This window comes from Camellia sinensis, chromosome 11, assembly GCF_055761805.1.
Source record: "Camellia sinensis isolate YWXY chromosome 11, ASM5576180v1, whole genome shotgun sequence".
In the NCBI taxonomy this organism is placed as follows: Eukaryota; Viridiplantae; Streptophyta; class Magnoliopsida; order Ericales; family Theaceae; genus Camellia; species Camellia sinensis.
In genome coordinates this window covers 179290405-179362493 of record NC_138971.1, presented here as the reverse complement: position 1 = coordinate 179362493, position 72089 = coordinate 179290405, and the positions used below count along the sequence as shown (strand labels likewise).

At 40.7% G+C, this 72089-nt stretch overlaps 1 protein-coding gene across 1 annotated transcript; it reads left to right on the top strand.

Moving 5' to 3' along the window:
- Window positions 1–41519: 41519 nt before the first annotated feature.
- On the top strand, window positions 41520–43700 carry LOC114314808 (uncharacterized). Its single transcript, XM_028261297.2, has 2 exons — window positions 41520–42666; window positions 42781–43700. The coding sequence occupies exons 1-2, from the start codon at window positions 41520–41522 to the stop codon at window positions 43698–43700; spliced, it is 2067 nt and encodes a 688-aa protein (XP_028117098.2).
- Window positions 43701–72089: the final 28389 nt, after the last annotated feature.

Genomic DNA, 72089 nt, shown 5'->3' with positions numbered 1-72089 from the left:
TTTAAACCCAAATGCATGAGAAGTGGCAAGTAAACAGCATAGTTACATCTTTGCCAGCATGCAAGAGGGTCTGAATAAGTATCCGAGTGTTCGAATCCTATAGCATGAGAAATGGCAAGTAAACACCAGAACTACATATCTGCCATCATGCAAGAAGGTCCGAATAAGTGTCCGAGTGTTTAAACATTAATGCATGCGAAATGGCAAGTAAACTCCATAATTACGTCTCTGCCATCATGCAAGAGGGTTCGAATAAGTGTCCAAGTGTATAAAGCGTAATTCATGAGAAATGGCAAGCGAACACCATAATTGCATATCTGCCATCATGTAAGAGGGTTCGAATAAGTGTCCGAGTGTTCGAACCCTAATGCAGAAGGAATGGCAAACAAACACCATAGTTACATATCTGTCGTCATGCAAGAGGGTCCGAATAAGTTTCCTAGTGTTTAAACCCAAATGCATGAGAATTGGCAAGTAAACAACATAGTTACATCTTTGCCAGCATGCAAGAGGGTCCGAATAAGTATCCGAGTGTTCGAATCCTATTACATGAGAAATGGCAAGTAAACACGACAATTACATATCAGCCATCATGCAAGAGGGTCCGAATAAGTGTCCGAGTGTTTAAATACTAATACATGGGAAATGGCAAGTAAACACCATAATTACATATCTGCCATCATACAAGAGGGTTCGAATAAGTGTCTGATTGTTTAAACCCGAATGTATGAGAAATGGCAAGCAAACACCATAATTACATATCTGCCATCATGCGATAGGGTCAGAATAAGTTTCGTGGTGTTCGAATCCTATTGCACGTGAAATGGCAAACAAACACCATAATTAAATATCAGCCATCTTTCAAGAGGGTCCGAATAAGTGTTCGAGTCTTTAAACCCTAATGTATGAGAAATGGCAAGTAAACACTATAATTACATATCTGCCATCATGCAAGTGTGTTCCAATAAGTGTCCGAGTGTTTAAAGCGTAATTCATGAGAAATGGCAAGCGAGCACCATAATTACACATCTGCCATAATGCAAGGGGGTCCGAATAAGTGTCCGAGTGTTCGAACCCTAATGCAGAAGAAATGGCAAACAAACACCATAGTTACATATCTGTCGTCATGCAAGAGGGTCCGAATAAGCGTCCCAGTGTTTAAACACAAATGCATGAGAAGTGGCAAGTAAACAGCATAGCTACATCTCTGCCAGCATGCAAGAAGGTCCGAATAAGTATCCGAGTGTTCGAATCGTATTGCATGAGAAATGGCAAGTAAACACGATAATTATATATCTCCCATCATGCAAGAGGGTCCGAAATAAGTGTCCGAGTGCTTAAACCCTAATGCATGAGAAATGGCAAGTAAACGCCATAATTACATATCTGCCATCGTATAAGAGGGTCCGTTAAGTGTCTGAGTGTTTAAACCCAAATGCATGAGAAATGGGAAGTAAACACCATAATTACATATCTGCCATCATGCAAGAGGGTCCGAGTAGTGTCGGAGTGTTTCAATCGAATGTATGGGAAATGGCAAGTAAACACCATAATTACATATCTGTCATCATGTAAGAGGGTCCGAATAAGTGTCCGAGTGTTTAAACCCTAATGCATGAGAAATGGCAAGAAAACACCATAATTACATATCTGCCATCATGCAAGAGGGTCCGAATAAGTGTCCGAGTGTTCGAATCCTAGTACCCCAGAAATGGCAAACAAACATCAAAATTGCAGATCTGCCATCACGCAATAGGGTCCGAATAAGTGTCCAAGTGTTCGAATCCTAATACACAAGCGATGGAAAACAAACACCAATATTACAAATCTGTCATCATGCAGGAGGGTCCGAATAAGTGTCCGATTGTTTAAACCCTAATACATGTGAAATGGCAAGTAAACACCATAATTACATATGTGCCATCATGCAAGAGGGTCCGAATAAGTGTCCGAGTGTTCGAATCCAATTGCACGAGAAATGGCCAACAAATACCATAATTACACATATGCCATCATGCGAGGGTCCGAAAAAGTGTCCCACTATTTAAACCCTAATACATGGGAAAGGGCAAACAAAAACACCATAATTACATATCTGTCATCATTCCAGAGGGTCCGAACAATTGTCCAAGTGTTTAAACACTAATGCATAGGAAATGGCAAGTAAACACCATAATTACAGATCTACCATCATGCGATAGGGTCGGAATAAGTTTCGGAGTGTTCGAATCCTATTGCACGAGAAATGACAAACAAACACCATAATTACATATCTTTCATCTTTCAAGAGGGTCCGAATAAGTGTCCGAGTGTTTAAAACCTAATGTATGAGAAATGGCAAATAAACACTATAATTACATATCTGCCATCACGCAAGAGGGTTCGAATAAGAGTCCGAGTGTTTAAAGCGTAATTCAGGAGAAATGGCAAGCGAACACCAAAATTGCATATCTGCCATCATGCAAGAGGGTTCGAATAAGCGTCCGAGTGTTCAAACCCTAATGAAGAAGGAATGGCAAACAAACACGATAGTTACATATCTGCCGTCATGCAAGAGGGTCCGAATAAGTGTCCTATTCTTTAAACCCAAATGCATGAGAAGTGGCAAGTAAACAGCACGGTTACATCTTTGCCAGCATGCAAGAGGGTCCAAATAAGTATCTGAGTGTTTGAATCCTATTGCATGAGAAATGGCAAGTAAACACGATAATTACATATCTGCCATCATGCAAGAGGGTCCGAATAAGTGTCCGAGTGTTTAAACACTAATACATGCAAAATGGCAAGTAAACACCATAATTACATATCTCCCATCATGCAAGAGGGTTCGAATAAGTGTCCGAGTGTTTAAACCATAATGTATGAGAAATGGCAAGCAAACACCATAATTCCATATCTGCCATCATGCGATAGGGTCGGAATAAATTTCGGAGTGTTCGAATCCTATTGCACGAGAAATGGCAAACAAACACCATAATTACATATCTGCCATCTTTCAAGAGGGTCCGGATAAGTGTCCGAGTGTTTAAACCCTAATGTATGAGAAATGGCAAGTAAACAATATAATTACATATCTGCCATCATGCAAGAGGGTTCGAATAAGTGTCTGAGTGTTTAAAGCGTAATTCATGAGAAATGGCAAGCGAACACCATAATTACATATCTGCCATCATGCAAGAGGGTCCGAATAAGTGTCCGAGTGTTCAAACCCTAATGCAGAAGGAATGGCAAACAAACACTATAGTTACATATCTGCCGTCAAGCAATAAGGTTCGAATAAGTGTCCAATTGTTTAAACCCAAATGCATGAGAAATGGCAAGTAGACAGCATGGTTACATCTTTGCCAGCATGCAAGAGGGTCCGAATAAGTATCCGAGTGTTCGAATCCTATAGCATGAGAAATGGCATGTAAGAAAAATAACTACATATCTGCCATCATGCAAGAGGCTCCGAATAAGTGTCTGAGTGTTGAAACACTAATGCATGCGAAGTAGCAAGTAATCACCATAATTACGTCTCTGCCATCATGCAAGAGGGTTCGAATAAGTGTCCGAGTTTTTAAAGCATAATTCATGAGAAATGGCAAGCGACCGCCACAATTACATACCTGCCATCATGCAAGAGGGTCCGAATACGTGTCCGAGTGTTCGAACCCTAATGCAGAAGAAATGGCAAACAAACACCATAGTCACATATTTGTCATCATGCAAGAGGGTCCGAATAAGTTTCCTAGGGTTTAAACGCAAACGCGTGAGAAGTGGCAAGTAAACAGCATAGTTACATCTCTGCCAGCATGCAAAAGGGTCCGAATAAGTATCCGAGTGTTCGAATCCTATTGCATGAGAAATGGCAAGTAAACACGACGATTACATATCAGCAATCATGCAAGAGGGTCCGAATAAATGTCCGAGTGTTTAAACACTAATGCATGGGAAATGGCAAGTAAACACCATAATTACATATCTGCCATCATACAAGAGGGTTCGAATAAGTGTCTGATTGTTTAAACCCTAATGTATGAGAAATGGCAAGCAAACACCATAATTACATATCTGCCATCATGCGATAGGGTCAGAATAAGTTTCGGAGTGTTCGAATCCTATTGCACGAGAAATGGCAAACAAACACCATAATTATATATCTGCCATCTTTCAAGAGGGTCCGAATAAGTGTCCGAGGCTTTAAACCCTAATGTATGAGAAATGGCAAGTAAACACTATAATTACATATTTGCCATCATGCAAGTGGGTTCGAATAAGTGTCCGAGTGTTTAAAGCGTAATTCACGAGAAATGGCAAGCGAGCCCAATAATTACATATCTGCCATAATGCAAGGGGGTCCGAATAAGTGTCCGGGTGTTCAAACCCTAATGCAGAAGAAATGGCAAATAAACACCATAGTTACATATCTGTCGTCGTGCAAGACGGTCCGAATAAGTGTCCTAGTGTTTAAACCCAAATGCATGAGAAGTGGCAAGTAAACAGCATACCTACATCTCTGCCAGCATGCGAGAGGGTCCGAATAAGTATCCGAGTGTTCGAATCGTATTGCATGAGAAATGGCAAGTAAACACGATAATTACATATCTCCCATCATGCAAGAGGGTCCGAAATAAGTGTCCGAGTGCTTAAACCCTAACGCATGAGAAATGGCAAGTAAACACCATAATTACAAATCTGCCATCGTATAAGAGGGTCCGATAAGTGTCTGAGTGTTTAAACCCTAATGCCTGAGAAATGGGAAGTAAACACCATAATTACATATCTGCCATCATACAAGAGGGTCGGAATAAGTGTCGGAGTGTTTCAGTCCGAATGTATGTGAAATGGAAAGTAAACACCATAATTACATATCTGTCATCATGTAAGAGGGTCCGAATAAGTGTCCGAGTGTTTAAACCCTAATGCATGAGAAATGGCAAAAAAACACCATAATTACATATCCGCCATCATGTAAGAGGGTCCGAATAAGTGTCCGTGTGTTCGAATCCTAGTTCCCCAGAAATGGCAAACAAACACCATAATTACAGATCTGCCATTACGCAAGGGGGTCCGAGTAAGTGTCCAAGTGTTCGAACCCTAATACACAAGAAATGGAAAACAAACACCAATATTACATATATGCCATCATTCAGGAGGGTCCGAATAAGTGTCCGAGTGTTTAAACCCTAATCTACGAGAAATGGCAAGCAAGAACCATAATTGCATATCTGCCATCATGCGATAGGGTCGGAATATGTTTCGGAGTGTTCGAATCCTATTGCACGAGGAATGGCAAACAAACACCATAATTACATATCTGCCATCTTTCAAGAGGGTCCGAATAAGTGACCGAGTGTTTAAAACCTAATGTATGAGAAATGGCAAGTAAACACAATAATTACATATCTGCCATCATGCAAGAGGGTTCGAATAAGTGTCTGCGTGTTTAAAGCGTAATTCATGAGAAATGGCAAGCGAACACCATAATTGCATATCTGCCATCATACAAGTGGGTCCGAATAAGTGTCCGAGTGTTCGAACCCAAATGCAGAAGAAATGCCAAACAAACACCATAGTTACATATCGACCGTTACGCAAGAGGGTCCGAATAAGTGTCCAATTGTTTAAACCCGAATGCATGAGAAGTGGCAAGTAAACAGCACGGTTACATCTTTGCCAACATGCAAGAGGGTCCGAATAAGTATCCGAGTGTTCGAATCCTATTGCATGAGAAATGGCAAGTAAACACGATAATTACATATCTGCTATCATGCAAGAGGGTCTGAATAGGTGTCCGAGTGTTTAAACACTAATGCATGGGAAATGGCAAGTAAACACCATAATTACATATCTGCCATCATGCAAGAGGGTTCGAATAAGTGTCCGAGTGTTTAAACCCTAATGTATGAGAAATGGCAAGTAAACACCATAATTACATATCTGCCATCATGTGATAGGGTCGGAATAAGTTTCGGAGTATTCGAATCCTATTGCACGAGAAATGGCAAACAAACACCATAATTACATATCTGTCATCTTTCAAGAGGGTCCGAATAAGTGTCCGAGTGTTTAAACCCTAATGTATGAATAATGGCAAGTAAACACTATAATTACATATCTGCCATCATGCAAGAGGGTTCGAATAAGTGTCTGAGTGTTTAAAGCGTAATTCATGAGAAATGGCAAGCGAACACCATAATTACATATCTGGCATCATGCTAGAGGGTCCGAATAAGTGTCCGAGTGTTTAAACACTAATGCATGCGAAATGGCAAGTAAACACCATAATTACATATCTGTCATCATGCAAGAGGGTTGGAATAAGTGTCTGAGTGTTTAAACCCTAATGTTTGAGAAATGGCAAGTAAACACCATAATCACATATCTGCCATCATGCGTTAGGGTCGGAATAAGTTTCGGAGTGTTCGAATCCTATTGCACAAGAAATGGCAAACAAACACCATAATTGCATATCTGCCATCTTTCAAGAGGGTCTGAATAAGTGTCCGATTGTTTAAACCATAATGTATGAGAAATGACAAGTAAACACTATAATTACAAATCTGCCACCATGCAAGAGGGTTCGAATAAGTGTCTGAGTGTTTAAAGCGTAATTCATGAGAAATGGCAAGTGAACACCATAATTACATATCTGCCATCATGCAGGAGGGTCCGAATAAGTGTCCGAGTGTTCGAACCCTAATGCAGAAGAAATGGCAAACAAGCACCGCAGTTACATATCTGCCGCCAAGCAAGAGGGTCCGAATAAGTGTCCTAGTGTTTAAACCAAAATGCATGAGAGGTGGCAAGTAAACCGCATAGTTACAACTCTGCCAGCATGCAAGAGGGTCCGAATAAGTATCCTAGTGTTCGAATCCTATTACATGAGAAATGGCAAGTAAACACGATAACTACATATCTTCCATCATGCAAGAGGCTCCGAATAATTGTTCGAGTGTCTAAACACTAATGCATGGGAAATGGCAAGTAAACACCATAATTACGTATCTGCCATCATGCAAGACGGTTCGAATAAGTGTCCGAGTGTTTAAACCCTAATGTATGAGAAATGGCAAGCAAACACCATAATTACATATCTGCCACCATGCGATAGGGTCGGAATAAGTTTCGGACTGTTCGAATCCTATTGCACGAGAAATGGAAAACAAACACCATAATTACATATTTGCAATCTTTCAAGAGGGTCCGAATGAGTGTCTGATTGTTTAAACCCTAATGTATGAGAAATGGCAAGTGAACACCATAATTACATATCTGCCATCACGCAAGAGGGTTTGAATAAGTGTCCGAGTCTTTAAAGCGTAATTCATGAGAAATGTCCAGCGAACAGCATAATTGCATATCTGCCATCATGCAAGAGGGTCCGAATACGTGTCCGAGTGTTCGAACCCAAATGCAGAGAAAATGGCAAAGAGGGTCCGAATAAGTATCCGAGTGTTCGAATCCTATTGCAGGAAAAATGGCAAGTAAACACGATAATTACATATCTGCCATCATGCAGGAGTGTCCGAATAAGTGTCCGAGTGTTTAAACACTAATGCATGGGAAATGGCAAGTAAACACCATAATTACATATCTGCCATCATGCAAGAGAGTTCGAATAAGTGTCCGAGTGTTTAAACCATAATGTATGAGAAATGGCAAGCAAACAGCATAATTACATATCTGCCACCATGCGATAAGGTCGGAATAAGTTTCGGAGTGCTCGAATACTATTGCACGAGAAATGGCAAACAAACACCATAATTACATATCTGCCATCTTTCATGAGGGTCCGAATAAGTGTCTCAGTGTTTAAACCCAAATGCATGAGAAGTGGCAAGTAAACACCACAGTTACATATCTGTCATCATGCAAGAGGGTTCGAATAAGTATCCGAGTGTTCGAATCCTATTGCATGAGAAATGGAAAAAAAACACCATAATTACATATCTGCCATCATGCAGGAGGGTCCGAAAAAGTGTCCGAGTGTTTAAACCCTAATGCATGAGAAATGACAAATAAACACCATAATTAACTATCTGCCATCATGCAAGAGGGTCCGAATAACTGTCTGAGTGTTTAAACCCTAATGCATGAGAATTGGGAAGTAAACACTATAATTACATATCTGCCATCATGCAAGAGGGTTCGAATACGTGTCTGAGAGTTTAAAACGTAATTCATGAGAAATGGAAAGCGAACAACATAATTACATATCTGTCATCATGCATGAGGGTCCGAATAAGTGTCCGAGTGTTCGAACCCTAATGCAGAAGAAATGGCAAACAAACACCATAGTTACATATCTGCCGTCAAGCAAGAGGGTCCGAATAAGTGTGCTTGTGTCTAAACCCAAATGCATGAGAAGTGGCAAGTAAACACCATAATTACATATCTACCATCATGCAAGAGGGTCCGAATAAGTGTCCGAGTGTTCGAATCCTAACACACAAGAAATTGCACACAAACACCATAATTACATATCTGGCATCACGCAAGAGGGTCCGAATAAGTGTCCGAGTGTTCGAATCCTAGTACACAAGAAATGGCAAGTAAACACCATAATTACATATCTTGCATCATGCAGGAGGGGCCGAATAAGTGTCCGAGTGTTTAAACCCTAATGCATGAGAAATGGCAAGTAAACACCATAATTACATATCAGCCATCATGCAAGAGGGTCCAAATAAATGTCCGAGTGTTCAAATCCTATTGCACAAGAAATGGCAAACAAACACCATAATTACATATTTGCCATCATGCAAAAGGATCCGAATAAGTGTCCCACTGTTTAAACCCTAATGCGTGAGATATGGTAAGTAAACACGATAATAACAGATATGCCATCATGTAAGAGGGTCCGAATAATTGTCCACTTGTTTGAACCCTAATGCATGAGAAATGGCAAGTAGACACCACAATTACATATCTGCCACCATGCACGAGGGTCGGAATAAATGTCCGAGTGTTTAAACCCTAATGCATGACAAAAGGCAAATAAACATCATAATTACATATCTCCCATCATGCAACTGGGTCGGAATAAGTTTCGGAGTGTTCGAATCTTATACAGCGTGAAATGGCAAATAAACACCATATTTACATATCTACCATCATGCAAGAGGGTCCGAATAAGTGTCCGAGTATTTAAACTCTAATGCATGAGAAAGGGCAAGTAAACACCGTAATTACATATCTGCCATCGTGTAAAAGCGTCCGAATAAGTGTCTGAGTTTTTAAACCCTAATGCATGAGAAATGGCAAGTAAACACCGTAATTACATATCTACCATCAGGTAAGAGGGTCCGAATAATTGTCCGAGTGTTTAAACCCTAACGCATGAGAAATGGAAAAAAAACACCATAGTTACATATCTGCCATCATGCATGAGGGTCCGAATAAGTGTCCGAGTGTTCGAATCCTATTGCACGAGAAATGGCAAACAAACACCATAATTACATATCTGTCATCATGCAAGAGGATTCGAATAAGTGTCCCACGGTTTAAATCCTAATGCGTGAGATACGGTAAGTAAACAAAATAGTTACATATATGCCATAATGTAAGAGGGTCCGAATAATTCTCCATGTGTTTAAACCCTGATGCATGAGAAATGGCAAGTAAACACCATAATTACATATCTGCCATCATGCAAGAGGGTCCGAATAAGTGTCCGAGTGTCTAAACCGTAACGCATGAGAAATGGCAAATAAACATCATAATTACATATCTGTCATCATGCAACTAGGTCGGAATAAGTTTCGGAGTGTTCGAATCCTATAGCACGAGAAATGGCAAATAAACACCATAATTACATATCTGCCATCATGCAAGAGGGTCCGAATAAGTGTCCAAGTGTTTAAACCCTAATGCATGAGAAATGGCAAGTAAACACCATAATTAAATATCTGCCATCATGCAAGAGGGTCCGAAAAAGTGTCGGAGAGTTGAAACCCTAATGCATGACAAATGACAAGCAAATAACATAATTACATATCTGTCATCACGCAAGAGGGTCTGAATAAGTGTTCGAGTGTTCGAATCCTAATGCACAAAAAATGACAAACAAACACCATAATTAAATATCTGCCATCATGCAAGAGGGTCCGAATAAGTGTCTCAATGTTTAAACCCAAATGCATGAGAAGTGGCAAGTAAACACCACAGTTACATATCTGCCATCATGCAAGGGGGTTCGAATAAGTATCCGAGTGCTCGAATCCTATTGCACGAGAAATGAAAAACAAACACCATAATTACATATCTGCCATCATGCAGGAGGGTCCGAAAAAGTGTCCGAGTGTTTTAACCCTAATGCATGAGAAATGACAAATAAACACCATAATTACATATCTGCCATCATACAAGAGGGTCCGAATAAGTGTCCGAGCGTTTAAACCCAAATGCATGAGAAATGGCAAGTAAACACTACAATTACATATCTGCCATCATGCAAGAGGGTTCGAATACGTGTCTGAGAGTTTAAAGCGTAATTCATGAGAAATAGAAAGCGAACACCATAATTACATATCTGTCATCATGCATGAGGGTCCGAATAAGTGTCCGAGTGTTCGAACCCCAACGCAGAAGAAATGGCAAACAAACACCATAGTTACATATCTGCCGTCAAGCAAGAGGGGCCGAATAAGTGTGCTAGTGTTTAAACCCAAATGCATGAGAAGTGGCAAGTAAACACCATAATTACATATCTGCCATCATGCAAGAGGGTCCGAATAAGTGTCCGAGTGTTCGAATCCTAATACACAAGAAATGGCACACAAACACAATAATTACATATCTAGCATCACGCAAGAGGGTCCGAATAAGTGTCCGAGTGTTCGAATCCTAGTACACAAGAAATGGCAAGTAAACACCATAATTACATATCTTCCATCATGCAGGAGGGGCCGAATAAGTGTCCGAGTGTTTAAACCCTAATGCGTGAGAAATGGCAAGTAAACACCATAATTACATATCTGCCATCATGCAAGAGGGTCCGAATAAATGTCCGAGTGTTCAAATCCTATTGCACAAGAAATGGCAAACAAACACCATAATTAGATATTTGCCGTCATGCAAAAGGATCCGAATAAGTGTCCCACTGTTTAAACCCTAATGCGTGAGATATGGTAAGTAAACCCAATAATTACATATATGCCATCATGTCAGAGGATCCGAATAATTGTCCACTTGTTTAAACCCAAATGCATGAGAAATGGCAAGTAGACACCATAATTACATATCTGCCACCATGCAAGATGGTCGGAATAAGTGTCTGAGTGTTTAAACCCTAATGCATGACGAATGGCAAATAAACATCATAATTACATATCTCTCATCATGCAACTGGGTCGGAATAAGTTTTGGATTGTTCGAATCCTATAGAGCGTGAAATGGCAAATAAACACCATAATTACATATCTACCATCATGCAAGAGGGTCCGAATAAGTGTCCGAGTATTTAAACCCTAATGCATGAGAAATGGCAAGTAAACACCATAATTACATATCTGCCATCGTCTAAAAGCGTCCGAATAAGTGTCCAAGTTTTTAAACCCAAATGCATGAGAAATGGCAAGTAAACACCGTAATTACATATCTATCATCAAGTAAGAGGGTCCGAATAATTGTCCGAGTGTTTAAACCCTAACGCATGAGAAATGGCCAAAAAACACCATAGTTACATATCTGCCATCATGCATGAGGGTCCGAATAAGTATCCGAGTGTTCGAATCCTATTGCACGAGAAATGGCAAACAAACACCATAATTACATATCTATCATCATGTAAGAGGATTCGAATAAGTGTCCCACTGTTTGAATCCTAATGCGTCAGATACGGTAACTAAACACAATAGTTACATATATGCCATAATGTAATAGGGTCCGAATAATTCTCCACGTGTTTAAACCCGGATGCATGAGAAATGGCAAGTAAACACCATAATTACATATCTGCCATCATGCAAGAGGGTCCGAATAAGTGTCCGAGTGTCTAAACCCTAACGCATGAGAAATGGCAAATAAACATCATAATTACATATCTGTCATCATGCAACTAAGTCGGAATAAGTTTCGGAGTGTTCGAATCCTATAGCACGAGAAATGGCAAATAAACACCATAATTACATATCTGCCATCATGCAAGAGGGTCCGAATAACTGTCCAGGTGTTTAAACCCTAATGCATGAGAAATGGCAAGTAAACACCATAATTAAATATCTGCCATCATGCAAGAGGGTCCGAATAAGTGTCGGAGACTTGAAACCCTAATGCATGTGAAATGACATGCAAATAACATAATTACATATCTGCCATCACGCAAGAGGGTCTGAATAAGTGTTCGAGTGTTCGAATCCTAATGCACAAAAAATGGCAAACAAACACCATAATTAAATATCTGCCATCATGCAAGAGGGTCCGAATAAGTGTCTCAGTGTTTAAACCCAAATGCATGAGAAGTGGCAAGTAAACACCACAGTTACATATCTGCCATCATGCAAGAGGGTTCGAATAAGTATCCGAGTGTTCGAATCCTATTGCACGAGAAATGGAAAACAAACACCATAATTACATATCTGCCATCATGCAGGAGGGTCCGAAAAATGTCTGAGTGTTTAAACCCTAATGCATGAGAAATGACAAATAAACACCATAATTACATATCTGCCATCGTGCAAGAGGGTCCGAATAAGTGTCCGAGTGTTTAAACCCTAATGCATCAGAAATGGCAAGTAAACACTATAATTACATATCTGCCATCATGCAAGAGGGTTCGAATAAGTGTCTGAGAGTTTAAAGCGTAATTCATGAGAAATGGAAAGCGAACACCATAATTACATATCTGTCATCATGCATGAGGGTCCGAATAAGTGTCCGAGTGTTCGAACCCTAATGCCGAAGAATGGGCAAACAAACACCATAGTTACATATCTGCCGTCAAGCAAGAGTGTCCGAATAAGTGTGCTAGTGTTTAGACCCAAATGCATGAGAAGTGGCAAGCAAAGAGCATAGTTACATCTCTGCCAGGATGCAAGAGGGTCTGAATAAGTATCCGAGTGTTCGAATCCTATTGCATGAGAAATGGCAAGTAAACACGATAATTACATATCTGCCATCATGCAATTGGTTCCGAATAAGTGTCCGAGTGTTTAAACACTAATGCATTGGAAATGGCAAGTAAACACCATAATTACATATCTGCCATCATGCAAGAGGGTTCGAATAAGTGTCCGAGTGTTTAAACCCTAATGTATGAGAAATGGCAAGCAAACACCATAATTACATATCTGCCACCATGTGATAGGGTCGGAATAAGTTTCGGAGTGTTTGAATCCTATTGCACGCGAAATGGCAAACAAACACCATAATTACATATCTGCCATCTTTCAAGAGGGTCCGAATAAGTGTCCGAGTGTTTAAACCCTAATATACGAGAAATGGCCTGTAAATACGATAATTACATATTTTCCATCATTTAAAAGGGTTCGCATAAGTGTCCAAGTTTTTAAAGCGCAATTCATGAGAAATGGCATGCGAGCACCATAATTGCATATCTGCCATCATGCAAGAGGGTCCGAATACGTGTCCGAATGTTCAAACCCTAATGCAGAAGAAATGGCAAACAAACACCATAGTTACATATATGCCGTCAAGCAAGAGGGTCTGAATAAGTGTCCTAGTGTTTAAACCCAAATGCATGAGAAGTGGGAAGTAAATAGCGTAGTTACATCTCTGCCAGCATGCAAGAGGGTCCGAATAAGTATCCGAGTGTTCGAATCCTATTGCATGAGAAATGGCAAGTAAACACCATAATTACATATCTGCCATCATGCAAGAGGGTTCGAATAAGTGTCCGAGGGTTTAAACCCTAATGTCTGACAAATGGCAAGCAAACACCACAATTATATATCTGCCACCATGCGATAGGGTCGGAATAAGTTTCGGAGTGTTCGAATCCTATTGCACGAGAAATGGTAAACAAACACCATAATTACATATCTGCCATCTTTCAAGAGGGTCCGAATAAGTGTCCGAGTGTTTAAACCCTAATGTGTGAGAAATGGAAAGTAAACACCATAATTACATATCTGCCATCCTGCAAGAGGGTTCGAATAAGTGTCCAAGTGTTTAAAACGTAATTCATGAGAAATGGGAAGCGAACACCATAATTGCATATCTGTCATCATGCTGGAGGGTCCGAATACGTGTCCGAGTGTTCAAACCCTAATGCAGAAGAAATGGCAAGCAAACACCATAGTTGCATATCTGTCGTCATGCAAGAGAGTCCGAATAAGTGCCCTAGTGTTTAAACACAAATGCATGAGAAGTGGCAAGTAAACAGCATAGTTACATCTTTGCCAGCATGGGAGAGGGTCCGAATAAGTATCCGAGTGTTCGAATCCTATTGCATGAGAAATGGCAAGTAAACACGATAATTACATATCTGTCATCATGCAAGAGGGTCCGAATAAGTATCCGAGTGTTTAAACACTAATGCATGGGAAATGGCAAGTAAATGCCATAATTACATATCTACCATCATGCAAGAGGGTTCGAATAAGTGTCCGATTGTTTAAACCCTAATGTATGAGAAATGGCAAGCAAACACCATAATTACATATCTGCCATCATGCGATAGGGTCAGAATAAGTTTCGGAGTGTTCGAATCCTCTTGCACGAGAAATGGAAAACAAACACCATAATTACATATCTGCCATCTTTCCAGAGGGTCCGAATAAGTGTCCGAGTGTTTAAACCCTAATGTATGAGAAACAAACTCCATAATTACATATCTGCCATCATGCAAGAGGGTTCGAATAAGTGTCCGAGTGTTTAAAGCGTAATTCATGAGAAATAACCAGCGAACACCATAATTACATATCGGCTATCGTGCAAGGGGGTCCGAATAAGTGTCCAAGTGTTCGAACCCTAATGCAGAAGAAATGGAAAACAAACACCGTAGTTACATATCTGCCGTCATGCAAGAGGGTCCGAATAAGTGTCCTAGTGTTTAAACCCAAATGCATGAGAAGTGGCAAGTAAACAACATAGTTACATCTCTGCCAGCATGCAAGAGGGTCCGAATAAGTATCCGAGTGTTCGAATCCTATTGCTTGAGAAATGGCAAGTAAACACGATACTTACATATCTGCCATCATGCAACAGGGTCCGAATCAGTGTCCGAGTGCTTAAACCCTAATGCTTGAGAAATGGCAAGTAAACACCATAATTACATATCTACCATCGTATAAGAGGGTTCGAATAAGTGTCCAAGTGTTTAAACCCTAATGCAAGAGAAATGGGAAGTAAACACCATAATTACATATGTACCATCATGTAAGAGGGTCCGAATAATTGTCCGACTGTTTAAAGCCTAACGCATGAGAAATGGCCACTAAACACCATAATTACATAGCTGCTATCATTCAATTGGATCGGAATAACTTTCAGAGTGTTCGAATCCTATTGCACGAGAAATGGCAAACAAACACCATAATTACATATCTGCCATCATGCAAGAGGGTCGAATAAGTGTCTGTGTGTTTAAACCCTAAAGTATGAGAAATGGCAAGTAAACACCATAATTACATATCTGTCATCATGCAGGAGGGTCCGATTAAATGTCCGAGTGTTTAAACCCTAATGCATGAGAAATGGCAAGCAAACACCATAATTACATATCTGCCATCATGCAAGAGGGTCCTAATAAGTGTCCGAGTGTTCAAATCCTAGTACACAAGAAATGGCTGGTAAACACCATAATTACATATCAGCCATCATGCAAGAGGGTCCGAATAAGTGTCCGAGTGTTCAAATCCTATTGCACAAGAAATGGCAAACAAACACCACAATTACATATTTGCCATCATGCAAAAGGATCCGAATAAGTGTCCCACTGTTTAAACCCTAATGCGTGAGATATGGTAAGTAAACACAATAATTACACATATGCCATCATGTAAGAGGGTCCGAATAATTGTCCACTTCTTTAAACCCTAATGCATGTGAAATGGCAAGTAAACACCATAATTACATATTTGCCATCGTGCAAGAGGGTCGGAATAAGTGTCCGAGTGTTTTAACCCTAATGCTTGACAAATGGAAAATAAACATCATAATTACATATCTGTCATCATGCAACTGGGTCGGAATAAGTTTCGGAGTGTTCGAATCCTATAGAGCGTGAAATGACAAATAAACACCATAATTACATATCTACCATCATGCAAGAGGGTCCGAATAAGTGTCAGAGTATTTAAACCCTAATGCATGAGAAATGGCAAGTAAACACCATAATTACATATCTGCCATCGTGTAAAAGGCTCCGAATAAGTGTCCGAGTTTTTAAACCCTAATGCACGAGAAATGGCAAGTAAACACCGTAATTACATATCTATCATCAGGTAAAAGGGTCTGAATAATTGTCCAAGTGTTTAAACCCTAATGCGTGAGAAATGGCAAAAACACACCATAATTACATATCTTCCATCATGGATGAGGGTCCGAATAAGTGTCCGAGTGTTCGAATCCTATTGCACGAGAAATGGCAAACAAACACCATAATTACATATCTGTCATCATGCAAAAGGATCCGAATAAGTGTCCCACTGTTTAAACCCCAATGCGTGAGATATGGAAAGTAAACACAATAATTACATATATGCCATAATGTAAGAGGGTCTGAATAATTGTCCACGTGTTTAAACCCTAATGCATGAGAAATGGCAAGTAAACACCATAATTACATATCTGCAATCATGCTAGACGGTCCGAGTGTCTAATACCTAATGCATGAGAAATGGCAAATAAACAACATAATTACATATCTGTCATCATGCAACTAGGTCGGAATAAGTTTCGGAGTGTTCGAATCCTATAGCATGAGAAATGGCAAATAAACACCATAATTACATATCTGCCATCATGCAAGAGGGTCCGAATAAGTGTCCAAGTGTTTAAACCCAAATGCATGAGAAATGGCAAGTAAACACCGTAATTAAATATTTGCCATCATGCAAGAGGGTCCGAATAAGTGTCGGAGAGTTGAAACCCCAATGCATGAGAAATGACAAGAAAAAAACATAATTACATATCTGCCATCACACAAGAGCGTCTGAATAAGTGTTCGAGTGTTCGAATCCTAATGCATAAAAAATGGCAAACAAACACCATAATTAAATATCTGCCATCATGTAAGAGGGTCCGAATAAGTGTCTGAGTGTTTAAACCCAAATGTATGAGAAGTAGCAAGTAAACTCCACAGTTACATATCTGTCATCACGCAAGAGGGTCTGAATAAGTGTTCGAGTGTTCGAATCCTAGTACACAAGAAATGGCAAGTAAACACCATAATTACATATCTTCCATCATGCAGGAGGGGCCGAATAAGTGTCCGAGTGTTTAAACACTAATGCATGAGAAATGGCAAGTAAACACCATAATTACATATCTGCCATCATGCAAGAGGGTCCGAATAAGTGTTCGAGTGTTCGAATCCTAATGCAGAAAAAATGGCAAACAAACACCATAAATAAATATCAGCCATCATGCAAGCTGGTCCGAATAAGTGTCTCAGTGTTTAAACCCAAATGCATGAGAAGTGGCAAGTAAACACCACAGTTACATATCTGCCATCATGCAAGAGGGTTCGAATAAGTATCCGAGTGTTTGAATCCTATTGCACGAGAAACGGAAAACAAGCACCATAATTAGATATCTGCCATCATGCAGGAGCGTCCGAAAAAGTGTCCGAGTGTTTAAACCCAAATGCATGAGAAATGACAAATAAACACCATAATTACATATCTGTCATCATGCAAGAGGGTTCGAATAAGTGTCCCAGTGTTTAAACCCTAATGCATGAGAAATGGCAAGTAAACACCATAATTACATATCTGTCATCGTGTAAGAGGGTCCGAATAAGTGTCCGAGTGTTTAAACCCTAATGCATGACAAATGGCAAGTAAACACCATAATTACATAACTATCATCAGGTAAGAGGGTCCAAAAAATTGTCCGAGTGTTCGAAACCTATTGCACGAGAAATGGCAAACAAACACCATAATTACATATCTGCCATCATGTGAGAGGATCCGAATAGGTGTCCCACTGTTTAAACCCTAATGCGTGAGATATGGTAAGTAAAGACAATAATTACATATATGCCATCATATAAGAGGGTCCGAATAATTGTCCACGTGTTTAAACCCTAATGCATGAGAAATGGCAAGTAAACACCATAATTACATATCTGCCATCATGCAAGAGGGTCCGAATAAGTGTCAGAGTGTTTAAACCGTAATGCCTGAGAAATGGAAAATAAACATCATAATTACATATCTGTCATCATACAACTGGGTCGGAATAAGTTTCGGAGTGTTCGAATCCTATAGCACGAGAAATGGAAAATAAACACCATAATGACATATCTGCCATCATGCAAGAGGTTCCAAACAAGTGTCCAAGTGTTTAAACCCTAATGCATGAGAAATGGCAAGTAAACACCATAATTACATATCTGCCATCACGCAAGAGAGTCCGAATAAGTGTCTGAGTGTTGAAACCCTAATACATGAGAAACGACAAGCAAATAACATAATTACATATCTGCCATCGTGCAAGAGGGTCTGAATAAGTGTTCGAGTGTTCGAATCCTAATGCACAGGAAATAGAAAACAAACACCATAATTACATATCTGCCATCGTGCAGGAGGGTCCGAATAAGTGTCCGAGTGTTTAAACCCAAATGCATGAGAAGTGGCAAGTAAACACCATAGTTACATATCTGCCATCATGCAAGAGGGTCCGAATAAGTATCCGAGTTTTCGAATCCTATTGCACGAGAAATGGAAAACAAACACCATAATTACATATCTGCCATTATGCAGGAGGGTCCGAAAAAGTGTCCGAGTGTTTAAACCCTATTGCATGAGAAATGACAAATAAACACCATAATTACATATCTGCCATCATGCAAGAGGGTCCGAATTAGTGTCCGAGTGTTTAAACCCTAATGCATGAAAAATGGCAAGCAAACACCATAATTACATATCTATCATCAGGTAAGAGGGTCTGAATAATTGTCTGAGTGTTTAAACCCTAACGCATGAGAAATGACAGGGAAACCCCATAATTACATATATGCCATCATGCATGAGGGTCCGAATAAGTATCTGAGTGTTTAAACCCTAACGTATGAGAAATAGCAAGGAAACACCATAATTACATATCTACTATCATGCAGGAGGGTCCGAATAAGTGTCCGATTGTTTAAATCCTAATGTATGAGAAATGGCAAGTAAACACCATAATTACATATCTGCCATCATGCAAGAGGGTCTGTATAAGTGTCCGAGTGTTTAAACCCTAATGCATAAGAAATGGCAAGCAAACACCATAATTACATATTTGCCATCATACAAGAGGGTCTGAATAAGTATCCGAGTGTTCGAATCCTAATGCACAAGAAATGGCAAACAAAAACCATAATTACATATCTGTCATCGAGCAAGAGGGTCCGAATAAGTGTCCGAGTGTTTAAACCCTAATGCATGAGTGTAAACGTCCCCGAACGTCCCGGGGGAAATCCCACGTTTTGTTCATTTGGACTCACTACAGTTCGGACTCAAATGTCACAGTTCTTATTCTGATCTTGCAAAGTGCAATGCAAGACTGATATATCACCAAGGAATCCAAATCCGTCAAATCATTTGGAAAACTGATTTTTTAGAAAGAAGTGTCAAACATGGACTGTTTTGCCAGATACAGAGTCGCCACCTAAATATTTTATTTTGGGGGAATGTAGGAAACCCTTACTTGTGCCTAAGGCCACTTGTCCATCATCACCAAAGTTGCCTCGACTCGGGAACTTGGGTACTATTGGGGAAGGTCAGCTATGAGCACCCCCGCTCGCTAGATCAAAGATTGGCCACTACTAAACATGATATCTTGTTTTTGAAAACACATGTGTTTTTATTCCGATTATTAGCTAGAATTTACTATGTGATGCACACACCACATAAGTATAGACTAGATCGCCTAATTTGGAACAAAGCATCGCATATCCGTTTGTTTGGAAAATGATTTGAGGTTTGCCACTCACAAGTAGGCTAAAATACAGATTTCAATGAATTGTCCCAGTTCAAAAAATCGAACCTTCACCCACAGGCATTCAAGCAGTTAATCACATAAGTAGTTAGCCTCATGGTAAACTTGCTATCATGGCCGTCACTCACACACATGCAAGAATGCTAAAGCATAAAAACTTACCTAGTATTCGAGCCAAAACAGAAACTAGTTAGCAATCAATGCATGATCCTAGTTCATGTTAGCAATGGCTAATGCATCACATGCAAAATGTAGCTAGAATAGGCTCGGCTAATCTAAAATGGCATACGAGATGTGACAATTCCATACACGTATTCAACTTGGAATTGAAATACTATGCAGTTAGTATGATGCGCCGAGCATAAGTATGCTAATTGAAAACGTGCCGTAATCTAACCATCATAAGCTGGTAAATAAAAGGGAGAAAGACGTGGGGTTGGAAGACATACATCACACACACGCACACTTATTACAATTGTGCCCTCACTCGGAGGGTTCAAAAGAATAATACAAATTAACTAACTAACAAGCTAATTAATTATTACACAACACTTAACTAATTAAATGAAGTAATTAAGCTAAGAAAGCAGTAAAGAGGCCTCAGGAAGAGGGATGAATGCATGCATGTTCAGTTTCCCTCGGAAATCCATCGCCATACTCATGCTGCCTCTGTTTACACTGCTCTGCACTTCTAAAAACTTCACAAGTCTCCAGGATGTTTCCAAACCACCTTCTGAGCACTGTGAAAGGTCACCGGCCAAAAGGCAAGGCCACCAACCATGGGAAACTGGTCATCGACCATGTGTGAGGCTCTCGGCCAACAATGCATAGCCGACCGGCACTGAAGATGGCCGACCGGCCATCTCTTTCTGCAGAATCCTGTTTGACAGCAGCAGAGGACAAACAGAGCATGGCAACGCATTTTCAAAGCAATGTTTGCACAACCACCCTCCTTATCATGTTATGGACTCAAAGGAGTATGGTCCTCGACCCTCGGACCATCGATCGCGCATTTCGATGCATGATGGCCAAAGAAGTCAATTGTGCAACTCAATATGGAATGAAATGCACAAAACACATAAAGGGCCCCAACCTCTATCATGATTGATCAGGAGGCAAGGGATGCACACACAATGCAATGCAACCTAGGCAAGCAAGCAAGCGTGCAAATAACTCAAGTGTGCAACAAATCAAATGCAACATGAGTATGTTAAAATGCAATATGCAATAGGCATACAACCTAAACATGTAGACATGTATAGCATGCAACAACATGCAAAATGAAACACGCATGCAACAACATGGTGAGATGGACTTACACTAACATGGGTAGCTCTCAAACCTGCCAAAATCAGTGGCCATACACAATTGAAATTAGGCAAGAACATTCATGCAAACATGCCCAATGCATGGGACCGAACCTAAGGCATCAAATGCCACTCTACCAAAGCATGGCAAGGGATGACATATGGCATACAATGACACAAATTGCAGCTCTGAAATGGCATACTAAATGACTCCACAATGACTCTGAAGCATGCAAACACTCAGACAACGCATGGTAGGGGCCTCAAAACCCACGACTAGCCTAACCATTTACACTATAGCTATACAAAGCATGAGTGATATTGCCATGCCAGCCCAAAACAGTCCTAGGACAGCCCAAAATAAGCATAAAATCATGTTAGAGTAAAGCCAAAATATGCTAGGATGATGAGTCAAAACATCATGCACAAGAGGCTAGTAAACAAGATTTGTTCTACACCTATATGGAGCATGCAAATGATGACCAAACCAACTATGGATAGGGTCATGAAATGGTAAAACATTACCAAAAACATGCTGAAATGTAAACCAAACAAGCTAACAAGACATGGCAAAGCATGAAGCATGTGAAGCTAGTTTAGGGGATTTACACTACAAGTGTATCATGCAAGCATGGAGTGACAAAACCAACCCAAAATAGATCCATGGCATGGTAAAACATCACCAAAAACCTACTGAAATAAACTCAATACAAGCTAAGCAAATAAGCTACTTTGATGAGTTATGAATGGGGTTACACTACACATACAAGATGCATGCAAAATATGACCAAACCAGCCATGGACAGGGCCAAGGAAGGTCCTAGAAGTCACAAAAATGGCCTGAACTAAGCCTCAAAAATGTAGAGAGGCATGCTCCTTTGGAAGGCCAAAAAAAGGCAACAAACAAGACAACAAGGAGAGGGGATGGCCCTCTCCTTATTAGGACATCAAAACACCATCCCCATCACTGAAATCCCTTTGGATTTCAGTGGTGAGAGGACCAATACAAGGTGGTCCCGAAGCTCACAAAAAATGCACAAAAATGAGGCCAAGCAAGGCCTAAGAGGGGGTAAACAACCCCAAATACAAAAGTGATCTTAAAAAAACTTCAAAAGGAGCTCAAAATAAGAATTTTTTAGTTTATGCCAAAGCCCAAATATGGTTGCAAGTATGGCTAAAAGATGGAGCAAAATACAGCTTAAAAGAGGGAATAATGTGTTACCGTTGCAGCTTCAGCAAAACCAGTGGCTTTGAGACCAAAAAACCAGACCTTCAACCTCTGAAAATGGCCTCCAACATCCTTAGGTTGATGATGGAGGTGTTAGGCTAAGAGTTGGTGTGCAAAGGGGCCAAGAACTTCACTCTTTCTAAGCCTAAGTGTAGAGACAAAGAGAGATATACGTGTATGCCTTAGCAAAATTTTGGAACCTCTCTAAAGGAGAGGGAGGCCCTCTCTTATAGAAGAACAAAGGTCCAAGCTTCTTGAGGAAGCTAGAGCAAAAAGGGTCAAGCTTCTCCTAGAAGCTTAGAGCAAAAGGGCCAAGCTTCTCTTGGAAGCTTAGAAGGGTTCAAGCTTCTTGGAGAAGCTTAAAAAAAGGGTTCAAAAGGTTCAAGCTTCCTCAAGAAGCTAAAACAAGGGTTCAAAAGGATCAAGCTTCCTCAAGAAGCTAAAACACGGGTTCAAAAGGTTCAAGCTTCCTTAAGAAGCTAAAACAAGGGTTCAAAAGGTTCAAATCCTCTCAAGAAAAGGTCTTGGCCAAAAAAAGGGGCCGATTAATCAAAACAATGGTCGGCCGACCAAAAACAATGCAGACCGGCCAACACTTTTGGCCAGTAGCAATGAAACAGGGCTAACATGCCAAGGCCGGTGGGGTATGGGGATAGCCAACAAGCCATTTCCCGCCCTCAGGTGCAAAGACCGCAAGTCCTTGGGCCAACCAAGCACAAAACAAATAAGTCGAGAGATCTTGAGGCAAGGCGAGCGACCGAGACCTCCGAGAACTCAAGACGAACACGAACATGGATGATCTTCGAGTGTTCAAACGATGACGTCCAAGTCTTGAGGACGGTCAAAAATGGGGTGTCTACAGTTGCCCCTCTTTGACAGAACTCGAAAGTCATAACAATGACGGGAGTGAATGTCAAAGCCCAGAGACGAGCCATTTTTGACAAGGCCGAAGACTTAGACAAAAGCATGCAAGATAACAAAGATATGTGCCCGAAGGCGGGGGCAAAATGCAAGAACAATGCACAAGGCCGAGCATAACTTATGATCATGCAAAGAAAGCTGTAACGAGGCATATCATGCAACAGTTTTAAGCAAGAACCAAGCTACATTACAATGCAGAAAGGATGTAAGAGAATTATTCAATTCTCACTACGTCTCACGCGGAGAACACTAAGAGCAACCGTTGGGGACACCCGAGGTCTCAAACAAGATTCCGACGCGTTGTACGTGAAAGGAAAAGGAGTGCCATAAGCATTGGAACATGTTCCAAATGCTCTTAACGAATGATGGAGAAACATAGGGACGTATCCCGGTGTTCCGGAAAGGTATAAGCATTGGAACGTATTCCAAATACTCTTAACCAAAGAGGGAGAAACATAGGGACATATCCCGGTGTTTCGGAAAGGTATAAGCGTTAGAACGTATTCCAAATGCTCGTAACCAAAGAAGGAGAAACATTGGGACAAATCCCAGTGTTTCGGATTGAGTGAGAAACATAGGGACGTATCCCGGTGTTTCAAAAACGTATAAGCATTGGAACGTATTCCAAATGCTCTTAACCAAAGAGGGAGAAACATAGGAACGTATCCTGGTGTTTCAGAGAGGTATAAGCATTGGAATGTATTCCAAATGCTCTTAACCAAAGACTGAGAAACATAGGGATGTATCATGGTGTTTCAAAAAAGGAGAAGAAACATAGGGACGTATCCTGGTGTTTCAGAAAAGAAGAAGAAACATAGGGACATATCCCAGTGTTTCAGAAAAGGAGAAACATAGGGACGAATCCCGGCGCTTCAGAAAAAGAGAAACATTGGGACGTATCCCGGTGTTTCAGAAGGAAGGAGAAACATAGGGACGTATCCCGGCGTTTCGAAAGGAAGGAGAAACATAGGGACGTATCCCGGTGTTCAGAAGCAAGGAGAAACATAAGGACGTATCCCGGCGTTTCAGAATGAAGGAGAAACATAGGGACGTATCTCGGCATTTCGAAATGAAGGAGAAACATAGGGACGTATCCCGGTGTTTCAGAAAAATATAAGCATTGGAACGTGTTCCAAATGCTCTAAACCAAAGGAGGTCTAACCCGTCGCACGCGCGAGAAGAAAGAACAACAATGCAAGTGAAAAGGTGCATAACAATGCAACTGGAACGTGCATCACAATGCAAGTAAAGTGGGTGCATCACAATGCAATTGGAACGTACATCACAATACGAGTGGAAGTGGGTGTGCAGCGCAAGTTAGAGATGTGTGCAAGGCAATGCAATACAGGTACACAAGACAGTGCGATGAGGTGCACAAAAGAAGTGCGATAAAATGCACTTTCTATGCAAGTATGGGGGCATTTTCTATGCAATATTGAAAGCATATTCCATGCATGAATCATAACGATGCGTGACACGCATGCAACAGAAGTGTAAATAAAAGTGCACATTCTATGCAATAGAGAGGCATCAAATATGTACTCTGGTGCCTCGAATTTACCTCTCGGAGGACTTGGCAACACGCTCAGCTCAAAAGGGAACACCCTGTCTGTATTGGCGATAGATAACATCTGTATGTGAAAACCACAGGTGCTGCTTGGACTGCCATTCTGGCTTGAAGCTGGCTTAAGTTTGGGGTCGACATATACTCATACTCCAAAGAAATGGCGAGGCTTGAGAAGGTGCACCTTGAATGCAGTCTCGGAATTGCTGAAGTTGAAACATGCTAAGATGCTCCAAATTTTCCCTCTTTTCTTTGGCTTTGCAGTCTAGAATCCACATAGCTTCAGATAGGTCTTGATTTTACTGTTCTCATATGACCTGGGTTGAACCCTGTGATTTTTTTGAAAGAACAAATCATGTTTTGCACAGATGTGGAGAATGGTACAGCACTCTGAACACAAAACAAATTATTTTGAAATTGAGGGATGAGTTTTTGACCGGGTATTGAGCCCATGACTGAACACAGCACACCACGACTCAACAAAGAAAAACAAAAGGTAAACAACCTAAACACATCTATTGACATCCGAAACGACTCAAAACAAGAATCGAGACAAACAACAAAACACAAGACACGACACACAGACATGTTACAAAGACGAGAGACCTCTCAATACGCGAGGAGCCAGTTTCTATGGGTATTATTTTCCACCCTTTTCTCATTTGTGATTCTCTCATTACTCGGCCCTCAAGCTCGATTTTTCTCTCAAAACCCCTTTCTCACTTTTCCTCTCAGCGCACATCTCTCTATTCTTCAATCTCTCATTTTTTTTATCCCTCCCCTGGGTGGTCGATGGATTAGTAAGAATTTGTAGGCTTTTGCCCCTAGCATTCTGCTAGATTCTCTTTCTTCTGCTCACAACAGTGAACTTCTCCCACAGGGGGGTTGTGATGCGGCTGGATGTGCATCAGATCTGCAATTGACATTGGTTGATGATGCCCTTGGCCAATTTGGATGTGAGCAGATTTCTCCAGATAAGGAAGTGGAATATCCTGATCCATTCCAAATTGTGCTTCGCACATGGCTTGATACCTCGTTGCTTGGAGGATGAGAGAGCTTTCAGTCCTTTGCTGTTATCTTCAGTGGTGCCCTTTTCAGGCAAACAAGATGCCCTTTCTGGCAAGTATGTTGACAATGGGGAAAAGACAGAACGTCTGACTCAACTATGCCCCTAGTTCATTATTTTGACCATTTTTTTGTTTTTTGCTTTCCACTAAAACAATTTTGGCCAATGTGAGAGTTAGATTAACACACTAGTTCGATTTTCTGATTTAAAATCATGCGAGTCAGGCTATGAGCACTGAAAATTTTCCTTTTTTGGGTCCAAGAAAGGGTCCAGTTTTGGAAATATGCAATAATTTTTGAGAGAATTTGTCAACCTCATTAAAAAATCTCAAAAACTATTTTTGCAAATGGTCACTGCTCGACCAACACAAAACTTACTCTTGAGATACACAACCTCGGATCCATAACAATGGAAAATCTACCCCTTATCTGAAGGACACTGCATGGCAACAGAAAGTTACCATTTGATTGAATAGCAACTAATGGCAACGGAAAGTTGCCCCTTGTCTGGATAGCGCCGCAACATATTGTAAATAGTTCTCATAGTGATGATCGTAACCGAACTCTCGGATTCAGAGAAAGCGAAAGATGATCAAAACCGTTACATGGACACAGTTGATTTGAAAGTGTTTATGGCTGGACATCAGAATGAAGTTGCCTACGTATCCCAAACATGGAGCCTTACGTAGTTCGGGGTTTAGGTACACTCATGTATTAACCCTCACCTTTTACGCTCTAACTTTTGCCAAGGCTGCCCTTCTGGGTTTTCAACCTTGCGAGCTATGTTTTTCTTTTCTTTGCATTCTTTTCTCTTCTTTTTTTTCATCTTTTCTTCTTCTTTTTTTTCATTTTTTCATTCTTTGCATTTTTCTTTTTTTTTGTTCTTTTTCTCTTTTTTCTTGCTCTAACTTTTGCCTGGGCCGCCCTTCCGGGTTTTCGGCCCAGCGAGCCTCTCAAGGGTAAAAGTGTAGCTTTGTCCATGTCAAATGGTTTTGAGATCCTGAAGTCATCTGAATCCAGGAGAATGGTTGTTGTTCGCTGACGATGTAGGAGTTCATCCAATGGGGGGCAGAATTTGCCCCTAGTGTTGTGGATAGGAACTCTGTTATCCTTCAGCAATACTTTCTTCTTTCCTCCCTTTTGGGATTTGGCATTCTCGCCGATCTTCATTGGCTTGAGAAATGTCCCAATTTTTAGCTCTTCAAATACATTTGAAATTCTTTTGCCCCTAGTTCGAGGGTTGCTTCTGATCTAGCTTCGCAAGCTTCTTTTGACAACATCTGATCTTCTTTGATCTGACTTCCTTGCCTCTTGTTCGAGCGCTGCTTCAAATCTAGCCACACAGGCCTCACATTGCGATTGACCTTTGAACATTTTGAATCCAAGTTCAAGGTTTTGAAAGCAAAATGGGTCGAGTCTGAAGGCTGAGAATGATCCTAAGCTGCACAATCTCAAGAGCGATTCTACACAGGTCTTCGCAAGATGGCGTAAAACATGTTTTTGAAATCTTTTAAGAAAGCGACTAATCGCTCACGCGGAAGACAGTGTAGGACCAATCTAGATCAAGCCAGGATCCTTCTCAATATTCAGATTAACAAATATGATCTCATTCATTAAGGGCTTAGCATGCCTCTCTTTCTCTCAATTGATCAAGTTTTGCAAAACCCGAGGAATTCCTTCCTCTTCGTTTTCAATACGTTATTCAAAAAGTTTTAAAAAACTTTGGTCAAATGTAATGACTTTAAGGCACAGAAAAGCAAGTGAAAAGCACTGTCATTTCATTCAAATCCTCTGGCACAACTGGTGCAAGGCAGAAACAAACACAAGACTGTGAAAATCACTGTTGTTCATTCAACTCTGTTGGCATTACTGGCTCCAAGGCAGAAACAGACTCAAAAGAAAACAAAAAGACAAATGCAAAACAAAATGGTGATGCACGAGGTAACACCCCCGGAATCACCCGACCTTTGTACAACAGGACTGACTCGATACAACCAGACAGACCCTACTGACTTAGTATGAAAAAAACTGACTTAATACAAAACGACAAGACTGACCCAATACCGAAGTCAGAAAGCACAAAAACTAGCATTCGTAAAATGCTCAAAATAGTGCGTGCCATACGCCACATCCGGAGTAAACTGAGCGCCACCCGCAGGTGGTTCATCCCTCGATCACATCACATTATCCCCCACAAGTTCACTGATCAAGCGTCGATAGACTTTGCAGGACCTGGTGCTGGGATGACCCTGTTGTCAATCAAATTTTATATCTCGTAGCGGAGACAGACGCAACTGTCGGTGTCATGACCGGTTTGTTGATGGAAAGCACAGTACTTAGTTGGGTCATGCTTTGGAGGGAGAGGATCTAGTAGAGGCCGTTGTTCTAACAGTTTCAGATGCCCTTTCCTATGTAGGACCCCCAGAGCTTTAGATAAAGGCATATAAAGAGGGTGAAAATCCTCTTGCCCCGGGGTAGATAGTCTGAGGTTCGGGGGTTTCGATTGGATGTACCAACAAAGGGGGTGGCTATTTTGGTGGTGACCATTCCAACTTCAGAAGATCTTGCAGATGCATCACCACTGGTGGTCGCATTCGAACTGCGGGAAAACACCCTCCTGGGCTACTTTCTGTCATTGTCAATCAAGCCTTGTTTCAAAGCATCCTCGATCTGTACTCACATCTCATGCAAATCTAAAAAGGTAGGGAAGGGGAGAACGATCATCTTCTGTATGAGCTTGGGTTGGAGGTTGCGCACAACCATCCGAATCTGATATTTGTCAGTTGGCCGAATGGTCATCATTGAGGCCTTGGCCCTCCACCGGGTCACAAAGTCAGAAAAGCTCTCCTTAGGCTCCTGCCTAGTCATCTCAAGATCACGGGTTGTAATCTCGATCTGTGTATTATAGGAGTAATGAACGACGAAAGCCTAGGCCATCTCATCCCAATTCCTCTTGACATCGTCTTCCAATTTTGCATACCAGATGACCGCTACACCTGACAAGGTTCGGCCGAATAAAGAAAGCTTTTGTAGTATGGTGAGGCCCATCGGCCTTAATATGTCTGAAAACAGCCGCAGGTGCACCATGGGATCCCCAGATCAATGAAATCGATTAATATGCGGCATCTTAAATCTGTCCGACAGCGTCATGGCTGCGTCAGTATACCCATCCTCGATGTCCGGGATGGACTTCACTCCTTGGGATTTCTTGAACAGCTTTTCAAGCTTGTTCAGTTTTAATGTCGTGGGGTCCACCTTGAATTCGAAAGAAGAGTTCGGTAGATTGGTAGGTGTTTTGGATAGCTGGGGTAGGATTGGAGGCAGAGCCGGCCCTGTCGGAATGTCCGTACCTTCCTGGACATTTGGTGTTTCCCCGGGTGTTGGAACCCCTGGTGGTGGAGGAGCTTGATGCGAAGCAGATGCTCCGTTTTGCTGTTGCAACCTGGTGATTAGCTCTGCCTCCTGGGCCATGATTGCAGCCTGTTGTTTGGCAAATTCTGCTTGGCGGATTGCGTCCTGCTGTATGAGTTTCATACTTTCTTGGAGTTGACGCATCATTTCCTTCATCCCTGCCAAGTTCTGCTATTCTGGCTGACTGACCGGTATTTCTATCTCTGTGGTACAAATTGAGACCTCAGTCTGACTGTTCACTGGTGGGGTGGATAAGGACCACTGATCTCGTAACTGCTGAACTGGTGATCTGTGCCTGACTGGCCTTTTCTCGCCTTACCACTGACGAAGAAAACACTGGTTGCTCTAGAACTGAATCTCTGACCTGCGAAAGTATATCAGCACAAATCCAATGAACCTCGGGGGATATCGGAGCCTTCTGAAGCTACAGTTCCCAAGACTACCTAGCAAAAGAGAAAACAAGCAGCATCTCAGCCCAATTTCACTGGAACAGATACGAACATAGCTGAATAACTGCACTCTCTACTGAATTTTGCCCAAAATTCTGCCTGTAAACTGATTCCCCCAAAATACTGATGCTTGCAGGCCTGATACCCAGACTTGCAAACTGATATGTGCATTCCTATCGAGACACACTCTAAAAGCACATAGCAAGCAAATGAGAGCCAAAACACCCCTATGTTGGGATAGGGTTTTCCTGTCCTATTTTGTCAAGAGCTAGGGTTTCACTACGCACACAATCGTTTCAAACAATCTATAATCGGGTAAGCAACCTGTCCTAGCTTGGAATGGTCACTATGGATTCCGAATATGCACTAGGTCGAATGGTCAAAAAGGGTGCCCCGATGAAAATCAGGGTTTGTGTTCCCATCGTGGCAGAGCCCGTAACCAGTCAGCCTTATGACGCGCTTCTTGAAGCGAGTCTCCGGCAAACCGTTCAGGAATAGCAGATGGAAAACACGGTGTCCTAGGCACAACAATGCAAATGCAATGCAAAGAAACACATAAGTGTAGTCAAAACAAGATATCATGAGTTCGAGTCAAGTTCTCTAACTCCCCAACAGAGTTGCCAGAAACTGTAGACGTCCCCGAACGTCCCGGGGGAAATCCCCCGTTTTGTTCATTTCGGCTCACTATAGTTCAGACTCAAATGTCACGGTTCTTAATCTGATCTTGCAAAGTGCAATGCAAGACTGATAAATCACCAAAGAGTCCAAATACGGCAAATCGTTTTGAAAAACTGATTTTTTAGAAAGAAGTGCCAAACATGGACTGCTTTGCCTGATACAGAGTCGCCACATAAATATTTCATTTTGGGGGAATTTAGGAAACCTTGACTTGTGCCTAAGGCCACTTGTCCGTCATCACCAAAGTTGCCTCAGCTCGGGAACTTGGGTACGATTGGGGAAGGTTAGCTATGAGCACCCCCGCTTGCTCGATCAAAGATCGGCCACTACTAAACTTGATATCTTGTTTTTGAAAACACATGCATTCTTATTCCAATCATTAGCTAGAATTTACTATGTGATGCACACACCACACAAGTATAGACTAGATCGCCTAATTTGGAACAAAGCATCGCATATCTGTTTGTTTGGAAATTGGTTTGAGGTTTGCTACTCACAAGTAGGCTAAAATACGGATTTCAATAAATTGTCCCAATTCAAGCAATCCAACCTTCACCCATAGGCATTCAGGCAGTTAATCACATAAGCAGTTATCCTCATGGTAAGCATCCTATCATGGTCATCACTCACACACATGCAAGAATGCTAAAGCATAAAAGCTTACCTAGTACTCCGAGCAAAAACAGAAACTAGTTAGTAATCATTGCATGATTGTAGTTCATGTTAGCAATGGCCAATGCATCACATGCAAAATGCAGCTAGAATAGGCTCGGCTAATCTAAAATGGCATATGAGATGCGACAATTTGATACACGTATTCAACATGGAATTGAAATACTATGCAGTTAGTATGATGCGCCGAGCCCGGTGCATGCAAGACAGATGAATGGATGCAAACATGCGAGCATAAGTATGCTAATTGAAAACGTGCCCTAATCTAACCATCATAAGCTGGTAAATAAATGGGAGAAAGACGTAGGGTTGGAAGACATACATCACACACACGCACACTTATTACAATTGTGCTCCCACTCGGAGGGTCCGAAAGAATAATACAAATTAACTAACTAACAAGCTAATTAATTATTACACAACACCTAACTAATTAAATGAAGTAATTAAGCTAAGAAAGCCGCAAAGAGGCCTCAGGAAGAGGGATGAATGCATGCATGTTCGATTTCGCTCAGAAATCCATCGCCATATTATGCTGCCTCTGTTTACACTGCTCTGCACTTCTGAAAACTTCACAAGTCTCCAGGATGTTTCTGAACCACCTTCTGAGCACTGTGGAAGGTCACCGGCCAAAAGGCAAGGCCACCGGCCATTGGAAACTAGTCATCGACCAACTGTGAGGCTCTCGGCCAACAATGCATAGCCGGCCGGCACAGAAGATGGCTGACCGGCCATCTCTTTCTGCAGAATCCTGTTTGACAGCAGCAGAGGACAAACAGAGCATGGCAAAGCATTTTCAAAGCAATGTTTGCACAACCACCCTCCTTATCATGTTATGGACTCAAAGGAGTATGGTCCTCGACTGTCGGACCATCGATCACGCATATCGATGCATGATGGCCAAAGAAGTCAAGTGTGCAACTCAATATGGAATGAAATGCACAAAACACATAAAGGGCCCCAACCTCTATCATGATTGATCAAGAGGCAAGGGATGCACACACAATGCAATGCAACCTAGGCAAGCAAGCAAGCCTGCAAATAACTCAAGTGTGCAACAAATCAAATGCAACATGAGCATGTTAACATGCAATATGAAATAGGCATACAACCTAGACATGTGGACATGTATAGCATGCAACAACATGCAAAATGAAACACGCATGCAGCAACATGGTGAGATGGACTTACACTAACATGGGTAGCTCTCAAGCATGCCAAAATTAGTGGCCATACACAATTGAAATTAGGCAAGAACATTCATGCAAACATGCCCAATGCAAGGGACCGAACCTAAGGCATCAAATGCCACTCTACCAAAGCATGGCAAGGGATGACATATGGCATACAATGACACAAATGCCAGCTCTGAAATGGCATACTAAATGACTCCAAAGCATGAAAACACTCGCACAACGCATGGTAGGAGCCTCAAAACCCAAGACTAGCCTAAGCATTTACACTATAGCTATACAAAGCATGAGTGATATGGCCATGGCAGCCCAAAAAAGTCCTAGGACAGCCCAAAATAAGCATAAAATCATGTTAGAGTAAAGCCAAAATATGCTAGGATGATGAGTCAAAACATCATGCACAAGAGGCTAGTAAACAAGATTTGTTCTACACCTATATGGAGCATGCAAATGATGACCAAACCAACTATGGATAGGGTCATGAAATGGTAAAACATTACCAAAAACATGCTGAAATGTAAACCAAACAAGCTAACAAGACATGGCAAAGCATGGAGCATGTGAAGCTAGTTTAGGGGATTTACACTACAAGTGTATCATGCAAGCATGGAGTGACAAAACCAACCCAAAACAGATCCATGGCATGGTAAAACATCACCAAAAACCTACTGAAATAAACTCAACACAAGCTAAGCAAATATGCTACTTTGATGAGTTATGAATGGGGTTACACTACACATACAAGATGCATGCAAAATATGACCAAACCAGCCATGGACAGGGCCAAGGAAGGTCCTAGAAGTCACAAAAATGGCCTGAACTAAGCCTCAAAAATGTAGAGAGGCATGCTCCTTTGGAAGGCCAAAAAAAGGCAACAAACAAGACAACAAGGAGAGGGGATGGCCCTCTCCTTATTAGGACATCAAAACACCATCCCCACCACTGAAATCCAAAGGGATTTCAGTGGTGAGAGGACCAATACAAGGTGGTCCCGAAGCTCACAAAAAATGCACAAAAATGAGGCCAAACAAGGCCTAAGAGGGGGTAAACAACCCCAAACACAAAAGTGATCTGAAACAAACTTCAAAAGGAGCTCAAAATAAGACTTTTTTTAGTTTACGCTAAAGCCCAAATATGCTTGCAAATATGGATAAAAGATGGAGCAAAATAAAGCTTAAAAGGGGGAATAATGTGTTACTCATCAAAACCAGCAGCTTTGAGACCAAAAAACTAGACCTTTAACCTCTGAAAATGGCCTCCAACATCCTTAGGTTGATGATGGAGGTTTTAGGCTAAGAGTTAGTGTGCAAAGGGGCCAAGAAGTTCACTCTTTCTAAGCGTAAGTGTAGAGACAAAGAGAGATATATGTGTATGTCTTAGCAAAATTTTGGAACCTCTCTAAAGGAGAGGGAGGCCCTCTCTTATAGAGGAATAGAGGTCCACGCTTCTTCAAGAAGCTTGTGCAAAGGTCCAAGCTTCTTGAGGAAGCTAGAGCAAAAAGGGTCAAGCTTCTCCACGAAGCCTAGAACAAAAGGGCCAAGCTTCTCTTCGAAGCTTGGAAGGGTTCAAGCTTCTTGGAGAAGCTAAAAAAAAGGGTTCAAAAGGTTCAAGCTTCCTCAAGAATCTAAAACAAGAGTTCAAAAGGATCAAGCTTCAACAAGAAGCTAAAACAAGGGTTCAAAAGGTTCAAACCCTCTCAAGAAAAAGTCTCGATTAGAAAAAGTGGCCGATTAATCAAAACAATGGCTGGCCGACCAAAAACATTGCCGACCGGCCAACACTTTTGGCCGGTAGCAATAAAACAAGGCCGGTGGCAACATGCCAAGGCCGGTGGGGTATCGGGGTAGCTAGCAAGCCATTTCCCACCCTCAGGTGCAAAGACACAAGTCCTTGGTCCAACCAAGCACAAAACAAATAAGTCGAGAGGTCTTGAGGCAAGGCGCGCGACTGAGACCTCCGAGAACTCAAGACGAACACGAACATGGATGATCATCAAGTGTTCACATGATGACGTCCAAGTCTTAAGGACGGTAAAAAATGGGGTGTCTACAATGAGAAATGGCCAGTAAACACCATAATTACACAACTGCCATCATGCAAAAGGGTCTGAATAAGTATCCGAGTGTTTAAACCCAAATGCATGAGAAGTGGCAAGTAAACACCATAGTTACATATCTACCATCATGCAAGAGGGTCCGAATAAGTATCCGAGTGTTCGATTCCTATTGCACGAGAAATGGCAAACAAACACCATAATTACATATCTGGCATCTTGCAGGTGGGTCCGAATAAGTGTCCGAGTGTTTAAACCGTAATGCATGAGAAATAGCAAGTAAACACCATAATTACATATATGTCATCATGCAAGAGGGTCTGAACAAGTGTCCGAGTGTTCGAATCCTATTGCACGAGAAATGGCAAACAAACACCATAATTACATATCTGCCATCATGCAAGAGGATCCGAATAAGTGTCCGAGTGTTTAAACCCTAATGCGTGAGATGTGGTAAGTAAACACCATAATTACATATCTGCCATCATGTAAGAGGGTTTGAATAATTGTCCGAGTGTTTAAACCCTAATGCATAAGAAATAGCAAGTAAACACCATAATTACATATATGCCATCATGCATGAGGGTCCGAATAAGTATCTGAGTGTTTAAACCCTAACGTATGAGAAATAGCAAGGAAACACCATAATTACATATCTACTATCATGCAGGAGGGTCCGAATAAGTGTCCGATTGTTTAAATCCTAATGTATGAGAAATGGCAAGTAAACACCATAATTACATATCTGCCATCATGCAAGAGGGTCTGTATAAGTGTCCGAGTGTTTAAACCCTAATGCATAAGAAATGGCAAGCAAACACCATAATTACATATTTGCCATCATACAAGAGGGTCTGAATAAGTATCCGAGTGTTCGAATCCTAATGCACAAAAAATGGCAAACAAAAACCATAATTACATATCTGCCATCATGCAAGAAGGGTCCGAACAAGTGTCCGAGTGTTTAAGCCCAAATGCATGGGAAGTGGCAAGTAAACACCATAGTTACATATCTGCCATAATGCAAGAGCGTCCGAATAAGTATCCGAGCATTCGAATCCTATTGCACGAGAAATGGCAAACAAACACCATAGTTACATATCTGCCATCATGCAGGTGGGTCTGAATATGTGTCCGAGTGTCAAAACCTAATGCATGAGAAATGGCAAGTAAACACCATAATTACATATCTGTCATCATGCAAGAGGGTCTGAATAAGGGTCTGAGTGTTCGAATCCTATTGCACGAGAAATGGCAAACAAACACCGTAATTATATATCTTCCATCACGCAAGAGGATCCGAATAAGTGTCCGAGTGTTTAAACCCTAATGCGTGAGATATGGTAAGTAAACACCATAATCACATATCTGCCATCATGTAAGAGGATCCGAAAAATTGTCCGAGTCTTTAAACCCTAATGCATGAGAAATGACAAGTAAACACCATAATTACATAGCTGCCATTATGCAAGAGCGTTCAAATAAGTGTCCGAGTGTTTAATCCCTAATGCATAAGAAATGGCAAGTAAACACCATAATTACATATCTGCCATCATGAAAGAGGGTCCAAATAAGTGTCCGAGTGTTTAAACCATATTGCATGAGAAATGGCAACTAAATGCCATAATTACATATCTGCCGTCATGCAAAAGTGTCCGAATAAGTGCCCGAGTGTTCGATTCCTGTTGCACGAGAAATGGCAAACAAACACCAAAGTTGCATATCTGCCATCATGCAAGAGGGTCCGAATAAATGTCCGAGTGTTTAAACCCTAACGCATGAGAAATGGCGAGCAAACACCATAATTACGTATCTGCCATCATGCAAGAGGGTCCGAATAAGTGTCCGAGTGTTTAAACCCTAATGCATGAGCAATGACAATTAACACCATAATTACATATCTGTCATCATGCAAGAGGGTCCGATTAAGTGTCTGAGTGTTCGAATCCTATTGCATGAGAAATGGCAACTAAACACCATAATTACATATCTTCCATCATGCAAGAGGTTCCGAATAAGTGTCTGAGTGTTTAAACCCTAATGCGTGAGATATGGTAAGTAAACACCATAATTACATATCTGCCATCATGTAAGAGGGTCCGAATAATTGTCCGAGTGTTTAAACCCTAATGCATGAGAAATGGCAAGTAAACACCACAGTTACATATCTGCCTTCATGCAAGAAGGTCCGAATAAGTGTGCGAGTGTTTACACCCTAATGCATGAGAAATGGCAAGTAAACACCATAATTACATATCTACCATCATGCAACAAGGTCGGAAAAAGTTTTAGAGTGACGAATCCAATTGCACGAGAAATGGCAAACAAACACCATAATTACATATCTGTCATTATGCAAGAGGGTTCGAATAAGTGTCCGAGTCTTTAAACCCTAATGCATGAGAAATGACAAGTAGACACCATAATTACATAGCTGCCATTATGCAAGAGGGTTCAAATAAGTGTCCGATTGTTTAAACCCTAATGCATGAGAAATGGCAAGCAAACACCATAATTACGTATATGGCATCATGCAAGAGGGTCCGAATAAGTGTCCGAGTGTTCGAATCCTAATGCACAAGAAATGGCAAACAAACACCATAATTACATATCTGTCATAATAGAAGAGGGTCCGAATAAGTGTCCGAGTGCTTAAACCCTAATGCATGAGAAATGGCAAATAAACACCATAATTACATATCTGCCATCATGCAAGAGGGTTCGAATAAGTGTCTTAGTGTTTAAATCCAGATGCTTGAGAAATGGCAAGTACACACCATAATTACATATCTGCCATCATGCAAGAAGGTTCAAACAAGTGTCCGAGTTTTTAAACCCTAATGCCTGAGAAATGGCAAGTAAACACCATAATTACATATCTGACATCATGCAAGAGGGTTCGAATAAGTGTCCAAGTATTTAAACCCTAATGCACGAGAAATGGCAAATAAACACCATAATTACATATCTGCCATCATGCAAGAGGGTCTGAATAAGTGTCCGAGTGTTTAAACCCTAATGCATGAGAAATGGCAAGTGAACACCATTATTACATATCTGTCATCATGCAACAAGGTCATAATAAGTTTCGGAATGTTCGAATCCTATTGCACGAGAAATGGCAAACAAACACTATAATTACATATCTGCCATCATGCAAGAGGGTCTGAATAAGTGTTAGAGTATTTAAACCCTAATGCATGAGAAATGGCAAGTAAACACTATAATTACATAGCTGCCATCATGCAAGAGGGTCTGAATAAGTGTCCGAGTGTTTAAACCCTAATGCATGTGAAATGGCAAGCAAACACCATAATTACATATCTGCCATCCTGCAAGAGGGTCCGAATAAGTGTCCGAGTGTTCGAATCCTAATGCACAAGAAATGGCAAACAAACACCATAATTAGATATCTGCCATAATGCAAGAGGGTCCGAATAAGTGTCCGAGTGTTTAAACCCTAATGCATGAGAAATGGCAAGTGAACACCATAATTACCTATCTGCCATCATGCAAGAGGGTTCGAATAAGTGTCCGAGCGTTTAAACCCAAATGCAAGAGAAATGGCAAGTTGTAGACACCCCATTTTTGACCATCCTCAAGACTTGGACGTCAGTGTTTGAACACTCGATGATCATCCACGTTTGTGTTTGTTTTGAGTTCTCGGAGGTCTCGGTTGCGTGTCTTGCCTTAAGATCTCTCAACTTGACTATTTTGTGCTTGGTTCTGGGCCAAACACTTGTGTTTTTACTTCTAAGGGAAGAGGGTGGCTTGTTGGCCACATTACAAGAAATTACACTTTTGGCGACTACTTTTGGCGACGACGTCAATTTTTCATCGCCAAAAGTATATTTTTGGCGACACAGTGATCAATTTCGTTGGTAAAAGTATACCTTTACCGACGCAATTTGTTGCCGTCGCTAAAAAGGCATAATATTATTTTAGCACCAAATTTTTTGGTTGGCGCCAAAATTTCAAAACTTTTACCTACGAGGCTTATGTTTTAGCAACACAATGAGCGTTGCTATTAGTGTGCTTACTTTTAGCGACGGCAAGTTGGCGTGGGCAAAGAGCTAAGCATTTAGCGACGATGACACTATTCATCGGTAAAAGTTTTGCTAGTGGATTGATGTGATTTAGTGATTTGTGTTTTTTATTATAATTTTTGAAAGAGTTTTAAATATTTTAGTTACTGAATTGTGAAATTAAAATGATCATTGAATTAGATCACAAAAATGAACCCATTGAGCTCAAACACACTCTTAAGTTGAGATGACTAATTTGAGATAATTTAAACTTTTCCAAAGAATATAGTTAGATTATCAATTTCAATATGTTTGTTTTTTTTTTCATAAACTAGTTTCAATTTTTTTTTCTCCTAAAAAACTAAAAAAAAATTGGGTGAAAAAAAAAACTTAATATTTTTTTATATATTTTTATCTTTTAGGTCATAAATACTTTTTAAAATTTGAAAAATATAATTTTGATTTTTATTGCTTTCAAATTATTTTTAATTTTTTCAAAAAAAACAAATCTAAATTTTTTTTTCATTTTTTAATCTTTTAGGTTATAAATACTTTTTAAAATTTTAAAAATATAATTTTGATTTTTATTGCTCTGAAATTATTTTTAATTTTTTTTAAAAAAAATCTAAAATTTGTTTTGAATATTTTATTTTATTTATTTTTTTGGGGTAGAGCAGGTGCTGATCGAAGGTGGCATTTCCCTCTTAAAATTCCCTCCTTTTTTTTTCCTCATCAAATCTCCCCAAATCAATCTCCACGATTTCACTTTTGCGCATCCTTATCTCAGAATTCGTAGTTCTCTCTCCCTCACGATTTCACTCTTGATCGTAGGGTTTGTGCTGTTTGCTGTTGCCGTGCGAGATCGGTGGTTCAATCTGCCCTTACAGGTTTGTTCCCTTTTGCTTTGTATCTCAATGCCCCTGCTTCTCTCTCTCAATTTCTTAAATGAATCTATTCTTGTCTATTTTCACTATTACGAGTTTTGGGAGTCTGACCTCTAGTGCATATATTAACCATCCATTTAGTCAAGTTATGTTAACACCAATTGCAAATGCAGTACCTATGGACTATTGATCCTTCGCATGCATTCCTGGTTCAATTCCTTATGGGTAATTTAACTAAATTTTCTGGTCTGTAATATGTCTAATTGCTTATTTATTTATTTATTGGTTAATTGGGTTAGTTTATGTTAAATTTGATTAAATTTTAGTTGTGTATTACTATTGTGAACCCATCAACGAAGAGAAATGGAAAAAGAGGGACCCATTTACTGGAATTATATTGAGTTTTTGGTTCAAACAAGGCCAGTTTGCTTATGTCATTTCTACTCTCCAGAATTTGGTTTTGTTTTTGTTTGTCTTTTCATTTTCTGAATTGTTTTATCTTTAAGATTATATATATTGATCTCAGTTTATGTGTTAAGTAATTAACAACTACGATTTGTTGTTATGAAAATGCTGTAATTGGGGAAATATTGGTTTCTAACATATATATATATATATATATATCCACACTTGAGTTTATACTATATATACTATGGTGGGACAGTCCTCACCTTATTGTACCTTTTTCCCTCTAAACAGTTCCCACTCTTTTGGTGTCAGTTATCTTCAGATAATAATTTCTCTCATATTGCCTAGTAGTATCATTTTTAAGAGTTATTACTAACATCACTTCCATACCATTGGTGAGGGACTATGTTACATGGGCTTGAGTATGATGAGGAAACTTCTTAGGTTTGTTGATGTTGATTGCAAAGTCATGTTGAATTTTCAATGCAAGGTAGGCTTTTTAAAAAAATTACAAATAATTGGTAAACTTTACAAGTATATTAATAATTAAAGACAAAAGTTTTTCATCAATCTGTAATAATGTTTTGACAGTTCCACTGATTAGTAATTTCCCCTTCAATTTTCCCCTTCTTTCTAGAAGACCTTCAAAAAATGTGCCCGTGAAGTGGAGGAACTTAAGTGATTTAAAAGGAAATATAGTAGATAAGTTTTGCATACTATACAACCTTTACATGGTTGGAGCATGAACCTCAATATCTGTACATATTTCATAATTATACACCATGGGTCACTTCCTTTTCTCAATCCACAAAAAATTCCTCAAACCCAAATTAAGTGCAACTCGAGGAGTAGCATAAGAACGAACCCACCTTAACCCCAGCCTGCTATGTGGCTCCACTAGCACATATCTACCTGATGACCCTCGCCTACTGCCCCACGCCTTCTTCAACTAGATTGAATGTCTTCTATCATATTTGAGACTTTTTGATGTGCTCCTCACCATCTCATCTCATTTCAAGCAAAACACTTTCTTGAATTTCAAAAAAATGATGTTCGGTCCAAATAGCACTACTCTCATGCAATCTCTATACCACCCATACTTTAAGAACAAAAATGAAAATTTTGAATTATAAAAGAAAAAAAAACTTTTAACATTTTGAAAAAATCTAGATGACCCATTTAATGTGTTTAAGTGATGAACACGTGTGTCTTTCAAGTGTTTGAAGTGTGTTTGAGTGTGATTTAAAATAAAAGACATGTTTGGATGCAGGTGCAACATGTGTCAGGAAATGTCTGACGGGTGTCAGTGTTCGACACGAACACACCACCTTCTTAGAAGTGTTCGTGTTTATTAGCACAAGCATATTATGTATTTTTGTTCTTGTGAAGAATTAAGAAAGATAAATTAGATACATAATTTACCTTTGAGTTTTTTTTCCCTTCTTTACTTTTTGGGTTACCTACTTTGTGTAGTTCCATAGTTTATTTCAGTTAAGATATTGTTGTAACAAAGGGGAATAGTACCGGTTGTGTCCTATTGGTATTAACTACTATGTTATGATCAGATATGGACAGGAGTTGGATGTTAATTTCTGATAGATTCAGTCAGCCATATGTAGATGGGGTGAACTCATTTATTGAATTTGCAAAGGTTCATTTGGGTGAAGCTAGGGAGATTAAGTGCCCATGCATCAATTGTTGTAACTTTTATAAGAAGGAGTATGATATTGTGAAGGCTCATTTGCTCATAAGTGGGATGATAGTATCATACACCACTTGGTTAGAATACGGTGAACTTCCAGAAAACAATAACCTTGATGAAAGCAATGGGGAGAATGATGAGGATAAAGATGAATATGATGAACTGATAGAGGACTATCAAAGGGGGAATTTTATGGAGGGTGATACTCTAGAAAGAGAGGATGTACGACACTTTGATAAATTGTTGGATGCTTCCCAATGTTGCTTGTACCCAGGTTGCAAAAACTCGGATACTTTGTTATCATACGTTATTCAGATGCTACATGTGAAGGTAGAAAATAGGTGGAGCAATAAGTCTTTTGACAAGGTTTTGGAGATACAAAGGCGATTCCTACCAGAAGGCCACGTGGTGCCAGGGTCAATTTACGAGTGCAAGAAGTTACTACGTGACTTGGGCTTGGGGTACGAGCTCATCGATGCATGTAAACATGATTGTGTACTATTCTGGAAGGAGAATGCTCACTTGGAAAAATATCCCACATGTCAAGCATCTAGGTGTAGAGTAAATGATAGCAAGGGTAAGAAGATCCCTCACAAGATATTGCGTTATTTCCCATTGACACCTAGGTTGAGAAGATTGTACATGTCTAAGAAGACGGCAAAAGACATGAGATGGCATAGTGATAAGCGTGTCGATGATGGTGTAGGGAGGCTTCCGGCTGATTGTAAAGAGTGGAAGGAATTTGATTTGCATTATCCAGAGTTTGCCCAGGAGACTCGCAATGTTAGGTTGGGCCTAGCCACCGATGGGTTCAATCCTTTTGGGAACATGAGCACTTCCTATAGCATGTGGCCTGTCATACTCATGCCCTATAACCTCCCACCTTGGAGATGTATGAAGGCCCCATTTTTCATGATGTCCTTACTTATTCCTGGACGTAATCAACCAGGGACTGATATTGATGTCTACCTAAGGCCATTGATTGATGAGTTGAAGGAGTTGTGGGAGAATGGTGTGATGACTTACGATGCCTCCACTGAACAGACCTTCCGGATGCATGCAGCTGTAATGTGGACTATAAATGACTTCCCTACATATGGTGACTTATCCGGATAGAGAACTACAGGTTATTTGTCTTGCCCTCCTTGTAATGATAATCCGTTGTCACGCGGGTTGATCAGTAAGATTGGGTGGGTGGGTCATCGAGCTTACTTGCCTGATAACCACCTTTGGAAGAAAGACAAGAAGTTTGATGGTTTAACTGAGCTTAGAAAGAAATCCTTGGATTTACCGGTGGAAAAAGTAATGGCTCAATTGGATCAATTGCGGGAAGTCAAGTTTGGAAAGGATCCTACCAACAAGAAAAGACCACGAGAGTCTGAAGAATTGAATTGGACAAAGAAAAGCATAATGTGGGAGCTACCGTATTGGAAGAAATTAAACCTTCGACACAATCTTGATGGCATGCACATTGAGAAGAATATTTGTGAAAACTTTTACGGGACGATGTTGGCCATAGATGGGAAAAACAAGGACACATACAATGCACGTGATGATTTGCAAGAAATGGGCATAAGGCAAGAATTGCATCTACAGAGGAAAGATAACGGATCTGTTGTAAAGCCTCGGGCAGCCTACACATTGGATTCTCGACAAATAGATGGTTTTTGTGAATTCTTGAAGTCTATTAGTTATCCAGATGGCTATGCAGCAAACATCTCAAGATGTGTGACTTCTAAAAATGGAAGATTATCAGGCATGAAAAGCCATGATTGTCATGTCCTACTTCAGCGACTTCTACCAATTGGCATGCGTGGTTTTGTGAACAAGGAGATCTGTACAACACTATTTGAGTTGGGCAACTTCTTCCAAGAACTGTGCTCAAAAACATTAAGGCAGAGTGATTTGGAAAAAATGGAGGAACGAATTGTGCTCATACTTTGCAAGTTGGAGAAAAATTTTCCTCCAGCTTTCTTTGATGTGATGGTCCATTTGGCTGTTCACTTGCCCGGTGAGGCCATGTTTGCTGGACCAGTGCAATATTGATGGATGTACCCGATCGAAAGGTAATCATTATGAACATATGGTTATTTATTAATTTGTTATAACTAAAATATTGTGCAAAAATCCACCCATAAAAGACTATTGTTAAAATATTAATTTGTTATAACTAAAATATTGCGCAAGAAGCATAATTTTCATTGTGAATTTTTGTTGAAGGTTTCTCGGGACTTTGAAAGGGTATGCCAGTAATAGAGCACGTCCAAAAGGTTCTATCGCTAAGGCTTACATTGTCAAAGAGTGTCTTACTTTTTGTTCAATGTACTTAAAAGGGATTGATAAACCTGAACGAAATGATGATGGTGGTGAACGTGGTCTCGGGATGGAGGTCTTCACCCAAAATGTTCGTCTATTCTCACCTATCACAAGGGCTCTTGACCCTTCGCAAAATGAACGAGAAATGGCTCATTGGTTTGTGTTGTACAATAGCTCTGAGGTGGAGCCATATATTGAGTATGTATTTAAATTTAATTACGTTTATGCATAATCGTTCCATTTTGTTTCGAACTCTCTAAGTTAATTACGTGTATAACATTTCCTTGGGTAGAGAGCAGAAGAATATTTTACATAATCTACGAGGACGTGACATTACTCGGGTACAACGAGAAGAATTTCCAAAATGGTTTAAAAATCATGTAAGATATACTAAAGAAAATAACTGAATACAATTGTTGAAACTTTCAACAAACATTAACTTAGTACACATGTTATATGGTGTTTTATGTAGATGAATGATTTGCGAACGAAAGGGTCACCTAAAGCAACTGACGAATTGTGGTCATTAGCAAATGGTCCTAGATCGGTAATTGACTTTTATTCTGGGTGCATCTACAACGGAATTCGATTCCATACTAGAAACCGTGAAAATCGTCGTGCCTGCCAAAATAGTGGGTTGGTTGTAGAAGGGGACCATAATGGGAACCAAATTAATTTTTACGGCTACTTATGCAAAATATGGGAATTGAAATACTTGCATGGGGGTACAGTGGTTTGTTCCAATGTGAATGGTATGACACCGGTCACAAGAATAGAATATACTCCGATGAACATGTCACAAGTATTGATGTTACAAGACTTTGGTATAAAGATGACCAATTTGTTCTACCTAGTCAGGTAAGACAAGTATTCTATGTCAATGATACCAACAAAGGCAAAAATTGGAGAGTCGTTGAACGTGTTAAGCATCGGGGAGTATGGGATATACCAGAGCGGGATGATGTCTCTAATGATGCTTTTCAACAGGATGAAACCACTGATGGTGTTGGGGTAGTGATCCAAGATATTGATGTTCAATACAGCAGGGATGATATGGATCCTAAGATCATGTTCAATGATCAACTAATGGCAGAGAATTTAGTTCACAATGATGACGAGGATAACACAATCATAGAGTATAATGATGATGAAGATGATGAACTGCATAGACAACCTGATGTTGATGCAGATCTTGATATAGATCTTGATATAGATTATGATATGTAGTGTTTGATATGGATCTCTGTGTCAGATTATGATATGTAGTGTTTGATTTTTAATTATATGGACAAGTGTTATAATTTAATAATAAATTGCTTGGTTTACATTGCATGGCATTGTTTTTCAAATTTCATAGCATTGTTTCCTATTTAATTTCATTTAATTATATGGCATATGTACAGTTACAAAGATGTCCAGAAACGGTAAATCATTTTTGAAGCCCGGCGGCTTAGTCCAGAAGATGACGAAATATGAGAAGGATAGGAAAAAAACAATCCAGAAAAATAAAATCAGATTTGATGCTCTAGGGATAAAGTCCCTCAAGAATTCAATGTTTGGTTCTATTGAAAAGGACAATAGTGAAAGTTGTAGGATGGGAAAGAGAAAGGTGGGTGAAACTGATAATGACGAGGACTATCAACCACTTGATGATGATGAAGGACTGAGTTCTTCAAGTGATAATGGCGAGCCTTTTGATTCTCAAGTGATTGAGGTAATAAATGTGTGTTTAAAAAGTAATTTCTTTATTTTTTTCACTTGTTATATTACTTGTGGTATGTTTAGTTATTTCAAATTTATTTTTAATTAAGCAACCTTAAATTATTGAAAATGTACTAACAATTCTTTTTTATATTATGTCAAGATATTCATATGGGTCCCGGTAAGAAAACAAATAGGTGTGCAACTCGCCTAATAGCTTCACAAGCACCTAGGGAAAAGAGAAGTACCGTTGATGAAGATACACTTACTCTTTCGAGACGACCTGTAACTGCACAAGTTAATCATTCAGCGAGCACACCTGAGGTCTCGACCCAACCTATCCATCCTCCCGCCTTACATACTAGGCCCGATCAGCTCCCTACCTCCGCCACTCAACCTGACCACCTTTCAAGTCCATGTACTATGACTAACAGTGGAGGTGAGAAATAAATGACCACTTAAATGAAATGATAATTTCTTATCTCAATATTTATTTAGTGCATTCATGTTTTATGTCGACTAAATTGAATAAAATTTTGGTCATAATAGCATCAATTCCAGTTTTGGGCAAGAAACGTGTACGAGGACCGACCTGAGGAAAGAATGTGAAGAAGATTAGAAAGGAACGTGGTGATCGAATACCTGTTACTCTTAACCGTTTGACCAAATCAATAGAAGGGGAATACGCCACACCGCTAGCAGCTGCTCTTGGTCAACAAATTCGAGTTCATGCCCCAGTCCGAAATGATGGATGGCTAGAGATTGCCTTTGGGTTAAGAGAGTCTATCGTTACAAGAGTTGGGGTAATTTGAAATATATGTGTTACATATTTAACATGTTATTTATGTTAATCGCAATGACATATAAAATATATTGAATTTTATTATTTCCAATTGCAGCAAACTTTTGACTTTGGGGACTACAATAATGATGTGGATGTGAGATGTATTATTGATCATAAGTGCCAAACTTTGTACAGTGAATGGAAATGTAGATTACACACACACTACAAATCCCTTAAAGAAGACAATGTATCTGACCTCAAAAGTCAGATACTACATCCTTGTACAAAGGATGATTGGGAATGGATGATTGACAATCTGTGGGAAACTGATGATTGGAAGGTATATATAAAAATATTTACTAAAGTAACATCCTCCTGTATATTAATACCTAATTTTTTTTTTATTTGTAGCAAAAGTCAGAGAATGCAATGAAAGCGAGAGGTTGTGTGAAGTATAATCATACGAGCGGCTCGAGATCATTTGCATCGCGAGCATCTATCATTGTAAGTGTAGATTTACAAATTTGAACATACTAAATTATAAATACATAATTATTGATTGACTAGAAAATGTAGTGAAATGAAAGGTACAAGGAAGCAAACCGACTATTACGAAACTATTCGAGGACACCCACAAACGTCACCGACATGGGGGAGTGTGGATAAATAACACAGCTGAGGAACATCATGTAGCCATAACTATTTCAATTTCAATAATAAATGTTTGCATTTTGATATTATGTTTTAAGCTTATTTATGTTTCATTCATAGGCCATTATGGTTTCAAAGATCGCTGAGCAATCTCAACCTAGTGTCACACATCCATTGTCTGAGGAGCAGATTTCCAGGGAAGTACTTGGGAAGAGGTCGGTCTACTTGAAGGGATACGGGATCTGCAAGGACAATACTTCATCTTCTACACATTTTGAGGCTCCTAACTCTGAGGTGATTGTTCTTCAACAGCAGTTAGTTGACCAGCGACAACAATTAGCTGACCAAGGAAAGCAGTTACTTGACCAAGCTCAAAACATGAGTACAATGCAAACTATCATTCAAATGTTGGCAGCAAAAAATAGGATAGTTCTAGCAAACATTTTGGGGTTAGTTCGAAGCACCAATGTCGAGGAGGATGCATCGGGTGTAAGGGAAGATGAAACTTCTCTTGGTTGAAATAGAGGTAAATTTGACACTTCATTAAATTGATTTACTTTATTTAACCAATCTTAACATGTGTCAACAATATAAAATTATATAAACTTTGTATTACAATCCTAGCATTACAACCTTTGTATACAATAGCTTGATAAAACAATAGCTTCACAACAATTTTCTGATTAATTTTAACTGTATTTGTATATCATTGTTGAAGTTAATGCATTAATAAAAATACTCATGTTTTTATCCTTTTGTTCACAAGTTGGTGATGGATGTTCGTGGTTCAGTACTGATATATATCGTTTTGCACGTTGGCATTCATTTAATTTTTCTTTGTTTCGTTTTATAGGTTCTTTTGTTGAATGTTTATATACTTTTTGGAATTATTATGTTTGGGATTGTTGGATATAGTTAGACGCATTTTAGGATTCTTATGTTTAGTATTGTTGGATATTTGAATAAAATTTGGGATATTGAAATGCAAATGAGTTATAAATGCATGGGAAAGCATTTATCATGTATGTTCACCATGATCATTATAGTTCCCCTATGTTATATAATGGATACAATTTGTTGGGATGGTCTGGTTCATAATCTGTTCTGTTTTAGCATTGTGGGTGAGCAGCCACTGCATTCTGTCTTTGACCTGGTGTATCATCTGCAATGTCCTGGTGAGCAGCAGCAGCATTGGTCTGGCCCTGGTTTTTGCCTTGCTGACTACTGCTGTTTAGTGGTTTTGTTTTTGCTTTCTTTGGTTGTTCTTGATTGGATATAAACTCCATGCTAGAGCTCAACCAATCATGGCATGGAGACAAAAAAAATCTTCCATTTTCTTTATTGGTTAGTGGTAACTACTAACAAAATGATGTACAAAAGAGATCTCACATTATTGCACACCAATGAGTGAGTGAGTGGTTATGTGTGAGTGTGAAAGAGATAATATAAAAAGAAAAAGAAAAAGAAAAATAGAGAACAATATATAAGTTCAAAGGTTATCTGTTACTCCCATTTTATGTGACATTGAGTTTTACTTGGGAATACTTTATTATGCATTGGGAATTTCTTTTGATGGAGGAAATCTAACCTTTATAAATGTCCTTTGAACTCGCTCCAATGGCGTCTCAGAGTGTAATTGGGTTCGTTGGCTTGGACCAACTGAGCTTGCAATTGGCCTCCTCACTCCTTCGCTCTGGCTATGCCGTACAAGCCTTTGACGTCTGTCTTCATTTCCCATCTCTCTGTTTGTTCATTGAATTTGTTCACGATTGAATTCAGGGCATTTCGCGATTGAATTTTTTATTCCAAAAGCAATGAATTTTGCTGTGTGTTTGAATGACTTTGAATTTTTTATTCCAAAAGCAATGACTTTGACTTTGATTCCAAAACCACTCTGATTGTAATTAATAAACTTTGATTGGTATGAAAGGAGGTAAGGGGTTAAATGACTTTGATTGGTAAAAGGAATATAAGGGTTCAAAATGACTTCGAATAGTATATTTAGCTACCTAAAGAAACACCTAAAAACTTAGAAGGCACCAAAAACTCAGTACATTTAGCTACCTAAAGAAACACCTAAAAACAATGATATATATATATATATATATATATATACTTTTGGATCATAGTTGACTGAATATGTTCTTCTTTTATTTTCTCTATAAATTGTGACCTTATTTTTTTGAAGAGCTAAAAATTGACTTTCTGATGCTTCCTTCTCTCATTTCTTTGCATGCAGATGTTGTAGCTTTGGTTGTATTGATATCTCATACAGATCAAATAAATGACCTAGTTTTTGGTCATGAGAGTGCTTTAAAAGGTTTTGTGGAGATCCTTAATGTTTTCTGAATTTATAATTAGTCTGCTTGGTTGATGTTCAGAATATACTATTTTCTGGTTTTGCAAGGTTACGCAAAGATGCTGTTATCATTCTCCATTCAACCATACTACCTGCTCATATACAGAAGGTCGAGAAGCAACTCACAAGCAATTTATTTTCTCTAGATAAAAAAAATATTTGTATAGAATTTTCTTTTATACTCTTGGTTAACTTTTTTGTTCTGTCTGGTTTGTTGGTGGATGTCGTCGTAGTTTTGTGCTATTTAGTTTTAGATTTATCGGCAGCTCAACAGTGTGTTATGATACTCTTTCTTTTCTTTTTTTTTCTGTTTCATCATTTTTACTCAAGATTTATCATAGACGGCCGTAGTTGTTCTTATCTTTATTTTTCCATTAATGAGATTATAGAGCTTTAGCAACTTTTTAACTCTGCCTAGTGGATCATGCCCTCCATTATTGATATGAAGGTTAATGAGGGCAGGGGAGGTGAGTTGAAATGAAAGGACAAGGGAGAAAGTTCATAGTTAAATCATTTTATTTTTTCTTTTTTTGTTTATCTTTTGGGGAAGGTTTAATGTCTATCTTTCTTTTTTTGTTTTGTTTTTTGTTCTTCTATCTGGAAATCTCTAATGTACAGGGGTGATGACCCTTTGTGTTCTATGAATCTATACTTTATTTACTTATCAAAAAAAAGCAAAAAAGAAAAAAAGAAAAGAAAAGAGAAGAGAGTAGAACATTCAATAATAATGTGTTCTTTACTGTTATACCAAATTTATGCCTTAGAAGTCTACTGGTTACTGGTTGCATCTAACTTAATGGAAAAGCAAAAGAAAGAATTTGGTGTTTGCACAGCTTGTGCTAAAATTACATCTGCATTGAACATTTTCTAACTCCTCTAATCATTAATCTGTTTCTACTCTAGCAGAGGATTTGGAGAGAGTTTTTGTAGTTGATATATATGTCTCTAAGGGAATGTCAGAGGTTTTGAATGGCAAAATAATGGTAAGATTATATATCTCATATCCTATTTCTTCCTCACATAAGTAGAGGATCATTTTGCTTTTGTTTTGCTATTTTATAGCTGGCTGAAGCTGATATTTCTATAATACGCAGATTATTTCATCAAGACAGTAAATTTGTTTGTGCTAGGTGTTTAACCCAATTTAACAGGGATTGGCACAGGGGAATGGCCCTTCTTCTTTGTTTATTTATGTTAGGTGTTCTAATATCATATTAGATGATGTTATTGTTAATATCTACTTTTCTTTTTTAAATTGCAGCAAAATTAAAATGGTAATAGAGCTGCTTGAGGGCATTCATTTTTTTCTTCTGTGGAGGCCATTTCTCTTGGTGCCCAAGCTGGTATTCATCCATGGATAATTTATGACATTATTTCTAATGCTGCTGGAAATTCATGGTAAATTATTGTTCACAATTCTTTACTGAGGACTATGTTGTGTGTTTAAAATTTAAATATTTCTAGTCCTGAAGCATTCCTTATAAGCATTCTGATCTGAAATTGCCAATTCTAGATCAGGCACAACCTTGATAGATGAGACTGCTAATAATCTGATTTGCACCATGGGCACCAGTTGAGACACGTTCTGTTTCTGACAATGAACTGATTTTGTAGAACCCATGCCTTTAAAGAAATTAGCTGCAAAATTTATTGAACACTGAAAGCCCTTCTTGTTATGTGCTTACATGTATACACATACATGGGAACATCTGTTTACTTTCAAAGATCTGTGCATTTTTATACTAACTCAATAGGTATTCAACGTTTTGGTGGTTGGTGTTGGTATATGTAAATGCCGTAGTTAGTTTTTTTTTTTCATGACATTCCTGGAATTTGCTAGCGTTTTCTTAAGCAGATACTGTGTTACCTTGCTACTAGACATCGTTCCGTTGGATTCAATTTTACAGGGTTTTCAAGAATCATGTTCCCCAGTTGCTAAGGGATAATCAAACCAAACATCTCCTGAATACTTTTGTTCAAAATTTGGTAAGTCTTCTCATGTTGTAAGTTTCATAGTGTTGTTCAAGTGTATTATGAGTAATTTCTTTTCTTCTTGACTTTGAAGTTAAGTTCAATGGGGGTTTTGGGTGAATTAAATGCAAACTGCATTTTTATAATTCCATTCAAATTATGCTTCCTTTCTTGTGGTGGATTTAGCATTTAGGACATTTACTTGATGACCATCTGCTAAATGCATACTAAAATTTTAGACTTGAACACCACTCGGTAATCATTTCTTCATCAATGAATTTGGACACATTGAGACTTTCAATAATGATTTTTAAAAGCTCTACAACATAAGAAAACAGATTTAAGTTCTGAGGTCTAATTTTGTAGAAAAATCTTACGTAAATGTTTCAGGAGCTAAAACTGCCTTCCTATTATTTAACTCTCATGCCTCAAAACTATTTCCAGTGTTGAGTTCGTCTTGCTTGACCACGTTGCTAGTAACAAATTTTTCCATCTTGTTCTCACAATTGATTTTCAGTGTAATGTAGTTGAAATCTCAGTTCTTTCATTGAAAACATAAGCCCCAATTATTCACATGAATGTGTGACATTGTGATGCAGAAGCAGTGAGTAGAAGAGGACAAATCCCAAGCAAATAATGTCAAGTTTGTCTAGTTAGTATGAAGTTTGTTTATTTATGAGTCTTCATTTTATTCTTGATTAGAATTTGTTAGTCCCCTATTAGGAGCTTCAGAATGTTCTAGATGTATTTTATTTTTAGGGATTTCTTTGCTATAGTTTATGTGTTGGTTAGTAGACTTCTCTTGGGGTATAATCCAGCCAATTACTTGTTTAGAATTACTTATATTGGTAGATTTTGAATATTTTACAGTCTCTAAATGGGGTAATTTTTAGAAAGTTTATTTCTCATTATGGTTTACTAGTGTCCACATAAAGAGGCCCCTGCTTGATTATGAATTTAGAGTTGGAATTAAAGAGCCAGTGTGGAAATTCCCTGTTGACTTGTGTGTGTATCTCAAGCCACCCTTGTGGAGTAGGCTACTCCTTTCATGCTTTTGTTTTCCTATTTGCTGAATTTATGTCTAATTCAAATCTGTCTAACAAGTAACCAGACCTTAATGCAAGAAGCACTAACACTTCTACTCATATGACACTTCTACTCATGTGACACTTTTACTCATTACACTGCCGAGTTGAAATGGTTTTCTGAACTGGTGATGATCTGTGTTGAATCAGTTTGCTGATCTGCTATTCTTCTGGTGCTGCTGTGATGTTGCTGCTGTTGCTGAGATGCTGTGGTGATGCTGCTGTGATGGTGTTTGTTACGATGAGGTGCTGCTGTGTTGTTGTTGGATGTTTGCTGGTGTTGTTGATGTTTGGAAGGGTGCAGGACTTTTTGTCCAATCTGTAATAGATCAGGTTTTCATTAATGGGGGTTGTCATTAGGTGTAAGTTCGGGCAACTGCTGGTGTTTTGGCTGGAAGGGTATGGAGGGGGTATGGAGGGGGTATTTTGTGTGATTTCATATCCATGTTATTAGTTTGTTATAGTGGTTCCTGAGGGATGCCTCTTGTAAACCTGTAAATCTTTTAAAAAATTATAAATTAGTTTCAATTATTTTTCCCGTTGCAAATTTGTCGTTGTTAAAAAGTGAAGTTTTCTCGACAAATAACTTGTCGGCATATGTGTAGCTAAAAGTTTATTTTTGCCCACTCATATTGTGTTGCTAAAAGTGTATTTTTTGCCAATGCCAATTTGTCATTGCCAAAACTAAAGCTTTATCGACAACCAAATCGTTGGCAAATGGCAACATTTACCGACGTAAATGTGTCGCTAAAAGTTACTTTTCCCCACTCATATTGTGTTGGTAGAAGTGTATTTTTTGCCAATACCAATTTGTCGTTGCCAAAAGTAAAGCTTTAGCGACAAACAAATCGTCGGCAAATGGCAACATTTACCGACGTAAATGTGTTGCCAAAAGTTTACTTTTGTCGTTGCATATGTTGTTGCTAAAAGTATATTTTTTGCCCATGCAAATTTGTGTCGCGAAAAGTGCCACACAATCATCATATTTGAATGACTTTTACCAACGCAAGGTAAATTGCCGACGATGGATGGAGGCTTTTAGCGATGACTATGTTCGTCGCTAAAGGCAATACTTTTACCAACGCAATCATAATTTCGTCGACAATAACTTTTGCCTACGGGTTGCCAACGTAGCTTTGTGTGTCAGCAAAACTCTTTGCCAATGAATTTTCCCTTTCAGCAACATATTTTGTTGCGTTGCGAAAAATGCAATTTCTTGTAGTGCCATCCCCTCAACCCACCGGCCAAGGATTGAGGCCATCGGCCATGATCTATTTCCATCGGCCAATTGTATTAGCCGGTTGGAACTTTTGTTGGTCGGTCGGCCACCTTTGCTGGTCAATCGGCCATTTTTGCTGGCCGAACCATGTTCATCTGCTTTATGCAGATATTTTATGCCAGCTGGATTAGCTGGCACGCATAATTGGCCTCTTGGCTTAGCTTCTCTTAGAAGCTTTGCAATTTGAACCTCTATAAAGTGGGAGCTCCTCCTCCCTCCTCCAGGGTTCAGAAAAATTAGGGTTAGAGAGTGAGATATAGTTTTGTATCTATACTCCCTTGTTTGATCCTATTTTGTGCCTTAAAGTGAGTTTTTGTCTTACTTTTGCACTTAAACACCTAGCATTACACCATCCTTGGGTTGCTGAGGCATTAGAGGTTGTTGTTAGGGTTCTTGAGTTGATTTTGATCAGAGAAACCTGCTGGAGCTTTGTTCTTGAAGAGTTTCTACAAGGGTGAGTTTCTTGCTTTAGATACCCCATTTGGGTTTAGGCTTTTAGTCCTTCTTGCTTATTGTTTTAAGCTTCGACTATAACTGATAAATGTTCTGATTTTGTGTGTTTTAGAAGTTTTTTTAAGGTCATTTTGAGGTTTGGGGTTGTTTCCCTCCTCTAAGGCTTTGTTAGGCCTTGTTTTAGGCCATAAATTTTGGCCTTTGTTATTAGCTTTGCATGGCCTCTCTACCACTGAAATCCAAAGGATTTTCAGTGGTGGAGAGGTGGTTTTGAGGTCTTAAATAGGAGAGGGTCATCCCCTCTCCATGTTGTCTTGAATGCTTGCATTAATGGCTTATGTTGGTGGCTAGTATGCCTAGCTTGTTTTAGCTTCATTTCAGTATATATTGGGCTTTGTTTTTCTAGGATGTAGCACTATTTTGACTTGGTTTAGACATACCATGCATGCTTTATATACTTGCTTTGCAATCCCATGATTTGCCTTAACATGCACCATGTTGTGACATGTCTTTTTAGCATGATTTTGGCTCAACCTCATGAAGCTTCTAGCTTTGTTTTAACATGCTAAAGCTCTGATTTTGGTTGTTTTGGTCGTTCATGACTTTCTTTGTACAGCCACCATGTAATCTAGCTTATAGGCTTTGAGTATTGAATCCTTTGACATGTTTTACTTGGGCCATTTCAGTGGTTTGGCATCATTTGTTATGTTATTTCAGTCCATATAGTATGTTCAAATACTTGCATTTATCACCTATTCCATGCTTTGGACAGTTTGTGTGTTATGCTTCATGAGTGGATCATTGCGTATGCTTCCATGCTTAGGCCATTTGGATGCCATCTGAGTGTGTTTTTGGCCTTGCCTTGACCAGCATTGGGACTGTTTTGAGTCCCTTTGGCCCTTTGGGGCTTGCTTTGTATAGCCATGGTTTGAGCCCTTTGGTTAGCCTTAGGCCTTGGACCTTCTTGCATGCTTTGCTTGCCTTATTTGGTTGATTTGGCATCATTCCTCACATATTTTCAGAGCTTAATGCATTGTCATATTCTCATATTTATCACATCTTGCTCATGTTTGAGGATTATGCATGGTTGCCTAAGTGTTGGACCACTCACATGTGCATCATTGTTTTGCATTTTCATGCCTCCAATTCTTGACTTTGGCCACTGATTTGGACCTATTTGAGAGCTGTCCATATCGGTTTAAGTCCATCCTTTGCACATTGTCGCACGCTTGCCTTGCATGTTGTTACATACTTGGCCTTTTAACATGTTGTTGCATGTTTAAGTGGCATTGCATTTGGCATGCTTTGTTGAATAGCTTTGCATGTTTGCATATCTTGTCCCTTTACATGTTGTTACATGTTTGCCTTGCATGCTTGAAATGTCCATGTTGCATTTTGCATGCTTGCCTAGGTTGCATTGCATTTGGCATGCTTGTTACCATTAGCCTTGTATGGCATTGTCATTAACATGATCATGTTGCATTAGTTTTGCTTGCATATTTGCATCCCTTGCCTCTTGATCAATCATGATAGAGGTTAGGATCTATTGTGTGTTTGTGTGCATTTCATTTGATATCAAATTCCACACTCAACACCTTTCGCCATCATGCATTGAAATGCGTGATTAATGGCCCGAGAGTCAAAAGCCATACTCCCTTGAGCTCATGACATGATGGGGAGGGTGGTGGTGCAAACATTGCTTTGAAAATGCATTGCCATGTGTAGACGTCCGCGAACGTCCCGGGAGGGAATCCCGTTATGTTCATTTGGGCTCACTACAGTTCAGGACTCAAAGTCACGGTCCTGTATATAATCTCGCAGAGTGTAATGCAAGACCAATGAATCATCAAAGAGTCCAAATCCGGCAAATCGTTTTGGAAAGCAGATTTCTGTAAAGTAGTGCCAAACATGGATTGCTTTGCCAGATACAGTGTCGCAACCTAAATATTTTATTTCAGGGGAATTTATGAAACCCTGACTCGTTGCCTAAGGCCACGTGTCCGTCATCACCAAAGTTGCATCGGCTCGGGAACTTGGGTACGATTGGGGAAGGTCAGCTATGAGCACCCCCGTTCGCCCGATCAAAGATCGACCTCTACTAACCATGATATCTAGTTTTGAAAACATTATGCATTCTTAATCCGGTTAACTAGCTAATCTTACTATGTGATGCGCACAACACAAAAGTATAGACTAGATCGCCTAATTTGGAACAAAGCATTGCATATCCGCTCGTTTGAAAAATGGTTTGAAATTTGCTACTCGCAAGTAGGCTAAAACACGGATTTCAACGAGTTATTCCAACTCAAGCAATCCAACCTTCACCCACAAGTATTCAGGTAGTAAATCAACTAATCAGTTAGCCTTATGGCAAGCATGCTTTCATGTTAACATTCACACTCATGCAAGATGCTAAAGCATAAACACTCACCTAGTACTCCAAGCCAAACAAGGAATATGTTAGTAATCAAATGTATGATCCGAGTCCATGTTAAGATGGCTAATGCATCACAGGCAAAATGCAGCTAGAGTAGGCTTGACTAATCTACAGATGGCATGTGAAATGCAACAGATAACATGTATTCAAGTTAGATTTGAAATAATATGCAGTTAGTATGATGCACTGAGCCTAATGCATGCAATACAAATGAATGGATGCACGCATGCATAGCATAAAGCATGCTAAATCAAATATGTTCTAATACTAACCATGAAAAGCAGGTAAGTTAAAGGGAGAAAGAAGTGGGGGTTGGAAGACATGCATCACACACACGCACGCTTATTACAAATTCGCCCTCGCTCGGAGGGTCCAAAAGAATAATACAAATTTAACTAACTAATCAAGCTAATTAAATAAGTACAGACCACTTAATTAGTTAAGCAAATTAACTAAGCTAATAAAGCGGTAAAACAGCCTCGGGAAGAGGGTCCAATGCATGCGTGCTCGGCTCCGCTCGGAAATCCACCACCACGCACAAGCTACCTCTGTTTACACTGCTCTGCATCTCCGAAAACTTCACAAGTCCCAAGGATGCTTCACAATAACTCCCTGATCACTGTGGAAGGTCACCGGCCAAGAGGAAACACCACCGGCCATGGTAAAGTGGTCATTGACCATCCTTTGAGCTCTCGGCCATCCATTGTTGGTCGATCGGCACTAAATGTGGTCGGTCGGCCATCCATTCCTACAGAACCCTGTTTTGACAGCAGCAGAGGGTAGACAAAGCATGGCAATGCATTTCAAGCAAATGTTTTCACAACCAACCTCCCCATCATGTTGTGGACTCAAGGGAGTTTGGTACTCGACCCTCGGACCACCAATCGTGCATTTCAATGCGTGATGGTCCAAGAAGTCAAGTATGCATTTTAATGTCAAGTGTAATGCACATAAACACACAATGGGCACAACCTCTATCATAATCAATTCAAGAGGCAAGGCATACCTGCCAAATGCAACCTAAGCATGCGAGCTAAGTATGCAACATGAAAATGCAAGCACGCATGCAAACATGCAAGCATGTGACAATATTCACACAAATGAGCATGCAAGACGTGATGCAACCAAAGCATGCAAACATGAAGCAATGTAACAACATTTGAGCAACATGCAAAAGATGGACTTAGACTAATATGGACAAGCCTCAGCCATGTTTAAATAAGTAGCCAAAAATGCTATGGAAATGAGGGCAAATTTACATACAAACATGCATGCAAACATGGTCCAACATTAAGCACAAAGAAGCAACTTTCAAGCACACTTAAAAGGAACAAACATGGATACATTACCAACATATTAAGCTCTGAAATCACATGAAAGATGATGCCAAATCAACTAATCAAGCCAAACATTGCATGTTAATGGACTTAAAGCTCAAAACTAGCGAAGGTCTTACACCATGGCCATGTCAACCAAGCCCCAAAGAGCCAAAATGGCCAAAACAGTCCCAAAGGACACCAAAACAAGGCTAGAGAATGCATTGGAACAAGGCAAAAACATACTAAGAGATGGGCCCAAAACAAAGGGCATTCAAAGCCACAAAAAGGAGCATTCCATTACAACTATCTCAACCAAACACGGCATGGATTATGCAATGAAAAGCAGAGTTACAACTTGCCCAAAATGAGCCCCAAAACCCACTTAGATGGCATCTAAATGGCCTAAGCCTAAAGGCATGCATAATGACCCAAATATGGAGCATAAAACAAAAACATTTTGAAGCATCAAAGAAGCCATAAATGCAAGTATTCAAGCATGCTATATGGACTGAAATGACATGATAAGTGGTGCCAAACCACTGAAATGATGCAAGAAGAGCATGCTAGAGGGGCCAACATTCAAGGCCTACATGGGAGATTGCATGGTAGCTATACAAAGCAAGTCATGGATGACCCAAATGACCAAAATCAGACCTCAAGCACATCAAAACATGCATAAAAGCTTCACAAAGCTGAGCCAAAATCAAGCTAAAAACAAGGCTCAAAGCACAAAGCATGTTAAGGCAATTTCATGGCATTACAAGACAAGTATGCAAAGCATGCATGGTGTGTCTAAACCAAGTAAAAACAGTGCTATATCATGACAAAATAAGCACAAATACCAGCTGAAATGAAGCTAAACAAAGCTAAGCATGCAAGCTATAACACAAGCCATTTGTGCAAGCATCAAAGGCAACATGGAGAGGGGATGACCCTCTCCCATTTAGGACACCAAAACTACCTCCTCACCACTAAAAATCCTCTGGATTTCAGTGGTAGAGAGGTCTTGCAAAGGCCACAACAATGGCCAAAATAGATGGCCTTAAACAAGGCCTAACAAGGCCTTAAACTAGGGGGGAAACAACCCCAAACCTCAAGGAGACCTTAAACAAAGTTCTAAAACTCACAAAAATAGAACTTTTTTCAGTTATACACTAAGCTTAAAAATAGATGCAAGATAGGTCAAAAGCTTGTGCAAAAATGGGGAATAAAGGGGTAAAGTTCTTACCCTTGAAGACCTCTTCAAGAATGGAGCTCCAGCAGCCTTTCCAAGCTTAAATCCACTCAAGAACTTCAAGAACAACCCTTTGGCACCTCAGCAACCAGGTTATGGTGTAACACTAGGTGTCTTAGTGCAAAACTAAGAACAAAACTCACTTTTGGACACCCTAACACACACAAATGTAGAGAGAGAGTGAGATGAAGACAGAGTGATATATATATCATATATATCTCTAATTTGCTGAACCTACAACAACCTCTTCAAAGGAGAAGAGAGTCCTCCTTTTATAGAGCAAGGGAAAGGCCTAAGCTTCTTGGAGAAGCTAAGGCAAAAGGGTCAAGGGGGTCAAGCTTCTAAGGGAAACTAAGTCAAAGGTCCAAGCTTCTTGAGGAAGCTAAGACAAAGGTCCAAGCTTCCTCAAGAAGCTTGAGCAAAGGGTGCAAGCTTCTTCAAGAAGCTTAGAACAAAAGGGTGCAAAGGGTGCAAATCCTTCATACACGTGTATGGAGGGGGGCTAATGTGGATGCCAGCTATCACAACTGGCATAAAATATCTGCCAAAAGCAAATGAGCAGTGATCGGCCAGCCAAAAATGACAAATTGACCAAATCAATGGTCGAACGAGCATAAATAGTGCCGACCGGCCATCACCAACGACCGGTGCCAACAAAACAGGGCCGGTGACCTCAAGCCAGGGCCGGTGAGGTGTGGGGATGGCTAGCAAGCCTTCATCTATCCTCTGAAGCAAAACAACAAGTGTTTGGTGCAAAACCAAGCACAGAACGGTCGAGTCGAGAGGTCTTGAGGCAAGGCGCGTGGCTAAGACCTCCGAGAACTCAAGACGAACACGAACATGGATGATCACCGAGTGTTCAAACGGTGACGTCTAAGCCTTGAGGATGGTCAAAAATGGGGTGTCTACACCATGCTCTATTTGTCCTTTGCTACAGCAAAACAGCATTCTGCAGGAAGAGATGGCCGGTCGGCCATCTTCAATGCCGGCCGGCCATGAATTGTTGGTCGAGATTATCACAAATGGTCGATGACCAGTTCCCCATGACCGGTGGCCTTATCTCTTGGTCGGTGACCTCCCACAACCCTCAGGGAGTAGTTCAGAAGCAACTTTGAGACTTGTGCAGTGTTCAGAGGTGCAAAGCAGTGTAAACAGAGGCAGCATAAGTATGGTGATGGATTTCCGAGCAGAGCCGAGCATGCACGCATTTATCCGTCTTCCCAAGGCCTCTTTACTGCTTTCTTAGCTTAATTAATTCATTTAATTAATCAAGTATTATCTAATATTTAATTAGCTTGTTAGTTAATTAATTAATTTGTATTATTCTTTTGGTCCCTCCCTCAAGAGGGCGCAATTGTGTAATAACCGTGCGTGTGTGTGATGCATGTCTTCCAGCCCCCACTTCTTTCTCCCTTTTATTTAACTGCTTATGATGGTTAGTTTAGGGCATATTAGATTTAGCATACCTTATGCTATGCATGTTTGCATCATTCATCTGTATTGCATGCACCGGGCTCGGCGCATCATGCTAACTGCATAGTATTTCAATTCCAACTTGAATACGTGTATCGAGTTGTCGCATTTCACATGCCATTCTTAGATTAGCCGAGCCTATTCTAGTTTCACTTTGCATGCGGTGCATTAGCCATCTTAACATGGACTTGGATCATACATTGATTACTAACATGCTCTTTGTTCTGGCTCGGAGTACATTGTGAGTGTTTATGCTTTAACATCTTGCATGTGTGTGAGTTTTGCCATGATAGCATGCTTGCCATGAGGCTAATTGCTTATGTGACATAACTGCCTGAATGCCTGTGGGTGAAGGTTGGATTGCTTGAATTGGGACAATTCATTGAAATCAGTGTTTTAGCCTACTTCCGAGTAGCAAACTTCAAAACCATTTCCAAACAAACGGATATGCGATGCCTTTTTTTTCCAAATTAGGCGATCTAGTCTATACTTGTGTGTTGTGCACATCACATAGTAAATTCTAGCTAATTAAACTGGAATAAGAACACATGTGTTTTCAAAACAAAATATCATGTTTAGTAGTGGCCGATCTTTGATCGGACGAGTGGGGGTGATCATAGCTGACCTTCCCCAATCGTACCCAAGTTCCCGAGCCGAGGCAACTTTGGTGATGACGGACACGTGGCCTTAGGCAACGAGTCAGGGTTTCCTAAATTCCCCCCAAAATAAAACATTTAGGTGGCGACTCTGTATCTGGCAAAGCAGTCCATGTTTGACACTTCTTTCTTAAAAATCAATTTTCCAAAACGATTTTTCGGATTTGGACTCTTTGGTGATTTTATCAATCTCACATTGCACATTATGAGATCATATTAAGAACCGTGACAATTTGGAGTCCGAACTGTAGCACGGAGGCCCCCCGGGGCGCGTCTACAGTTCTGGCGACTCCGCTGGGGATTTAAGAGAACTTGAATCAAACTCATGATATCTTGTTTTGTTCACACTTATGTGTCTCTTTGCATTGCATGTGCATTGGTGCGCCTAGGACACCGTGTTTGCCGTATGCTATTCCTGAACGGTTTGCCGGAGGCTTGCTTTGAGAAGCGTGCCATAAGGCTGACCGGTTGCGAGCTCTGCCACGACGGGAACACAAACCTCAATTTTTACTGGGGCACCCTTTTGACCATTCGACCTAGTGCATATTCGGAATCCATAGTGACTATTCCAAACTAGGACAGGTTGCTTACCCGATTATAGGTTGTTTGAAACCGCTGTGTGCGTAATGAGACCCTAGCTCCTGACAAAATATGACAGGGAAACCCTACCCCAACATAGGGGTGTTTTGGCTCTCGTTTGCTTGTTATGTGCTTTTAGAGTTGGCCTCTATAGGTAAGCATGTATCAGTTTGCATGTTTGGGCATCAGGCCCGCGAGCATCTGTATCAGTATTTGGGAATCAGTTATATCTGCGGGTACCAGATTCAGTTTTGGGGCAATAATTTAGGGAACAGTGATTAGTGGTCGAATACAGTTATTTAGTTCTGCTTATCTGTTCTAATAAAAATTGGGCTGAGACGCTACCTGTTTTCTCTTTCGGTTCAGGGGAGGGTTCAGGAGATTCAATTCAGAGCGACCAGTGTTCCCTTTGCTGAGGCAAGGCAGAGAAAGGCCAGTCAAGGCTCACCGGTTCATCAGACCCGTCAATGACCAGTCACCAGGCATATCACCTCCGTTCAGTTCAACGGACTCATGATGGCACAGAATTTAGAAGAAATTGTGGTTATGGCAGCCGCATTAAACCAGGGAATCGCCATGCAGGGTGAGACCGATGTTGAAATACAGCACTCGCCCAGGTTGCCTACCACACATCCAATCTAGGAACCCCAGTTATTTCAAGCCCGTGAGCCCACGACTTTTGAGCAAATGGGAATGATCGGTGACCTGATTGTATGCCGGGAACGTCATGCTGGAATAGCCTCCGCTGTTGGGGCAAATTGTAATTGAATTCAGTCAACCTGAAGCCATCCTAGGTTCCGGCAATGACAAGTCAACAACAACTGGGCTTCGCTTCGATGTAGCAACCCAGACCATCAACCAAGCTGAGGCTAGGGGTAAGACAAGGTGAGTGCTGACACTGACCCCTATGAACAACTTCTGCAGGCAGTTGGGGCTTTGAAAGCCGGGGGATTGAACAGACAATAAGTGCTTGCAGTCGCCGCAAAGACTGTGGATGACATTTTCCCCACTCAGACCGAGGGTAGTTCAAGCCAAGGGAAAAATAGGGAGAAAGACTGCCATACCAGAACCATTCCCTCCAAACCTAATTCTGTACCTGGGAAACATCAGCAGCCCAAGTTAGTGCCTGCTGACCCCTTTGCCGGTGCGTCCAACAAAAATGCACAAAACTCGAAGTATTTGCCCCGAGGTCGCAGGGTATTCCATGCCCTCTACATGCCTTTGTCCAAGGCACTTCAGATCGTTGCCGAAAAAGGGCATCTCAAGCCCCTCGAGCCTCGGCCTCTCCCTAGTCATTTTCCAGCTGATCATGACGCTACCCAGTACTGTGCGTAGCATCAACAGGCCGGTCACCCCACCGACAATTGCTTCCGTCTTCGCCACGAAGTACAGGATTTGATTGACAATGAAGTTATCCCCCCACCAAGCTCAGCAAAGTCTATCGTTGCTGGGACTGTGAACCTGGAAGCTAATGTGATGTAATTAGGGAATGAATCACCTGCGGGCGGCGCTCGGTTTATTTCAGATGTGGCGTTTGGCACGCACTATTTCGAGCATTTGCAAGTGCTAATTTTGTAGTTTTTGACTTGGGTGTTGAGTTAGTTCTATGGTTTTGTTTTGAGTCTGTCTCTTTGTTTTGAGTCTGTCTTTTTGATTAAAGGTCTGTCTTGTTGTATCAAGTCAGTCCTATTGTATAGTGTCAGGTGATTTCGAGGTTGTTATCTCGGACATCAATTGCTTGTTTAGTGTTTGTCTTTTTGCTTTCTTTTGAGTCTTTTTCTACCATGTAGCCAATTCTGCCAACAGATCTGATTGAAACAACTATGGCTGTCGTGCTTTTGTACTTACTTCTGCCTTGTCCCGATTGTGCCAGAAGTTTGAATGAAACAGCAATACATTTCACCTACTTCTTTTGTGCTTTTAAATCATTGCATTTGACCAAAGTTTTTTGAAACTTTTTGAACACTGTGTTGAAAACAAAGAGGAAGGAATTCCTTGGGATTTGTAAATTTTGGTCAATTGAGAGAAAGAGAGGCATGCTAAGCCATTAATGATTGAGATCATGCTTGTTAATGTGAGTACTGGGAAGGATCCTTGCTTGATCCAGATTGGCTTCACACTGTCCTCCGCGCGAGCGATTAGTCGCTTTCATAAAATATTTCAAAAAATATATATTTTGTGTCGTCCTGTGAAGACCTGTGTGGAATCGCTCTTGAGATTGCGCAGCCTAGGATCGCTCTCGGCCTAGAGACTCGACCCCTTATTTTCAAACCATGGACTTCAATTCAAAATGTTCAATGATCAACCACAATGTGAGGCCTGTGTGGCCAGATTTAAAGCAACCCTCAAACTAAGGGCAAGAAAGTTAGATCAGGAATATCAAATGTGATCAAAAGAAGCTTGCGAAGCTAGATCAGAAGCACCCCTCGAACTAGGGCCAAAAGAATCCTGAATGTGCTCGAAGAGTGAAAAGTGGAGATGCTTCTCAAGCTAACAAAGTTCGGCAAGAATGCCAAATCCCAGAAGGGAGGAAAGAAGAAAGTATTGCTGAAGGACAATTGAGCTCCTATCCATAACACTAGGGGCAAATTTGGCCCCCATTGGATGGACTTCTGCATCATCAGCGGACAACAGTCACCCTCCTGGATTCAGAGGGCTTCAAGATCTCAAAACCATTTGGCATGGACAAAGCTACACTTTTACCCTTGAGAGGCTCGCTGGGCTGAAAACCCGGAAGGGTGACCCAGGAAAAAGTTAGAGCAAGAAAAAACAAAAAGCTAGAAAATAAAAAAAGCAAAGAATGAAAAAAGAAATGAAGAAAAAGAATTGAAAAGAAATGAAAAACATAGCTCGCAAGGTTGAAAATCCAGAAGGGCGGCCTTGGCAAAAGTTAGAGCGCAAAAGGACAGGTTAAATACTTGAGTGTACCTTAACCTGAACTACATAAGGCTTGATTCCCATGTTTGGGATACAGAGGCAACTTCATCCTGAAGTCCAGCCACAAATACTTCCAAAGCGACTGTGTCCATATATTGGTTTTGATCATCTTTTGCCTTCTCTGAATCCGAGAGTTCGGCTGCGATCATCACTATGAGAACTATTTACAGTATGCTGCGGCGTTATCCAGACAAGGGGCAACTTCCGTTGCCATGAGTCTCCATTCAAACAAGGGGCAACTTTCCGTTGCTGTGCAGTGCCATTTTCACAAGGGGAAATTTTCCTTCGGATCTAAGGTTGTGGATCTCAAGAGTAGGTTCCGTGCTCGTTGAGCAGTGGCCATTTGCAAAAATAATTTTTGAGAATTTTTACTGAAGTTGACTAATTTTCTCAAAAATTATTCCGTTTTCCATAACTGGACCATATCTTGGACCTAAAAAAGAAAATTTTCAGAGCTCATAATCTAACTTGCATGATTTTGAATCAGAAAAGTTGAACAAGCATGTTAATCTAACTCTCATCTTGATTAAATTTGTTTTAGCAGAAACATAAACAAAAAATGGTCAAAATGATGAACTAGCGGCACAGTTGAGTCAGGTGTCCCGTCTTTTCCCCATTATCAACATACTTGCTAGGAAGGGCACCATTTTCGCCAGGAAAGGCACAGCCAAAGTTAGCAACGAAGGGCTGAAAGCTCCCTCACCCTCCGAGCAATGAGGTATCAAGCCAAGTGTGAAGCACGAATTGGAATGGATCGAGATATTCCATTCCCTCACCCAGCATATCGACTAAAATGTCATCGGAGGAAATAGCCGCGAGCTAATATTGTCGGGCATGAACCCACAATTCCCCGTTTACCCATCAACCATACCTGGGGAGGGATGAAAAATGCGAGATTAAAGGATAGAGAGATGTGCGTGGAGAGAAAAAAAAATAAGGAAAAGGGCTTTTTTAGAAAAAAAAAAAAATAGAGCCTGAGGGCCGAGTGATATGAGGATCACAAATAAGAACAGGTGGGAAACAATACCCAGAGAAACGGGCTCCCTATGCATGTCTGAGTGTCGTGTCTTTTGTTTTGTCTCGATTCTTGTGCTGAGTCGTTTCGAGTGTTTCTCGATGTGTCTAGGTTGTTTGCCTTTTGTTTTCCGTTGTTGAGTCGTTTCTGCTGTGGTCAGTTCTAGGCTAAATACCAGGTTGAGAACCCTTTTCTCATTTTAATTTCAAAAAAAATGAATCGTTTTGTGCTCAGAGTGCTGTGTCATTCTCCACATTTGCGCAAAATAGAATTTGTTCTTTCATAAACCGCAAGGTTCAACCCAGGTCATGTGAAAACAGTAGAACCAGGAGGGAGAATTCGGAGTATCTGAGTTTGTTTCAACTTTTGCAAATTCCGTCTTTTCATCCCGTGTGTTGAAAATGAACAGAATGCTAAGCAGTGTGTTATGTGAACCGTGTGCAGAATAAACAGGGTACTGTGTTATAGGCTGTGTGTCCAGAATAAGCAGTGTTCAGAGCGGGCTGTGTGTTCAAAATGAGCAATGTTCAGAGTGGGCTGTGTGTTCAGAATGAGCACTGTTTAGAGTGAGTTGCGTGTTCAGAGTGAATAGTCTATTCGCTGAGGATTCTGAGAACTTGTGACTGGTTCCACTTCCAGTGCCTTTGGTGATGATTTTGCGAAGTCACGCTTGTTTGCTTAACGAGATTGTTGTACTTTTGTTTATCGAGTTGTATCTCGTATTTTTGAGTCCTTGTTTTGCTTATCGAGTTGTAGTTACATTCGGACGGCCTCTCAAGTTCTTTGTTTTTCTTATAGAGTTGTTTTGTCGATTAGTTGGTTCACCAACTGGTTAGTTGCAATTCGAGTGTTTGGTGTTCAAAACAAAGTTCGATCTCATTTACATTATTGTGTAATATGATACGATGCGATGCTCAGAATGTACAAATGCAACATTTTTTTAGCAAAAAGCTAGATTCATTCCATCATATTTTCAAAATTACATAGTTTGGAAAAAAATGAAACCTGCCTAAGGCAGTACAATGTGCTCGAACTACCAGCAAAAAGAAAGGAAAAACAACAAAACATCTGAACAAAGCAAAAAGAAAAAAATAAAGCAACATGGTGTCTGAACCGACATCAATCATATCAAGCACGAGAGTCTGTCCTCGTCCTCTTCCTGGACGAAGGTCCAGGAGCATCGTCGGCAGCTTCGCCGTCTGAGCCTGAGCCTAAGTCATCCCCAGTCTCATCCACAGACGACTTTGCCTCTGTATCAAACTCATCGTCATCTGGAACTGGTGGCCGTGAGCTGTTCCCAACGTGAGTACGCTCGGCTTTGGTATGAGGGCCTACCGTGGTCCCTCACCCTGCTCCTCGGGCAGATATAGATGGTCCCCCTGGAGCACCCCCTGCAGCCGGTATCTGGAATGAGGCCTGAAAAAGGACAAATGGTAAACGCATCAGCTATGCTATGCAAAGCAGAGTATGAATACTGAGTACAGTGTATGAGTACAGTGTATGAATGCTATGAGCAGTGTACAAGTACAGAATGTAGTGACTGAGTGCAGTATATGAATGTCGTGAGCAATCTGTGGGTTACAGTGTATCAATGCCACGAGGGCCGTGTATCAAGTACTGTGTTGATAGTGCGATGCATCAGATTATGTAGAGTTTGGGAATGTGGTTGAAAGAGCTTACCGGGATACTGTAAACGGCCAGCAGGTCGAGGCTCCGCTGTAGCATCCCCATCACGGAGGCAGTCAACTCCAGGGACAGGCGAGTGTACTCGGCGGAAGCCTGCAAGAGTGTTAGAAGCATTAGTATTTTGTGGAATATCAAGAAAAATGTAATGAAATAACTGTACGAGACGCAAAATGTAGTAGCACATACTGGGGGCAAGCCGTGGAATCCGACTAGCTCGTGATTAGCCGGAGGGGGAGCAATGGGGATCTGGTAAGTCTCCCCACCCTACCCTCGGCAGGGCATCATGGTAGGCAGTTCGGGCCACCCAGCCCCCTGCCCTCTCCGCCCCCTGCCCTCTCCAAGACCCACTCCTGCCTCGGGCCTGAGGTGCCCGCGATGCTGCTGCTCTTGCCGCTGGCGCTGCTGGTCTCTCTCTCTCAACTCGGTCGGCACCTGCCAGAGGCGGCATGATATAGGTCTAGACGTACTCCCTATAGTTGCCCTCGTCCACAAAGCGCTCATGGCTCCAGCCGATAGTGTAACTCCTCATCTCTGCTAAGGTATACCTCTCAGTGTACCTCGCGTGGGTAGGAGAAGGCGCTGGAACTGGCTGCTCTGGCAGGCCCAAGGTCTGCCGCAAGAAGCGCTCCCCGAAGTACTAAACACAGCAGATCGGGCCCTCCAGCAGAATCCTAAATCGGGCAGTACACTGAGCACCCGCATATCGATCCCTCACTGCATCAGGCAATACCGCCCATAGCTTCTAGGTGATCTGCAAATGGCACAATATATAGTTTGTTATTTGTCATTAAAAGTACATTGTAAAGTGAAGCTTAAATAAACTGTAAAGTTTAACATACCTCGGCCGCGATGATGGTGTCAAAGTAGCGGCGGAAGAACATGAAGGACTCCCGCGGTCTCTGCTCGCATCTCACGTCAAAGCGGTGGGAAAACGGGACCATGGGGGGCATCTCCTCGTTTGGTACTGGGGCATGCCTAGGGAAGTAAGCGTACACCCACAGCTACAGAGTGTAACAGAACAGACATGAGTAGGCTTATCAGATAAACCAGTATACAGATAAAAGCAGAAATCAGAGAACAGTGTGCAGTGTATGGCACAGTGTCTGCAGCATGCTGTGCGGTATGTGCAGTGAATAGCCAGTGTAAAGCAGATTGCGTGTGCGCAGTGTGTGTGGTGTGCAGATATTGAAAAGTAGAATTGAAAACACAGAAAGGGAATGTGTACATCCCAGGCACTCCAATAGCCTCCAAGCAGCTACCCGCTGCGGCGGGACGATGAGCTCATATAACCGTAGAGAGTGGCCAAGCCGGCGCCACCCCAGTCATAAAGGCGGATCCGCGTCACGTCTACCAGTGCACTCAGCAGATAGAGGGTGATGGTGTTCGCCCAATCGGTGAAAAGTGTGGTTCCTAGCAGAAACATGATAAAACCACGGGCGTACTGCTCCTCCTCCTCCCGAGTAGTAGGCGCCTGGACACAGAAGTGGTCCTCAAACCACGAGTACCTCACAAATCCTGCACGGGCAAGAGGTGGCTGAGCGCCGAGCAGGTACATCTGAGCAGCATCCCACTCATCCATATCTGCATCAAAGGGGATCGGATCACCCCCCACCCTGATGCCGGTGAGCATCAAGAAATCAAAGGGAGTTATCGTCATCTCCCCGGTGGCAGAAAGGTGGAACGAGTCGATGGTGTCCCACCACCTCTCCACCAGAGTAGCAAGACGGGGCCTACTCGCAGTGAGGCGCGAGAGCCCCATACAGAAGGTCCTAAAGCCACCCTGGTCAACAATCTGGCAGACTGCGTCGGGCAGCTCCATATATCATCCTCGGGCCATGATGTTCCCATACCCTTGGAAGGCATAGGAATCTACCTATGAAAAAAAAAAAAAAAAAAAAAAACACAACAACAAACAGTTGCGAAGCAATATTAGAAATACAATGTTTGGAAACGTGCAAAATTAATGAGATGCAATGTGTGTGCATGTGTCTGAATACTTTCAGAATTTGTGAAAATGTAGTATGTGTGTGCCTGTGTTTATGCTCAGGATCAATGAAAATGCAGTGTGTGTGCATATGTTCAAGTTTAAACAGATATTGGGTACGGGTGTGCTCACAGTGAACTACTGCATATGATGTATCAGTATGTTTGAATTGTTCAATTGAGAATACAGTGTGTGTGCATATGTGTAAATTTAAACAGATATTGGTTGTGGGTGTGCTCACAGTGAACTACGGCATGTGATATATCGGTGTACCCGAGTCAAGCAGTTAAAGAACATAATCGGCTATCGTAGTTATGTGTTCTACATTGAAGAAAATGAAACAGAGAAGGGTGTACCTCAGAAACGCCGTAGGACAAATGTGACTCTGGCTCGTGCAGTAAAAGCTCCAATGGCGCACCTCGCGCATAGCTTCTGAAATGACGGAGGCTGTCAGGAGGAAGCACGTGTATCGCCGACCTGTAAGCTGCCGGATCGAATGGCTAGATGTGGAGAGGTAAGAGCTCGACCTCGAGGTCCACGTCCATCTCCGGAGGAGCCCCACCGCCTGGAACGTCATCTGCCATCTCAAGAAAGGTGTGAAAATGGCCGAAAGTGGGTAAAACGGACAAGAATGAGAAAGGTCATCCAGAAAGTCAACCTCGAGAGGGTGAAAAATTAGAGAAAAGGTCGGGGTGTGGAAAAGGCACGAAGATCAAGGTATCACTCGGGGGAAACAAACCCTAAATGGTGGAAATCGAGAAAAGTACACCGAAACTAAGATTTGTTTGTTTTAAAGTGTGCGAAACCGGAAGGGTTTCACGAATCGAACGATGAAAAAGCGACGAAAACAAGAGAAAAGTGCAGATCGAAGGTCGAGAAATCACCTAGAAACAGAGAGGAGAGATTTTCAAGCTTGTGAGAAGTGAAAATATAGGGTTTGAGGCCCTATATTTAAAGACCCGTGGCCGAAGGACAAAACTGTCCCAAAACTGCCATTTTTGGCCGGTCAGCCAGATTGTTAGCCGATCGGCCAAATAGTTGGCCGATGATATTATTTTGTGGCTGATGGATGGCTGGTGGTCTCCCCTTGTCACCGATGAACCTCCTACACCCTTGGTTCGATTAGATATGATGTTTGGGACCTCCATTCTTCAAGACCGTGCAAGAAAATGAACTGTTGAAGCTCAACTGGCCTCCGTGTTCGCCTCGAATCATGTCTTCTGTGTACGATGCTCGGTACATGCAAGGTGTATCCTTTTGGCTTACCCCTCTTTCCTCTCGCGTTTGGCGCGCGTTTGGATATACCTTTTTCCCTTCGCGTTTGGCACACGTTTGGGTACCCCTCTTTCCTCTCGTGTTTGTCGGTGTTTGGATATCCCATCTCCTCTCGCATTTGGCGCGCGTTTGGATATCCCCTTTTCCTTTCGCCTTTGGCGCGCATTTGGTTCCCGTTTTCCTTTCGCGTTTGGCGCTCGTTTGGCTTACCCCTCTTTCCTTTCGCGTTAGGCACGCGTTTGGTTTCCCTTTTTCCTTTCGCGTTTGGCGCGCGCTTGGTATCTCTTTTTCCTTTCGCGTTTGGCGCGCATTTGGTTACCCACCTTTCCTTTCGCGTTTGGCGCTCGTTTGGTTTCCCTTTCTTCATGCATTTCCTTTTCACACATTGTATGCATTGTCACGTGTGCTTTACTTACATGTGTTCAAGTTCCTTTTATTTTCACACATTGTACGCGTTGTCGCGTGTACTTTACTTACATGTGTTCAAGTTCCTTTTATTTTCACACATTGTATGCGTTGTCGCGTATACTTTATTTACATGTGTTCAAGTTCCTGTTATTTTCACACACTGTATGCGTTGTCGCGTGTACTTTACTTACATTTGTTCAAGTTCCTCTTATTTCACACATTGTATGCGTTGTTGCGTGTCCTTTACTTACATGTGTTCAAGTTCTTTTATTTTCACACATTGTACGCGTTGTCAGGTGTACTTTACTTACATGTGTTCAAGTTCCTTTTATTTCACACATTGTATGCATTGTCGCGTGTACTTTACTTACATATGTTCAAGTTCCTCTTATTTCACACATTGTATGCGTTGTCGCGTGTACTTTACTGACATGTGTTCAAGTTCCTCTTATTTCACACATTGTATGCGTTGTCGCGTGTACTTTACTTACATGTGTTCAAGTTCCTTTTATTTTCACACATTGTATGCGTTGTCGCGTATACTTTACTTACATGTGTTCAAGTTCCTGTTATTTTCACACATTGTATGCGTTGACGCGTGTACTTTACTTACATGTGTTCAAGTTCCTCTTATTTCACACATTTTATGCGTTGTCGCGTGTCCTTTACTTACATGTGTTCAAGTTCTTTTATTTTCACACATTGTATGCGTTGTCGGGTGTACATTACTTACATGTGTTCAAGTTCCTTTTATTTTCACACATTGTATGCGTTGTCGCGTGTACTTTACTCACATGTGTTCAAGTTCCTCTTATTTCACACATTGTATGCCT

Excerpts from the sequence above, each read along its gene's own strand:
- LOC114314808 (XM_028261297.2), top strand. The coding sequence starts at position 41,520 with ATGGACAGGAGTTGGATGTTAATTTCTGATAGATTCAGTCAGCCATAT. Across the intron at positions 42,667-42,780 it reads GAAGGAGTTGTGGGAGAATG|GTTATTTGTCTTGCCCTCCT; the intron begins GTGTGATGACTT and ends AGAGAACTACAG.